We start from the raw sequence: 72089 nt of genomic DNA, 5'->3' as shown, positions 1-72089 counted from the left end.
ACTGTTAGGACATATGTGTTTCACTTGTTTAGAACATATGTCATTCTTTCATGTAATTGGCTAATCCTTTGACAAAACGCACTTTACTTGTAATTTGGTAGATTTAGGATGAGTTTTATGCTTCAAGAAACTGTGTTTCAAGATCAAGAGTAGAAGTCATCAAGTCTGTCCAAGAAACAAGCTGAAAAGTGCAAGTTCATTAAAGCTCAACAGCTAGCATATGTCGAGGTTTAAAGAGCTGTTCCAGCCCCGTGGCTCGACAGCATCCTAACACCTCTATCTGTCGAGGTTTAAGAAAAACATATTTTGAGTTCTGTTTTGATTCCAATCTGTAGATGTGTCTTTGGGCTTTCTTTTCTCCTAACCCTAGACATATAAAATGATTATTTTAAGGGCCGTCAAAGAGTACACAAGTTGCACAAGCATTGAGAATTCCTTGTTCAAGCAAGTTGTGACCAGATTCAAAGTTCTTGCCCTAGTTCATCTCTCTTGTGAAGAAGTTGCTGTGTAATTTGCACCGTAGGGTTTTGTAACCAAGTATCTTCTTGATCTTCATCGTGTGGATAAATTGAAGAACTTTACAGCCAACAATCTTCTCTAGTTGGTGATTGAAGTCGCGTACTAGGATCTACGCAATTGGTTAGTCACGTACTTGGGAGCTGTGCATTGAAAGGAGAAATTGTCACTACAGAACAAGTCCAATTGGGTATTGGGGTAAGGGTTCAACTGTAGGTTGGTAAGGTACTTGAGATTCCTTTACTTGTAACCGCTTGTTATGATAATAGTGGAATTTCGGGAGTGGTGACCTTAAAATCACCCGGTAGGGTTTTTACCGTGTAGGTTTTCCCCATTCATAAACAAATCACGGTGTCATTTAATTTCTGTTGCATACTTAGTTTAATTGGTGATTTGTTTGTGCTACCACGCATTTACATGTTAAATTGATTAATTAATTAAACTTGGCTAATTAATCAATTAATCCATCACAAGGGGTCAATACGTTTTTGGCCTATCAAGTGGTATTAGAGCAGGCACACTCTAATTAGGGTTAATCTTTGTGTGTGATCCATTGACCCCTGTTTGTCATGGATAGAGGTCAGTCTCTTATAATACCTCCATTGTTTGATGGTACTAACTATGCATACTGGAAAGTACGCATGAGAGCTTTCTTGCAATCTCTAGATGAGAAGGTCTGGCAAGCTGTGGAGATAGGCTGGACCAAGCCTAAAGAAGCGCCGGCCGATTGGGATGATACTAAGATCAAGGCGGTAAATTTCAACAGCAGAGCATTGAATGCCTTATTCAGTGCGATCACTAATGAGGAGTTCAAGAAGATATCATCCACTGAAATTGCTAAGGAAGCATGGACCATCTTCCAGACAACCTATAAGGGAACAAAGGCTATCAAAGACTAGAAGCTATAGAGGCTCACTACAAGTTTCGAAGAACTTAAGATGGAGGAGGATGAGTCGTTCGATGAGTTCTATGCCAAGCTCAAGGACATAGTGAACTTAGCTTTTAATCTTGGGGAAACCATTCTTGAACCCAAGATTGTAAGAAAAGTGCTCAGATCTCTGCCCAAAAGATTCCATGCCAAGATCACGGTGATAGAGGAATCAAAGGATATTGATAATATTCCTCTGACTGAGCTGGTTGGCAATTTGCAAACTTACGAGCTAGGGTTGACAAGAATTGGCAAGTCTTCTTTGTTCTAGAATTCAAGATTACATGTTATCTCTTATGAATGAAGTAGATTTGTGATTGTTGCTTTCGTTGTGTGTTTTATATGAGATGCAAAACTAGATTTTTCAACAATTGGTATCAGAGCGGTCTTCAATATCATGTTTGAATAACATGTGATTGAGTTTTAGAATTAAAGAAAAATTGTTTTCTTGGTGTTCTAGATTTTTGCAGTAAAATTTCTACATATTTATGTTCTTATTGTGTTTTACGATGTGGATATGTTTAGAGATTCATGGCATTAGTTTTAAAGTTGTAAATGGAACTGGTATATTGGTCAAGCATGTATATTTCGTTTTACACTGCTTGGATATAGTTGGTAACTAAATTTTCTTCGATAACTGTTGCTGATGTCGTTTACGTATATGCGATATATATGTTGAATTCATTTTTTCGAAGTGGTTATGAATATGTCTCTTAATATATGCTATGTTTTGATAGTGTCTGTGTTAGGCATGAACATGATAGTCTTCGTATTAGGGATGAACACATAAACCTATAAGGCATTGATAGAGTTTGATGTGTTGTTCTCTTGTCTTCTTGGAATGCATTGATTAGTATATGCCATGATTTAATCTATGATATATATATTGGTTCATGTCATTCCATGAACCCTATGATCATGTCTTTTGTTTATGGTGCCATGTTATGCTTTTATATTCATGGAATCCGTATGTTATCAAGATTGAAGTGTTTTATATGTTATCTGGATTGATAACCTTGGATTGATTTTAAAAAGGATTCATAGCCTGATAAATCTTAGTGTTTGATCTGTAAATCTTAATTCATAAAATCAAAAATGTGTTTTTGATGGAAGAACAATGAAGATGTCAAAAATAGTTACCAGAAAATTATGAGAAAAATTCAGTTTTATGAGTTTCGATCGATTGGGAATTCCTTTAAATCAATCGAATATACTTTTCAATTGATTGAAAAAGAATAGGGAACCGATTGAGTCAAGCAGAAACTCAATGACAAAATTCTTCATTGTCTCGATCAATCGAGAATTCCTTTCGGCCGATTGAATGTTAATTTCGATGGATCGAATAGGAATCGAGAATCAATCGAATGAGGTAGAAGCTTAGTGATGAATTTCTTCATTTTTCGATCGATCGAGTAAAATGTTTGACCAATTGAAGGCACTGAATTTTGAATTTTCACTTGTTTTTGACTAAGTGTTGAAACTTTGATTAAAATCAAAGCTATGTGATTAATTTTATAGTCCTTAAAAGTTAAGGACATTTATTCATCATTATCTAACTAAAAGACCTAATGAGATCAAAGATGTTAGTTAAATAGAACTCTTAATCTTATTTTGCTTAGGACCTTTCTTTTAAGAAACATTCTAATGAGATTAGAATCGTTGTATGATTGAAAGTCCTTAATTTATTTTAATTAGAGGTTTTTAATGAGATTAAAATTCTAATTAAAGTTATATAGCTTCTAATGAGATTAGAATAATTTATCAAGTAAGTTAAGGATAGAGTTCTATATAACTAATTTTTTATTCATTAGTGTATAAAGAATCCTAAATAGTTTAGGACTTCCATTTTAGTTAGTGATTCTAATGCAATTAGAGCCTTTAACAAGTGTAAGGTTATTAGTTGTGATTGGATCACAATTATCTAAGAAAAATCCAAATAATGAGTGGGAGTGCTGAAATCACCATTTTGTTAAGTTTATTGTAATGTGAGTAGGTACCTTGTCTTAGCATTGAGCTTTGCATTCCATGCGGAGGGTATTTACTTCACGGATTACATGATTAAACTTCTTTGCGATTGCGCAAATGTTCGTTATGCTATTATGACATGACTTAGTAACATCACATTGAATTTAAACAATTAAACACATTTGATGTATGGGATTAAACTTGTGATAAGATCATAATGATTTCAGGACTTCACTTGTTTTAAAATTTCTAGTGGGAGAGAGATACAAGGGTTGGATCTTACGGCCTCCATTATCGGTTCATAGTAGTGTAGGTAAGCACCTCGTCTTGGCGTATATGCCTCGCAATCCCAAAGGAGGGTGTTTACTTCATAATACTACAAGATTGAACTTACCCATTTAAACTAGTATGAACAAGCACCTCGTCTTGGAGTATATGCCTTGTGATCCCAAAGGAGAGTGTTTTGTTTCATGGTACTACAAGTTCAAACACTATAAAGGAGATGAAAAGTGGTTACACATGATTCTAGATAATGGTGATGTTAACCTCCCAAAGGAGCTATGTCATTATTACTTAGAGGCTAAAGTTAATACGACATATTATTAGTGTTTAGTAAGAGTTATAATGATAGCACCAATAATGAGAATAGTTCTCAATCAATCATGATGTTTATAATAGACTTGCTACCAAGGAATTATAGACATGGATTGGGTTGTCGTTGCACCTAGTATAGTATGGTTTTCGGGTTCCATATTATATGGTTGTGGTTGCAAAATATAATGTCCTTGTAATTAAGTTCATAGTCTCAAATTGAAGTTTTCATAAATTTTTGTTCTCTAATTACTAATTTTAATTGAATCACATTAACTAAGAAATAATTTTGGACATGGTGCTTAAAGGAGCTGAAGTACATAAATATGTTTCAATTCAGCATTGTCATAATTTCCTATACATGATGCATTTATGGAAGATAGCTTATGATGTGATCATAGTCTCCATTGAAATGCTAACATGTTATATTGGCTTCTATCTTTATTGTGCTACAACATGAGATGCAAGAGTTTGTACTAGACTTAGACTTTATATTAAGTCTAAATGAGAAGTTTGGTATTAATCATATTGAGTGCTAAGAAAGACTTAAAGAGTTCCAATTTTATATCATTTTATGAAAATGTTTTATTTTTAAATGAATTGGAATTCTTGGATGTAGAGGTTAAATGTTAATCTCACATGGATATGATCCACAAGTCCTTGTTAGAATCATTTAATCAAGTTAGGTTGTTTTGAAAATAAATTCTTTTTATATTATCTAAGTTGAGAAGGGAGTTCTACACAACGGAAGACATCCTAAAAGCTAAGGCTAGGATCAATATGATTTAATTCAAATTCTTAGCCTGAACCGAAAGGTAAGGGTGGTAAGAAGAGGAATTATAATACCAAACAGTTGGACAAGCTAGTTGCCCTAGTAGTTGCCAAAAGGAAATTAGACTCAAAAGTATGACCAAAAGGAAAGTGTTCCCGTTTTGGTAAACCTAAGTATTGTCCATAATTATCTTCTAGATGGAAATTTATATGTTTTACTTTTTAAAGAGAAAGTTTGTATCCTTTAGTATTGTATGTTTTGACACTTATGTCTAGATCTTATTAATTTAAATGATATTCAAGATTGGTGAAAGATGGGCTTTTAGAACCACTATTTTGTTATATTCCTAGTCTATGAATTCTATTTAGAAGATAATATGATCTAGGGCTCCTTTTTATAAAGGAATAAAGTTCCAATGACTTCTTTAAGTCAGTGCATGCATAAATGAGGAATAGAGCTGTTTTAAAGGCAGAATGTTCTAGAAGAAAAATGTTAGAATTTGTTGTAAGATAACTATAAAATACATTTAGAAATGAGATGGTTGTATTAGATACACCATAAGACATTATTCTGTAGATAACTATTACACCGGTACAATATTGTAGTGGGAGGATTATCAATTATCAAATAAATTCATATTTTTGGGATAAACTTTTGAAGTCATTCCACAAGGATATGAATTTGATCCTCGGTCCTGCATAAAGGTAATAGATGATATGAATATGAATTACTAGATCAAGGTTATGTGAATAGAATTAGATTCTATTTAAAGTCTAGAATTTGTAAAGGCGCCTAATGGAATTAAGCCTATTGTTTTCAAAAAAGTTTATAAGAAAATGAGATTGATAGATTAGAGGGTGCAAACCTTCAAAGTCAAGACTAGTAGCAAAAGAATTTATTCAGAAGGAAATTGTTCAACTATGAAAAGATTTTTTCACCAATAGTCAAGTTTGACACTATCTAGATTCTATTATCCATTATATTTCATTTGGATGAAATATGACAATAGATATCAAGAAAGCTTCTTTTAGTAGCAATCTTGAGGTAGACATCTATATGATGTAACTAGATTTGTTTATAACAAAGAACTGGTAGTGTTTAGTATGCAAGTTGCTTAAAATTCATTTATGGACTAAAGCAAGCATCTAGATCATACAATATCATCTTTTATCATGCAATCAAATTGTTTGATTTTGATCAAGTATTAAAAAGCCTTATGTGTGTAAAAGCTATATTGAAAAATAAATTTTTTAATGTATGTTGATGACATCCTAATCATTTAGAATGATGTAGATTTATTGTCATCAATGGAGTTTTTTGTTGTCTAGTCCAGTTTGATATAAAGTACTTGGGAAAGACTGGTCACATCCTAAGAATTAAACTTTGTTAAAATTCAGAAATTAAGATGTTGGGTCTATCTCAAACTACTTAAATAGATTAGATTTTAGTCAAGTATAACATATAAAACTTAAAGAAATGATTCTTTCGTTTTAAGTTTGAAGTTCCTTTATAAAGGACTATAGTCCTAAGACACATAAAATGAAAAGCATATTAAGATGGTTCCTTATACCATATCAATAGGAAGTCTTAATGCTATGCTATGTACTAGGCTAAATATCTTATTTGCGGTGGGCATGGTAAGCAAATATCAATTGATTGTAAGATCACTTAATTTAGTGGGAGTAAAGCATATACTCAAATATCTTAGGAGAATGAGGGATTATATGCTTGTCCACCTAAGTGAGGATTTGATGGTTACTGGTTGTACAAATACTGACTTGTAGTTTGATTGTGATTATGAAGTTGGACTTCAAGATATGTGTTCATCCTAGGTGGTGAAGATACACATTAAGCGTAAGTATTATCTCATTAGAAAGATATAAGTACGTGAGATATAGTAGTAGAAAAAATAATTTATACAATAAATCTGACTAAAACTTGTTTCCAAACCTTGCTTTAGAGTGACTATGAATTACTATAAAGGGAAATAAGTGTTAGATATATGGTAAATTGTCTTTGAGGGCAAGTGAGAGATTGTTGAGGGTTTTGCCCTAAAATCCAATTTATTGGCATGTCATAAATAATTAAATTGTTTAATTATATGAGACTATTTATAAATGAACTAATGAGACATTATCATAGTCCTTGAGATGCATTGAATGTGATTTATGTAATTTAGTTACAGAAGATATAAATCACAAGTTCCTTGTAAACTTAAAACGTAGTTTGTAGTCGGTGATGAAATTGAGCGTTTCATTTATGAAGACTATAACACATTAACTAAGATGATTTGTCTTGATTATGAAAGTGGAGACTTCTAGTTGATGTGTTGATGTGTCTTAAGAGTTAAGACACGTTGAACTGGGTCGTTATGAGATTAATTATTCAATCAACAACTGCCACCTAAATAATTAATCCCACAACTTCTAATTTCATAGACTCTTAATCCTGAGAGGGTAGTGGACTTGATCATGAAATGTAGGTTACTTTTATATATCAGGAGTGAGATCTAATATTCACGGTCAAAACCTCAATATGTTAGGTAACTACACGTTGTGTTGAGGGAACACATATTCTCAAGATGGAATCCTAAATCTCTTTTTATAGAGGCACAAAATATCCCTTTGAGATAAGTTTAATGGGAATTAGTTATTCAGGATGCCCACTTTAGTAAGGAGTTACGAAAGCTTATATTTATTGAAATTGGATTTCAATAATGTGAATAACTAAAAGATTAAATTGGGTACTCAATGATAAAATAGTTGTTTACAAAGTGACAATTTATTATGACTTTGTTCATAATGGATATTTCATGGATGGGTTAAATGATATTATTAGAGTATTGTGATATAATTTATTAATAAAGCCTAGAGTGCAATTATATTTATATAGTGGTATTAAATATAATTAATGGTAACTTTGGACTTATCAAGAGTTGACAGAAGCCCAACGCCTATTGGAGCTAGAGTCTTATTTGTTCCCTTTGGTCCCATCTCAAGCCACAAACTAAAACCCAATTGGGCAGGCCTAAAAGGCTAGCCCAATTAGATAATCAATTATGTATAAGGAGAAAATCATACAGTTTTTTATATGATGGAAATGGTGTGTATGTAAGTGTAAGCCACTCTCTTATTCTCTTTTAAACACATACATGTAAACTGATTAAGAGACCACACTTCTTGGGCACCATGTAGAATTGAGATGAAGAATAGAGGTATTCTTAAATCTTGGTTTTGAATTTCACTACATCAAGGTACGCTTTCTATTCTTTGTTCTAGAATTCAAGATTAAATGTTATCTCTCATGAATGAAGTAGATCCGTAATTGTTGCTTCCACTGTGTGTTTTGTATGAGATGCACAACCAGATTTTCCAATAGGCACCCCCACCAAGAGTAAATATCTAAGCTGACGTGGATTTGTTATCACTCACACAAGTAATCCAACTAGAATCCGAATAACCTTTCAACACTGTTGGAAATTCGGAATAAAAGAGTCTCAAACTCATGGTTCTCTTTAAATAACCAAGAACTCTACCAATGGCTTTCCAGTGATCCACACTTGAATTACTTGTAAATCTAGAAAGTTTGCCCATTGAAAATGATATGTCTAGTCTTGTACAATGCATCTCATACATCATACTACCAATAGCACTAGTATACTCGAGTTGTGCTATTGCTCTTCCAGTGTTTTCACCCAACTTTATGCTCCGATCAAAATGTGTATTTCTCCTTTAAATTAAGATGTTCAAATTTTTGAAGAACTTTCTCAACATAATGAGATTGACACAGTGCAAATCCCTCACTATGTCTTTTAATTTTCATTCCCAAAATAGTATTTACTTCATTTAAATCTTTCATTTGAAACATAGAAGAAAGATGCTTTTTGGTTTCACATACACCTTTCATATCCATACCTAATATGAGCATATCATCCACATAAAGGCATACAATGACTCCATATTCCTTTGTGAATTTGGAATGCATATATTTGTCGGAACTATTGTGTACAAAGCGATCCGACAAAATTGCTGAGTCAAACTTCTCATGCCATTGTTTTTGACTTGTTTCAAGCCATACAAGGACTTAACTAATTTGCAAACTTTCTTTTCATTTCTAGGAAGTACAAAACCCTCAGGTTGTTCCATGTAAACTTTCTCATCAAGATCACCATTTAGGAAAGCTTTCTTAACATCCATTTAATGTACAATCAATTTGTATATGGATGCAAGAGGTAACAACACATGAATAGATGTGATCCTAACCACTGGTGCATAGGCATCAAAATAGTCTACTCCTTCCCTTTGTTTAAAGCCTTTTGCCACTAACCTTGCTTTGAAGGTTTGTATTGATCCATTAGTATTATATTTCCTTCTAAATTCCCATTTACAACCAATTGGTTTAGAACCACTAGGTAGATCCACTAGAACCCAAGTATTATTGGATAATATTGAGTCTATTTCATCATTTACAGCTTCTTTCCAGAAAGCTGAATCTCTAGAAGTCATAGCTTCCTCAAATTTTTTAGGATCATCCCCTGTGTTAAAGACTATAGGTATTTTATTTAGGACCACTTGTCTATTACCTTCAACAAGGTACAATTAAGCTTGATAAGAAATAAAATCTGGACCAAAGTCCTTTACTTTTCTTATCCTTTGACTCTTTTTTTGTTCACTTGTTGAACCACTTTCAATCCTTTTAGTACCACTGAAAGTAGTATTAGGATTAGAGTCACCTTGTTGTGTTTGAGTAGGTATCAAAACATCCATGGAATCTTTACTGAATTTATCCTCAATAAACTCAACATCTCTTGATTCCACCATTATATTAGAACTTAACTCTAATAACCTATATGCCTTTGAATTTACAACATAACTTACAAACACACTTTTTATAGCTCTTGGTCCTAACTTTGTTCTTTTTGGATCAACTACTCTATAAAAGTCTAAACACCCCACACTTTGATATAATCAAGATTTGGTTTCCTTCCATTCCATAACTCATATGGAGATACTTTAATCTTCTTGGAGGGCACTTTATTGTGCACATGACATGCTGTAAGCAATGCATCTCCCTATAAATTAAATGGGAGCTCTGCACTTAAGATCATGGCATTTACCATGTCTACAAGAGTCCTATTTTTTTTGTCGGCCAAACCATTTTTTTAGGGTGTATTAGGGGCTGAACTTTGGTGTATTATACTATGTTCTTCACAAAACTTAGAAAAATCATTAGAAAAATATTCACCACCTCTATCAGTTCGTAAGATCTTTATTTTCCTATCCTTTTGATTTTCTACTTCAGTTTTATAACGTTTGAACATGTCAAATGATTCATCTTTATTTCTCATTAAATACACATATGTAAATCTAGAGAAATCATCAATGAATGTAATGAAGTATCTTTTATATCCTCTAGTTAATACACCATTCAATTCACATTCATCAGAATGTACAAGTTCAAGCATAATAGAATTTCTATCTGACTTCGAAAAATGTTTCTTTGTCATCTTTGCTTGAATACAAATCTCACATTTCTTTTCATCATCATGCTTATATGAAATCATACCATGCTTTGACATAAACTTCAAATATTTGAAATTTAAATGTCCGAATCTAACATGCCACAAATATGAAGAATCAACAATATAAGCACAACTAGAAACTTCTTTATTAATAATACTTAGTTTGTACATGCCATTAGTAGCCTATCCCTTTCCTACAATTATCCCATTCTTGGACAAGATTAACTTGTCCGATTCAAGTACAATTTTTACACCACTCTTACATAACAAATTGGCAAATACAAGATTCTTCTTGATATTAGGTACATGAAACACATTGGTCAAGATCATCATCTTGCCGGAACTCATTTTCACTTCAACGGTGCCCTTTCCAAGAACCTTTGCTTTATTGTGGTTGCCCATCAACACTTGTTGTTCTATGGAAGACTCATCATAAGTCTTGAATTGCTCTTTGTTATTGCACACATGCATCGTTGCACCCTAATTGAACCACCAATCAAAAGGATTCGCAATCACAACCATATGAACTTCCATGATCATATCAATATGTATGCCACTTACCATAGCAACAATGTCCTCAATGACATTTGTTTCAATGAAATTGCCTTCTTCATCATTTTTCTTGTTCTTTAAGAGTTTACATTCACGAATGTAATGGCCTTTCTTTCCACAATGGAAATAGGCCTGGTTCTTCTTGTTCTTTTTGGGATTCTTGGAGTTGTTCTTCTTGAAACCACTCCTACTTTTGTTCACTTTCAAGTGCTCTTACTCGAACTCCTACATTGAACATTGCTCACATTGTTCACATTCACTTTGGAATCGGTGTTAGTCACATCTCTAACCCGACTTTCCTCTTCAATTCGAAGATGTTGTCCGAATTGTTCTATAGTGAGATCTTCCGACATATGTAGAAGATTCTTCCTAAAATGATTCCAACTTGGTGGGAGTTTCACAATGATTGCACCCACTTGGAATGATTCAGGAATATTGATTGACAAATCACGAAGTTTATTGACCAAAATCCATGCACTTGATCTAAAACTGAGATATTATCAAGCATTTTATAATCAAAATACTTTTGAATAATAAACTTATTCTTACCTACTTTCTCAATTTTGTAATTTGCCTCCAAAGCATTCCAAATCTCTTTCGGTGACTTCATTTGTGTTTAGAGATCATAGAGACGATTCGAAAGAGTATTGAGAATGTGCCTATGCATATCAATTCATCTTCCTCCCATTTCTTTCTTTGCGCCTTAATCTCATTAGTATCTTTATCACTCACAGTAGGAAAAGGCATCAAATTCGGGTCCAAGACATAGAAAAGTTTCAGTGCAGTAAGTAGGAATTTCATTTTGTCTTTCCATCGAGAGAAATTGGTTCCATCAAAGCGATCCAATTTCACTAACTCATGACTTAACATCCTTAACGTTGAAACATCACTTGTTCCTTCCATCGTAGGAAATATTGTCTAAGATTATTGGGGATATTACACAAAATAATAACGGAAGAACAAGGTTAACACAAAAGACAAACATAAAATATATAACTTGGAGGCACGGTATTGTTTTCCTTAGACAATATTTTCCCCCCAAACAATTGTTGCTAAAGGATTATTGCAAATTTGTCCTCAAGATACGACCAAGATGTTGAGTTCTACAGATAGCAATTTTGGAGAATGACTATAGGATTTCTTGGGTTCTACAGATAAGCCTTTATTTATACCCATAAGGTTATATTTCATCAAAAGACACGTATAGAGAGTTAAAATGTTTCATAAAAACCGTTCATAAGACTTGAAACCTCTTCAACCTTTCTGAACAGTCACCAGAAAATTTCTGTAGAAAATTCAGTTTTTGAGTTTTGATTGGTTGAGAGGTCCTTTCGATTGATTGAATGCTCTTTTCGATCGTTCGAGCAAGAATTGAATAGCGATCGAAACATCCAGAAACTCCATGATTATTTTTCTTACTATTTCAATCAATCAAACCAAAGTTTCGACCGGTCGAAAATGTTGTTTTCGAATTTTCACTTAAAAAATTTCAGAATTTGAATTTTCACTTTATGAAACAATATTCTTGAAACTCAAACATCATTATTACAACCTATTCTTGTATATACCTATATATACAACACATTTTGTCACTCAACCATGAATGTGTCAAGTTTATCATTCAATTTTTTATTAAAAAAAGATAAAAATTGACTTAATATGGAAATTTATGAAGAAATTGACTTAAATTTAAAATAGGTTAAATATAAAATAGTTAAATATATATTTTGTATGCTTTTGTTGGCTCATGGGAACACTAGCCTCATCGCACACATTATTTGTATGCATACTCAAAGGCTATTCTATTTTAATTTTTTTTAATGTCAAAATTTTCCATGTGTTTGCTAATCACCGAAATAGATTAAAAAAATGTAATGACTAGTGAGATCTAACACCAAAAAATAAACTTTAGCATTTGTCTAGTGAACTTTATGCAGTTGTTTAGTGAGCTTCATTTTCAACAGCCTTTAAAAAAATAAAAAAAATAAAATCAAAACGTTCATTCATCACAATTCGAGGTTTATAAGTTTTTCAAGTGAGCTATAAGCCTTTCCAATCACAAAATTTGGATGAATGAAAAATATAATAATAATAATAATAATAATAATAATAATAATAATAATAATAATAATAATAAGCACATCGTAGCTTAACTAATGATATTGGCTAATAATAACTGCTAGTCTCATCATATGGACTCCACACGTGTGATGAGGCTTTTTTTTTTTTTTTCTTATTTTAAAATAATTTTTCAATTTGATTTATCAATTGTTAATGAGGTTACACAAAAATGAATTTTTAAGAAACTAAAATTTAGGATTTGAAAATACGTAAACTGTTATGTTTATTGTGTGCTAGTTTTTAGGGAAAAAAAAAATTACCAAACGTGCTTGAAATATATTCAAATAAAGTATGCTGATTTTTAGGAAAAAGTTTATCCAGTAGTTTTTTTTTTTTTTTGAATTTTGTTGAATTACAATTTTAACCCTATTTTTTATTTTTAAAAAATAAGGATTATCTAATTAGATTATGGGTATTTTTGACATTTTTAAGTCATAACTAACTTTCTGAATCCTATTAATATACAAAGATACGACACTATATAAGTAAATAATGAAATTACAATTTTGTGGTAACTATTCAAAATATTTAATAGCAATTTTTGGTTCTCAACCTTTGATGCAAGTTTTAAAACGGACTCAAATCTTTAGAAATGGATGCTCTTTTTTAATTGACTCCAATCCAATCAAGCCTTTAGGCTTTTGTATGTAACTATGTGTCCCATCCAATTTTCTTAATTTTGGTATGACTATTTACTATACTATAAAAAGTGAGAAGTCCAATTGAATTTTCTTATTTTTTTTGTTCTAGATGAGTTATTTAGTGAGAAAACTATAGAATTAAAATTAATAAACCTTAAAAAAATCACCATCATTGATTCATTTTTCTTATTGTATTATTATTATACAAGTAGTGGTTAGACAAACTAAAATTTAGAATTCCATGGATAACAATTTAAATGGTTTTTTTCTCAAATAAACTTATATTTATTTTGTTAGTAGTTATCTTAGATTTTCAAGTATACAAGCATTAATTATACATATATATATAATATGTATAATCTTTGTAAAATTTTAGTATACATTTAATTATACTTATTTGTAAATGTATCTTATGCATATGTATGAGGAAACAAACTAGAAATAATAATGGTGTGGGCCTTGGTGATGGTCATATGATATATCACATCCAACATTCTTAGCCAACTATTTGAAGCAAAAAAAAAAAAAAAAAATATTTGATTCCTTGTAATACATTTAGCTTGTTAAATGTTCCGAATGTTGAATATAGGAAACTTCCTTAGCTATGATAGAGAATCAAGCAGTGACGGAACTCGGATCTAAACTTAGGGGGGGAGGGGGGGGGGGGCAAAGCCTCAATAAAAAAAAATATTTAAAATACAAATTACCACATATTTAATGTTAACGAAACATCAACAAAAGAGAGGAGAAATAAATAAAAAAACCGTTTATTCATACATTTTAACTTAATCATTTAAAAATAGAATTCAACATTCTTTTAAATAACAAAAATAATCTATAGTTGATTTTGTACTAAACTTTGCAACAATCTCCCTTTTAAATCCTAATTTTCTTTTAATTAATGATATATTTATAAAATTTATGTAGTAAAATTTGTAATACTAATGGCTATACACTACAAATTAGCACCAAATTTATTAATATCAATTCCATAATACCCCACATAAAATTAAACTAATTTACTAGCACCAAATTTTTTCTCTCAAAAAAAAAAAAAATCAACTAGTATACATGTAGTAAGTTAAAAAAAAAAGAGTTAAATATTTTAAGTTAAAAATTAACAGCCACACGCACACCCCGCTCTCACTTGTTGCAAGTACTTTAACTTGGGTTGTAATTTGTTTTAATCTAACTTTCTTCATTTTTGCTTTGCGCATATCTTTTTCTTTTCAATAAAAATAGTCATATCTTATTCAAAAAAATTCAAATAGACAATCTTAACACTTATTAAAAAAAAAATAGCTTGGATCTAAGAAGAAAGAGTTTTATCATTTTCATGGGCCAATTTGTAAATAGCTTATTGGGAGGAGGGGGGCCAAAAATAATTATTTTGGGCTCAATTGTTAAACTATTCATTAAATGTGTGTACTATTACTTTTTTTAAACTAGTTCTGTCCCTGACTTCTAAAAACCTCAAAGTCAGACACGTGTTAAACAATAGTTTCAGAATGGATAGGGATTTCCTCCAAATAAGCTTGCAGCAACTGCTGCAAATACGGTTAGGTGTTAAACAAATAAAGAGACAAATATGCAAGGGTCATGTGAACGCACATGACCCATTTTAAGAGAAGAGCTGATAACCCTAACATTAACAGCATCTCTCTCATCTAAACCAGACGACCTCTCTCCTTTCTCTCCTCAAACAAGCCTCTCTCCTCTCTCTCATCCTCCTCCACCTCTGTTTTTCTCAGCAACCTCAAACCAGTAAGAGCATCACCTCTCTATTTCAAAAATAATCACATCTCTGTCCTTTCAGAAGGATATAACATCGTAATAAATGGGCAGAGGCCATAAGGATTATTAGGAAGGGCCGCTCAGGGCTTGACCTAAGCCTAAGGAAACCCAAAATATTTGTATTATCCCAATTAAATTTTTTTAGTAAAAAAAAACTCATCCTAATTTTTATTTTATTTTATTAAGAAAACTCATTGCGTAAGTAAATAATTTTTTTTAAGTCACATACCAATAAAAAGAGGCCCCAACCTAATACATGTTTTAGTGGATTTCTTTTAAAATAAAATACTACTTTAAATGGATTGAATTAATAATATTATTAATTGAAATGACATTTAAAAAAAATTCAAATATAAGTGAATTTTTTTTAAAATACTGAATTTAGATCTTGATTCTACAAGCAATTTAAACCATATCAAAACTAAGGGAAACTATGTCTTATCTTCATGTGGTCGATTATTTACTTTTGGAAGATTAAGTTTAAGTAGTCTAAGAAAAAATGACCATGGTAGCTATTTAGGGTTTTATATTTTATATTATGTTTTATTCGATTATTCCAAAATCATGGATATTTTAGTAATTTTTTAATTTTTGGTTATAACCAAAAATTACAAAATTACAAAAATAAATATATAAAAATTAATTTATTAATAAGTATGTATAAATAAGTTTGTATAAATTAATTTATTAGTCTTTATATGTGATAGTTGGTTTGATTCATATTGTACTCACAAGAAAGATTTTTTCATTATAATATTGTGTGTTTTAAGTATCAAGACATGTTGACCTTATTTTTCTTTTTTCTCACTTTCTCTTCTCACTTTTCTTCTTTTCTTTCTTGTGGTGTTATTCATGGAACCATTCACATGCACTATTCTTGTGCATTGTTCAAAAATGGTGGAGAAATTTTCTTTTCTTTTCTTTTCTTTTTACCACCTTAAATCAATTCATTTTTTTGTTTCCTAAGTAAACATTTTTTTTTATAAAAAAGTTCAGAAAATAGATCCACCAATCCTCTTAAACCAAACCCACCGTAAATGCACATAAACAAATTATCCAATAAGTTTTAGAGTAAGGGAATCAAATTTTTATAAGTCCTTAATTAGTTAAATTAAATTTTAAAATGTATTATATGAGCACATAATTATATATATATATATATATATGTATATGTATATATATATTTACTCCATATACTTGAAAGTTTTGTTTCATAGGTTTTAGGAAAATTAAATCTCAATGTGAATTCATTATTTTTATTATTGTGAGAATTTAGTTCACATATAATGCACATTTGGAACATAAACATACACATATGTTTGTCTATGTTTGAAAACACAACATATATATATATATACACGCACATAAAACGTTATTGTCCATGTGGACTTCAAAGGATGGATAGATCACGTTGTAACAACTGATTTATATAAATGAAATCCTATTCTCAATTTGTCCGCACAAAAAAAAAAACCATATATAAAATCAATATCTCATATTGTACCTCTTTTATGAATATTAAGAAATTAAATATAAATATCTATTTTTTTATAAAAAGCAAAAACACCATTTTGGTTCCTATATTTTGAGGTCATGGTCAATTTAATCCCTTCATTTTAATAGCAGTCATTTTAATCCCTATTATTTTTAAGTTGCAGTTAATTTGATTATTACCGTTAGTTTACTAATAAAAAATGACTATGTGGCAAATAGTTTGTCTTTTTGATACGCATGTAGATAATATAATAATATAAAGTTAAATATTTAAATATTTAAAATGACACTTAAGCATTTAAATATCATAACCTTTTACCCACTATGTATCTCATCATGATGATTTATAAAATACACGTCATTCATCGTTTTCAATATCATTTATTCAACAACCTTTAGAACATCAGTACGTGTCATAATTATCCCAAAGGTATGTAATTTTACTGACTAACTCTATGACTATAAACGTCATTCAGCTTTGAAGTGTTCACTTAGCTTTGAAATGGTCACTAATTCTGAAGTTCCAAAGCAAATTTTAGTGTAGTTATATAGTACATATGACATTTTCGTATCTCTATGTATAATGGCATGGAAGCATAATAGTAGTAATAGTAATACACAATCTAAACAAATATCAAAGTCTAAAAGATTTTTTAAATAATAGTTTTTTCTTTTCACAATGGAGTAGAATTCCTAAAACTAAAGGCCTTTCCAAAAGTTTTGAACTATCTTGAACTCATATTTCTAAATGTGAACTTTTTGTTTGTCATTTATAGTATTCATCACAAATATCATATAACTATCATAGAAGTATATGTTTCATGAGACACATACATATATACATATTTACAAAGATTAATACATGTATATGTTTACGTTTCCTTATGTGTCATGCATGTAAAGTAAACTTCATAAATTAGAATTTGTATGTTTCAAAAATATTTGTTAGGATTTTGATCTTGGACGATTCCATAACTTTGGTTATCACAATTCAAGTTTTAATATATTTTATTTATTGTAAAAAAATTGGTAAAAATTATATTGAGACGGCTTGAAAATAAGCTTTATCATTTGTTTAGCGAGCTTCATTTTCTCAAGAGGCTTCTAAGAAAAAAAAAATCATAACTTTTTCTTAATACCAATTTAAGGTTTATACGTTTGTCTAGTGAACTTTAAGCCTTTTTCAATCACAAAATTTGAATGAATGAAAAATATTGAAATTAAAACAAATAATAAATAAATAAAGCTTGAGTATGCCATAGCTCAACTTTTGAGACAGTTTAAAAATGGGTAAATTACGTATTTAATCCCTATCATTTACACCATATTTCAATTTGATTTTTAACCTTTCAATAATGTCAATGTGGTCCCTAACCTTTTAGTGACATGTCAATTTAGTATCATGACTTTATTTTTTGGACAAAAATTGCTAACATGGCTAACAGCAAAAAAAAAAAAAAATTTATTTTCCGTTTATGTAGTGATAAATTAAAATTATTATTTTTTTTGTGGTCATTTGTCATGTTAGCAATTTCCATTTGAGAGATAACGGTAGTGACTAAATTGATACGGCGCTAAAAGGTTCTGGGCCAAATTAAAATATAGTGTAAAAGATAAGGACCAAATATGTAATTTACTATTTAATAATAATAATAATAATAATAATAATAATATTTAGCCAAATAATGAATTACAATTTTGCCTAAATTATTTAAAATATCTCCCTTAGGGAGTTGGCTGAATTAGAACTTTAGAAAAGCCAACAGGTTGGCTGAGGTGCATTAGACTGAGAATGCCTCACTTAGGGAGAAGCTGAAAGCATTAGAGAGTGAACTAGGTGAAGCTAAATCTAAATTATAAAGTTTGTCACTAAGCTTAATCAGGTGCTTAATTCACAAAACCCAAGTTCTGAGAAACTAGCAGCTTAGGATACACTATGGTTGATCAGGTGCTTATTTGTGCCTTAAACTTCTAAGACCTCCGGTCTTAAAACTGCACATGTTTCCTCTCTAAGGAAAATGACATTAAGGTTGATCATGCTTGGGTATATAAGCGGAAAGAACCCAAACGTGTTGATTCAGTCTCGAAGCCCATCTCTAGCCCTCCATGGAGAGTTGTTGAAAAATTTGAGCTTGTTGAATCTGGGAAGACAAGTTTGCAACTTGCCTCAACTCAAAAAAAATGATTGAGAAATGCAAAAAAAAAAAAAAAAAAAAAAAAAAAAAAAAAAAAAAGAAAAAAGATTGGGGAGAGAAAAGACAAGGGAGACCTTGTTTAGCTGCATTTCACGAAATCAAAACCAGTGCAAAAGGTTGTAACTTAATTAAACTTTCATTTTTATTCACAAGATAGTTGAGTTGAGTTTGGCCGTATGTGTGAGTGTTTACTAGGTATCAGTCGTATGACTAATATATCTGTAATTCAAGTCAGAACTATACAGTTAAGCATGCAATCACTAACAGCTTGTACCATGCCCATATGCTTAATAGATAAAATTGGTACTCCATTATGCCTGTATGCCACAAAAGGTGAACATTGCATGTAAAACTAGGTCATATATATTTTGATAGAAAAAGTCGATAGTCATGAATGTGCAAATGGTCATCATTAAATATATAGCACCTGTTGAGCCAAATATTTATTTTATTAATGGATTACATGGCAGAATAGGGAGAAGTTATGTGTAAAGTTGCTATTTATAACTATTTTGTGTTGGCTTTAATTCTACGCCAAATTTGATTGTAATTTTGTTCAATCATGTTTACCCTGTATTTTATGTGGGATTTCATTATATGGGTTGTGTGTGAGAGAGAGTGTGAAAACTCAAGCTTGCATTAAAGAATGAGTGGTTTTCGCGGGTATCTCGTGAGTATACTTCTTGCGAAGTAAGCTACGTGAAGAGCACATGACTGGAATGCGAAGAGTCATGACAATCTGGTGACAGCTGGTTTTTGCGAGTAGCTCGCGGGTAAGGCCTTCTCGTGAGATGCCCGTGAAACATTCTGTTTTTCTATTTTGGCTTATCTTCTCCACCATGTCTTCACCCACACTATATATACCCACATTACCCACATATTGTAAGGAGTGTTTTTCAGAGAGAAAACCCTAGCAAACACACTTGAGAGTTAGAGATTGTATACTCACAATTATCTACACAATTCTTTGTGGTTTTCCTCATATGCTTACCTCTCCATATCTATATCCTTGAGAGGTTGATAGCACAAACACTTACCACACCCAATTTGAGTGTCAAGTGAGATTTTAGTGCTGTTGGAAAGTATTGGAAGAAGCCAAGTTTTGGCGAATGCAATCGGGCTCATTGCGGGATTCGGAAAGTTAGACAAGACACGGTTCCGAGAAACCTCATTAGAGTAAGATCTTGGACGGCTTAGGTGCACTGGGAATATTAGGCTTGGAGGGTCTCTTGCTATTTGTGTATCCCAACTTATTGTCTAGTGGATCGTTTTACCGCTTGGAGGGCGGCGAAGAGGTTTTTCGTCGAGTTCTTCAGTTTCCTCTTCAATAACACATCGGCGTGTTATCTTGTGTTTGTGTTTCTTTTCCCTACTCTTTTAGCTTTCATTTTATTGCTATGATATGTTGAATGTGGCTTAGAGTATTTTTATTATTTGTTCGCTCGCATTTATTCTATTCCGCACTTAGTTTAAGTTAGAGTAAAATCAACCAAGCCATAATCTTTTAATTTGGGGTCTGAACAACTCTTGTGTTCTTAACACAAATCCGAACTTTCACTATGTAATAGTGACAATTATATAAATGCACAAGTGAAATTTAATTGAATTAAAGAAAGGCCCAAGAGAGAAACAAGTGGAGTGAACAAAACCCAACCCAAAAATTTCACAAAATACTCATCAAGTTTCAAAAACCCCAAAAATTTTAAGAAAACCCAAAACCTAGGTTGAAATGCACGAAATGCATGAAGAATGAGAGATTAGAGAAGCATACCAGAGGGAAAATGCAAGGATTAGACTGAAATCCAAGTGGGGAAGATGAAGGGATTGAGGGAAAAGTGTTTGGGAGAGGAAAGGAAGTGTTTCTGTCGAGAGAGATAGGAGAAAAATGAAATAGATTCCGCGCTAAAGCTATTTAAGGAAAACGCGTCTCGATGGATCGAGCATCTATTGAGATTCCATCGAGCACTAATTCTTGACAGATAAATCTGTCGAGGTGCTGTCGAGAATCTGTCATGACAAAATACCTCGATGGATCGAACAGTTATCAAGAAACTATCGGCCAGATAGAAACTTTCTCGATGGAACGAGAATTTGTCGAGAAGCTATCGAGACAAATTTCAAAAAGTTTCGATGGATAGAAGATGCGATAAGATCTGTCGAGAAAAGAAGTCCAAAGGTTTCAATAGATAGCTATCTGTCGAAAAGTTGTCAAGTTTGATAAAAACATTTTTTCAAAGAGAAGACAAACACAGAAATGAATGCAATCAAGCATGCTACTTAACCAAAGATCCAAACAAAATTTTAAGCTCTAAAAAACATCTCTCAACAAGAAAAATGCAAAGCATTTAAGATCCAAACACACACACACATACTAAACAAGTCTAACGAATTTTATATTTCAAAAAAAATTCAAGACAGTTTAGTGAGTATACATTAATACATGCATTCCTTGTGATGGTTAAATTATATTGTACCCGCACGTGTATCAAAAGTAACAAAGAATTTGCGTGTTTTGTGTGAAAACATCGCAATATTGCATAAATGTCTCATGTTATAATGATTTGAGATATGAGAAAATTAATTTAACTCACATACAATCATATCTGCTTGATGGGGACTATCACCTTCAAGGTATATCTTATAACTCTCACGTCTCCTATAAACACGCTTGCAACCATATTTAAAAGCATTTTGATTCTTTTTGCTTTTGATTTTCTTTGCATATTTTTTCTTTTGAGCATATCATGCATGGGCATATAAGAGATAGAGAAGAAATACCCAATTATGATAAGCCTAAACATCACAATTTTGCTATGCCGAAGCACACAGATGTTATTTCATGATTGACGGGCTATAGTGGTGAGATGGTTATTTATGCATTTCTCTTAAGATTTTTTAGTCATTTACATCAAAAATAGTAATATGAGTGTTAAGTGTAAAAGATAACTTAATCGTACTTATCACAAATACGAGCCACAAAGCTCACTTGCTTAATCGTGCATTGAGATGCTCATCTAAGCTACAAAAGATACAAAGTTTAGAAAATTTTGTTTCAATGGCCATCCAAGGTACATAAGTACCAATATACACAAAACACACACTATTTTTGTATTTTTGTTTTGTTTATATTTTTATGAAAAACAAGATAAAGCAAAACTTAAAACAGACAAACAAAAACATGTTAAGCAAAGCATAGCATAAAAACTAGACTGACTAAAAAACAAGAAAGCAAAACACACAAGTAATGCATAAACAAAAAGAGAAGGAGAGAGAAAAAGTGACTAAATTACTTTGAGCCTTTTTCCTTCCACACCTTGGAAGAACCTTTTCGTTTGGTGAACCATTGATTCGGTAGTGAGGGGGAAAAATTGAAACTGTTCAAGTTTGAAAGGAACATGAGGGCCTTAAGAAGATCTCCAAGAGGAGCAAAAAAGGATGGAAATTGATTCTGGTTTCCGGACAAGATCATATTGTTGCTTTGTTGAGTGACTAACCACTTGTATCAATTAGGTCGAGTATGCCCTGAAGTTCCACAGTGATGATAGAGATGCAACTTCTTTTGTTTAGACTTTTGATTATTTCCCTTCTTAGTCCTAGGGTTTCTAGTTATTGTCCTAAGATAGTTTACCTTTTTCTATGTTCTTGTTAGGACATATGTGGATCATGTTAAGAACATATGTCATTTAGAATTGGCTAATCCTTTGACAAAACACACTTTACTTGTAATTGGGTAGATCTATGATGTGTTTAATACTTCAAAGAAGAATAATTCAAGTCCAACTATTGAAGCCATGCAAATCTGTCCAAAAATCAAGTAAAGAAGTGTTGTTTTTTAAAGCTTGATAGATAGCTCAACAAGTGTATCTATTGAGATTTAAAATGTGAAGCTCAGCAGATAAGCTCGATAGCTGTATTTATTGAGAATTACGAAAAATCAGTTTTTCAGATATGATTTCACGCATATCCATGTGTATTTGTATAGGTTTTCTTTTCTCACAACCCTAGACATATATAAGGATTATTTTAAGGGCCGTCTACCTTGATGCAAAGGTTTTATTCAAGCATATTGTGACCAGAGACAATTTACCCTAGTTCATCTTTCTCTTGAAGAAGTTGCTTCGTTTGTACACCATAGGGTATTGTGACCAAGAAACTTCTTGATCTTCATCGTATTGATGAACTGAAGAACTTTGTAGCCAGCATCCTTCTCAAGTTGGTGTGATAATCACGTACTGAGATCTGTGCATCAATTGGTTAGTCACGTACTTGGAGTCGTGCATTGAAAATGAGAGATTGTCACTACATTACAAGTCCAATTGTGTATTGGAGAAAGGGTTCAACTATAGGTTAGTATAAGTATTAGGATTCCTTTACTTGTAACTGCTTGTTTTGATAATAGTGAATTCTCGAGAGTGGTGACCTTAAATTCACCCGGTGGGGTTTTTGCCTTGGAGGTTCTCCCCATTCGTAAACAAATCATCGTGTCAAATTTATTTTCTGCTACATTTAACTTAGTTGGTAATTTATTTGTGTTACCACGTGTATTGCATGTTAATTGACTCAATTAATTCACTTGGCTAATTAATTGGTTAATTTACCATAAGGGGTCAATACATTCTTAGCCTATCAAGTGGTATCAGAGCGGGCATACTCTGATTAGGGTTAATCTTTACTGTGTGATCCATTGACCCTTGTTGTCATAGATAGAGGACAATCATTAATTATACCTCCTTTATTTGATGGCACTAACTATGCATACTAGAAAGTATGCATGAGAGCTTTCTTGTAGTCTTTAGATGAAAATGTGTGGCAAGCTATGGAAATTGGTTGGACTAAACCAAAAAAGGCACTGGCTGATTGGGATGGTGCAAAAATCAAGGCGGCTAACTTCAATAGCAGAGCATTGAATGCCTTATTCAGTGCACTCATGAATGAGGAGTTCAAGAAGATATCCTCCACTGAAACTACGAAGGAAGCATGAACCATTCTCCAGACAACCTATGAAGGATCTAAGGCTGTCAGAGATTCAAAGCTTTAGAGACTTAGCACAAGCTTTGAAGAAATTAAGAAGGAGGATGATGATTCGTTTGATGAGTTCTATGCCAAGCTTAAGGACATAGTAAACTCTGCTTTTAATTTTGGAGAAACCATTCTCGAACCCAAGATTGTTATAAAGGTGCTTAGATCTCATCCAAAGAGATTTCATGCCGAGATCACCGCCATTGAGAGATCAAAGGACATTGACAAAATTCCTTTGACAAAGTTGGTTGGAAACTTGTAGACCTATGAGTTAGGTTTGACAAGGATTGGGAAATTGAGCAAGGGTAAAAGCATGGCACTGAAGGCCAAAATTAGTGACACTGATGAGTCTTCGAACAATGAAGAGTCTAAGATGAAATCATATGTCACAAGGCAGTTCAAAAAGTTCATGAAGAATGCAAATGCGAAAGGATTTGACAATGACCGAAAGCAATCCAGTTCTTCACAGTTCAAAAGCCAAGACAAAGGGAAGAAGGAGTTTAGGGATGGCGGTTAGTACACTGTTCCATTTGGACCAGAGTGCTTTGGATGTCAAGGCTTTGGACGAAACAAGAGTGCCCAATGTATCTTAAGAATATTGGGAAAAGTAGGGCCCTTGCTGCTACATTGAGTGACACCAAGCCTGAGGATGTTTCGGATAATGATGATGATGGAATCTTGAATGCCTTCACTGCCACTATGAATCCTACAGAGGGGATTGCTGAAGAAGTTGATGAAGAAGAGGAGTTGGTGGAGTCTAAGTTTGAAAAGATGGATGAACAAGATGACATCCATACAGCCTATGCAAAATTATACAAGGTCTCTATAAAGCATGAGAAATTGTATAGGTTGGCCACCAAGAAGCTTAGTGATGTGGAACTAGAACGAGAAGAAATCTCCACAAAGTTTGAGCGGATATAGTTCTCGGTTGCCTATAGATTTCCAGATTGAGTGAATATAGTTGTCAGTTAGCTTATAGATTTTCAGATTGAGCGGATATAGTTCTTAGTCCCCTCCAGATTTCCAGATTGAGTAGACATAGTTCTCAATTGCCTCCAGATTTCCAGATTGAGCGAATATAGTTCTTAGCGACCTCCAGATTTCCAGATTGAGCGGATATAAATCTCGATCGCCTCTAGATTTTTAGATTGAGTGGATATGGCTCATAGTCGCCTATAGATTTTTAAATTGAGCGGATATAGTTCTCAATTGCATCTAGATTTCCAGATTAAGGGGATATAGTTCTTAGTAATCCGTTTCAGATTGAGTGGATATAGTTCTCAATTGCCTCCAGATTTCTAGATTGAGCGGATATAGTTCTCAATCGCTTCCAGATTTCCAAATTGAGTGGATATAGTTCTTAGTCATCCTATCAGATCAAGTGGATATAGTTCTCAGTCGCCTCCAAATTGCCAAATTGAGCGAATATAGTTCTCAGTCGCCTCTAGGTTTGTAGATTAAGCAAATACAGTTCTCAGTCGCCTCCAAATTTTTAGATTGAGCGAATATAGTTCTCAATAACCTCTAGATTTTCAGATTAAGTAGATGTAATTCTCGGCCACTTCCAGATTTCCAAATTGAGTGAATATAGTTCTCCGCCGCCTCAAGATTTTTAGAATGAACAGTTCTCAATCATCCCACCAAATTGAGCAGATAAAGTTCTCAATCATCTTAAGATTCTAGATTGAGCAAATATAGTTCTCAATCATACCAGATTTCAGATTGAGCAGATATTGTTCTCAAAAATTGGCATTCAAGCCTCTACCCAGGTTCATCAATCATCAAGCAGTTTATATGCCCACATTTCTCATTTTTTTAAGACAATAAAACACTATTTCTATGTCCCAAGGTTCTAGGTTCTAGGGCTGTGAAATCTTTGAAAAATCAATCTTGATTAAATCATGGTTGTTAAAATTAGTGTCTTTGTTTTACATTGACATTCGCTTTTCAAGCTCTGTCAATGAGGGGCATTCTGTAGTTACTAAATTTTGCACCCATAATTTAATCTTGGAGGATAACTGAAATGATCATGTCGAATACCCAAAAGTCATAATTGCATTTCATGCATTAAATCATTCATCATATATCGTAAAAATGATCTTGAGACTCTGACGATCGCGATGACATGCTTGTTTCCCAAATTGGACTGTCAGATTGAAAGATATCACAAGACCAAGTTTTCAAGGTCTGCGTGCATTTTATATGGGTGAAGCAAATCAAGTCTGATTAATTGAAATTAATTCTGATTGGTCAACAATTAAAATTAATTAAGTAATTTATGTGATAGATTGATGGATTTGATAAAAAATATGCTTGGTTGTATAGTAATAAAATGGATAATCAAATAATAAGGGAGTTGTTGATAATTAAGTTTTTTTAAAAATTATTATTTTTTAGATAATTATTGTTTTAAGGACCTAATTATCAAATTAAGATGGATTTATTTTAGAATAAAGTTTAAAATACGTCCAAGTGCAATTCTCGACTCATAAAATCCCTAAAAAAGAGTTCAAATCGAGCCAAAAGAGGAAACTAGGCCGAGTACCCAAGAGTGCCAACCGACACATGGCAAGTGCTGATCGGCACTTCCACAGAGCCAATTGGCACAAGTTTAAGGCTTGGCCCAAAAAATATGCATTTGACCTAACTTGGGTCTGCTGATTTTCTAAGCAACCCTAGCTTATTTTTTAAGCACAACACCTCTATAAATACAGAATTAAAATCAAAACTCCATTCTTTTTCTAAAAATAAAATTCAGATTTGAAATTTGTTTTCAAAACTCCAATTTTGTCTAAAACAAAAATCAGATTTGAAGTTTTAAATCAAAACTACCTTCTTTTTCTAAAAAAAAACATTTGATTTGAAATCTGTTTTCAAAACTCCATTCTTCTAAAACAAAAATTAGATTTGAATTTCTCTTTAAAAGTATCTATTGTTTTCTAAATCGAAAATCAAAAATCAAAAATCAAATTTGAATTTATTTTTCAAATTCTCTGTTGTTTTCTAAATAAAAAATCAGATCTGAATTTATTTTTCAAAATCTCTATTGTTTTCTAAGTCAAAAATTAGATCTGAATTTATTTTTAAAACCTCTTCTATTTTTTAAAAGACAAAAGTCAAATCTGAAATTTTATTTTAAAAATTCAATCTTTCTTATTTTGAAAAATCAAATCTGTAATTTCTCTCTTTTAACCCATTCTATTTTTTAATTAAACAATAAGATTTGAATTTTCTTTTTGGAGATTCATTCTGTTCTTTAATTAAGAAATTAGATTTGGAAACTCTTTTTAAAGATCCATTCCTTTTTATTTTTAAAAAAATCAGACCTGAATTTTTTTTTATCAAAAATTCATTTTGCCTGTTAATGGATTTGAAACTTCTCTTAAAAAATCATTTCCTATAAATAAAATTCAGATGTGATTTCTCCTTGCATAAATGCAATAGATCTAATATTTTTCATATTAACCAACCATAGATCTAGGCATATTTATACAACATTTTGCATGTAATTTTTTTTATGGGTATTTAAATGGTCATTTAAAAGTCTAGAAGACCTGACTTTATCTGGGCAAGATGGGTGCCTAACTCCTTTCATCCTGTAACCTAACCCTCGAATTTGAGATCTTAGGTTCGTAGAAGAATGTCTTATTTTCTTTTGATAGATTGTAACTAGGAAACAAAGCCTTATAAATTCTTTTTTTACTAGATTATAACTAAGAAACAAAACCATGTATAGTTTCTTCTATCAAGTTGCATATATTTCAAATTAATGAAAATGTATATTATTCAAAACCTCTTGTAATCTTTTGTATAGTTTTCTTATTTTACTTATAAAATAAGTAGTGACTCCATATAATCTTGAAAAGAGAGGATGCCGATGCCTAAACCCTCTTTTCTGAGGGCTGAGTTTTCCTGGTCTCTCACACCTTATAATGTATTATTTGTTATTATAATAATCAATATATTTTGTACCATATGGCATTATAATTTATAAATGTATTTGATTAGTTTGATTAAAATATACAGTATATACTACTATATTAACATGTGTTTAGTCGTTCTTTATAGTACATATTGAGTTATGAAGTATTGTACATTACTATTTTAGATCTTATACACACAAAATTTTTTTATATATTGTCCCCCACAAATAAATTCCTAGCTCTGCCATTGAGCATCTACTCAATTGAGTTTATGTATTGTTATTTATTATTAAGTTATCGGAACCTGACTTTTTTTTTTTTTTTTATGGGAAATACTGTAAACTTTATTAAAACGAAGAAAAACAGTTTACATCTTGGATAAGAGCTTGACTAAGGAAACAAGGATCCTCTTCTAACCAAACTGAAAAATTATCTATGCCTAGAGCATATTTAGCTAAAAGGTGAGCCGGCTTGTTGACTTGCCGCCGGACATGGAAAAAATCAACCTGTCTAAACTCCTTTGAAGCTGACGAAAACAAGTGAATAATAAAAAAATAAAAAATAAAAAGAATAAAAAACATCTGAGCTATCTCCAATTATTACCCTTGCTAGCTCAAACACTAACACCACAATCAAGTAATTCCAAGGAGGACAAATAAAGAAGTGTATTGAAATAGAAAAGATGATGAGTTAAAGAGAAAACAGCTGCCATATAGCAGTAGGTCGACGAGGACAATGAATGATCACGTTTGCAACAGAACATGGCCTAGAGATAGCGACAAAATCATACGCCAAGAATTGAAATCCCTTTCATCACTACTCCACTATGACTTCTAATGTTCTTTGATGAAGCAGTATCTCGTCGGTTTGCTGGGATTCGTCCAGATGGATCCTGGAAGTACTCTGACGACCCTGTGGGAGCAAGAACTTACTCAAGTGGTCACCGGTGTGGTGCCTGCCACAACGCCTCCGATGATAAAGTCAGTATCGAAGAAGATAATAATCGAAATATCAATAAAAATGATTCAGGTTGTGATGTTGTTTCTGTACCTTGTTTTGGTGTTGTGAGGGCTTTTATATACCCTTGGGGATTATACCCGTTGGGGTATTAATGATTCTTCTTGTAATGTCTTTAAGGGAGTAATGAGCGTTAATGCCTTCCCGTTGGTTCGTCCAGCTGGTCTTGTAACGGTTGAGGCTTTATTGGCAGCATTTAATGACATTAACTCTTCCTCCGATGACGCCGATAACTGGTCATGTTCGTCTGTAAGATCACCTTCTCTATGTCTAACTTCGTCAGTCCCATTAGATGCCCCCCGGGTTTCACGGTCGTCAGTGACGATTGTGGAAACCGAACAGTTTTTTTTTTCTTGGGATTCCGTGCCGCATTGAATGCGTGGTGGCGGCGTTAGGTGGGTCGTGGCCACGTGGCATGATGTGGTTGGCGGAGAATTATGTCCCTTGGGTTTCCCGCCGATTTTCGGTTTCACCTTCATTTGGTTTTTAGACTTCTTCTCCCTTACTTTATCTTACATTTTTTCTACTTCTCAGTTTGTCCCTCCTAGCTTTTTCTCTCTCACCTATTTCTCCATTTTCCTCTGAGCTGGTGCGTGTTGGCCTTCTTGTTTCTTCTCTTTGAGGTATGTTTCCCATTCCATTTTTCTTTCTTCCCTCTTTTTTTTTTTTTTTTTTTTTTTTCGCAAACGTTTGATTTTCTCTTTGTTTTCTGCTTCTTTGTTTGTTTTTTTTTTTTTAGTACTTTCCTATTTACCTGTGTTTTATCTGGGTGTCCATGGTCGGTAGTTTAGAAGTTAGAGAAACTTGCCCTTCAATTTCCTTTCTTTTTGCTCGTTTAGGAGGGTCCTTAAGCGTTTTTCCCAATTTGGAGGGTTTCGTTTTTGCGGGTAATAGCTTAGGCATTGTTTTGGGCGATTTGTTTCCCCTGCTTCGCCGGTCAGTTGATTGGTTTGAGGGTTTAGTGAGGGAACAACGGCAGATGTCTGAGGTTAGGTCTAGTGATCTAGAGACGGGGTTATCGTCTAGTGGTGATCTTATGGAGGGGGATACTGCCGTGTCGTCCTTTAGGGAAATTAAGGCTTTCCATGCCCTCGTGGAGGCGTGTGGCCTAGATTCCGAGGCTGTGGGTAGGTTTAGGGATAGGTTTCAGTTCCCGGAGCGAGTTCGGGTTCGTCGGCCTGCTGACGAGGAGAGGGCTTGTCAGTTTTTCCCAGGTGAAGTGTGCTTCTATGAGGCCGCTTTCACTTGTGGATTAAGGCTTCTCGTCCACCCCTTTGTAATGGAGCTTTTAGCTTATTTGGGCATTGCTCCTAGGCGCCTGTCATGCCCGTCGTGGAGGATAGTAGTCAACTGTATGGAGATATGGTTGGCCGCTAATGGGGATATGATCAAGGTAAACGAGCTTGTTTATTTGTACCGTTTGAAAGAGTCGAAGGAGTATGGGTATTATGAGCTAGTACCTTGGGAGAGAAGAACCGTAATCGTCAAGGGCTTACCTTCGTCCTTCGGATACCGGAAGTCCAGTATTTGTGTTTGTGTCGTGGGACGACTTTGAGACCCCCTCTAACCAGATTGGGGAGATATCCCCCGATTGCTTCGTCGGTGGGGAACCCCGACTTTAGGTGCGTCAGTATCCTTTCTTTTCCTTTTCTTGTTGAACCCGATGTTATCGTTGCTAATCTCTTTTTTTTTTTTTTTTTTTTTTTGCAGTAAAAAGGAGACCAAAAATAAAAAGAAGGTAAAAGGAGCGTTTCGAGGCAGCCATTGTGTATTCTCGCCCATCGAGAACTGGGACGACTTGGTAGACCCTAGGACGCTCGCTTTTTACAACTTAGGCCCCGATCCATCTCCCTTCGTCCTTCGGAGTCTTAATATTGAAGGGAAGAAGAGTAAGTATTTGGGTTCGTCAATCCCGTATTCGTATTTAATTGTTTTGTTCTTTTACAACACTTCCCTCTTTCGCAGAGATGACGACTAAATTCAATAAGGGCATGTACGAGAGGATGCAATCTAAGAAGGACGAACCTCTGTCCGCCATCGGGAAGAAAGTGGTTCGGGTGAAGGGGAAAGTTTCCTCCGTCACACCGATTACTTCGTCTACTCCCGTGATTTCTGGAGCCGATACTACGAGGACGGCCTCGCCGGCTACTTCGATAGAGGAGATCCCGACCCCCGCTTCGAAGAGGCCACGTACAGCAGAGAGGAGGAAGGAGGCTACTTCTTCGTCGACCATTTGGGATGACGAAAAACTGGCGATGGACCGGGCCCGTGGCGTCGTGACCGTAGAAGACCTAAAGGTGTTCTCGGGTGTGCCCACAAGCGAGTTGATGGGTCATCATCTCTAGAAACTCGTCCAGGTAACATGATCATTTTAAGTGACTACATACATGTCTGTTCTTTACGTTGGCTTGTTTCAAGCTAAATGTTGTCGTGTATAAACTAACATGCATATTTTTTTTTTTTTTAGGTGCTGGGGGAGACTGTTCACCTTTCGTCTGAGTATCTTGCTCAGGATGCTAAGGTTGAGTCCTCGCTTTCCCGGATCAAGGTCTTGGAGATGGAGAATTCAAAGTTGAAGAGGGAGCTAATTGCTTCGATGGAGGATGTCCAACAAGTCAGGGAGGAAGCCAAGAAGTTAAATGACGAGCTGAAGGTAGAGTAGCAGCTTGTGCTTGAAAAGGACGGGGAGCTGGCAGTTGCTAAGGAAAAGATCAAGGTCGTCGCCTCCAGAGCTATTGAAGGTTTCCAGCAGACGGAGGAGTACAACTCTGTGCTCTTCAGCTGGTACTTCAAGGGGTTCGAGCTTTTAAGGAGGTATTGCCTCAAGCACCCTTCTGGGATTGACCCTGAGACGTTGGACATGGAGGAAGTAGACAGGAAATCTCGGCCGACGAGGCTGCACAAGCCGCGACCGTCGACGATCTGAGATCTTCCTGCTGTTGATGTTCCAGTTGTTGAAGCTCCTGCTCCTGAAGTCCCAGCTGAGGACGATGTTGACCCGGATATTTGAACCTGTTCTTGACCAGCCAAAATCATCTCTTTTTTTTTTTGTGCCCATATGTTTTAAGGCGTAATTTCCAGAACATTTTGAAAGTTTCTATGTGTATTTTTAGCCCAGAGTTTTATGGGCTTCTTTCCTTTTTTTTGTACGAACAATTGCCTTCGGTTTTTAGGCTTCTATAATATCGTATCTATTTTTACATGTTCTCCTATATGTCAAAAAAAATTTCGTATCCGTCAGTAATGTACGTTCATTTGGTGGGAACGTTATTACTTAAAGCTTCGTCAGTAACGTACATCCATCTATACGGAGTCTTAGTACTTTGGCAAAAAATTTTGTTTATGTCTTCGTCAGTTATGTACATCCGTCTATGCGGAATCTTATTACTTAGACGAAATTTTTAGCTTTTTTGCCTTCGTCAGTAACGTACATCCGTCTGGGCGGAATCTTATTACTGAGGCATTTTTTCTCTTTTGCCTTCGTCAGTAATGTACATCCGTCGATGCAGAATCTTATTACTTAGGCATTTTTTCTTTTGCCTTCGTCAGTAATGTACATCCGTCGATGCGGAATCTTATTACTTAGGCTTTTTTTTTTTTTTGGGTCTCCGGGACTTGGTACCTGTACGAACACATCATTTGAACCATTATTTCATTAATTTTGACGAATTGGTACATTCTCGATTTACATCTGTTGGTGGTACTTCTTCAAATGTTCTATGTTCCAGGGTCGCGGGAGTTTTTGTCCGTCTAGGGTCTCCAGATGATAGCTACCTTGTCGAGAGTAGTGCACGACCCTATAAGGTCCTTCCCACGTGGGACCGAGCTTCCCGTGGGCGGAGTTTTTAGTTGCATTAGTCACCTTGCGTAGGACGAGGTCGCCAATTCCTAGTCTTCTGAGCTTGACCCTTTTGTTATAGTATTCATTCATCTTCTGTTGGTACTTCTTCGTCACGTCCGAGGCCTTATCCCTAACTTCGTCTAAGCAATCCAGATTGATTCGAAGTTGGTCGTCGTTGTCTTCCTCATGGAACACTTCTCGCCTGATGCTGGCCATACCTACCTCGACGGGAATTACAGCTTCGGTGCCGTAAGTGAGCCTGAAAGGTGTCTCTCCCGTTGGGGTTCTTGCCGACGTTCTGTACGCCCACAGGACATAGTGCACTTCTTCCGCCCATGCGCCCAAAGCTTCGTCAAGCAGGGCTTAGACAATCCCGAGCAGGTTCGATTAGTTACTTCGTTTGTCCGTTTGGATCTGCGGTGTCCAGGTGACGAGAATTTATTCTTGATGCCTAGCCCCGAGCAGAAATCCTTGAATCCCTGGCTGTCGAACTGTCGGCCATTATCTGAAATAATTGTTCTTGGAATCCCGAACCTGCAGACTATATTTCTCTACACGAAGCTACGGATTCTTGCTTCTGTGATCGTTGCCATTGCTTCTGCTTTGACCCATTTAGTGAAGTAATCGATAGCGACGAGCAAGAACCTTACCTGTCCTATTCCTTGGGGTAATGGGTCGATGATATCAATCCCCCATTGTGCTAACGGCCATGGGGAGGTAATCGTCGTCATCTTTTCTGCTGGCAACCTCTGAACATTCCCGAACCTCTGGCATTTGTCGCATCTCTTGACGAGCTCCGTGGCGTCTGCCTGCATGGTCGGCCAGAAGAATCCTGTGCGAACAACTTTGCTTACCAGGGATCTAGGCCATGCGTGGTCTCCACAAATCCCTTCGTGAATTTCGTGAAGGACATACTTGGCTTCTTCCTCGTCGAGGCACTTCAGATAAGGCAGGGAAAACCCTCTTTTGTATAAGGTATCGTTCAAAATTGTAAACCTAGCTGCTCTTGCTTTAATCTTCCTGGCTTCCGCTGAGTCACTAGGGAGATGCCCGTCTTGGAGATATGAGATGATCGGTTCCATCCAACCACCTACGCTCTGGACGGAGAATACTGGGACTTCCTCGATGCTGGGGTGTTTCTGAATCTCCATTAGAATTTCACTGTTCGTTAGTTCTTCGTCGGACGAGGCCATTTTGGTGACCTGCGTTCGCCGCAAAGATTGGGCTCCTCGGGATTCGAACAAAATCCAACTTATCGAACCCACAAAGCAAATATTTAATCGCCTTGAGGTACTTCGCATCCTCTCTTCCTTTGCCTCATATTCTTCTCGGACCGTCCTATCGCCGCCTTCGAGTCACTCGAATAAGCAGGTTCTTAATCCCGAGGGGCTTTGCCAAGTCTCGTCCCGTCAGTATGCCTTCGTACTCAGCCTCGTTGTTGGTTGCCGGGAATTTTAATTGGACTCCATATTGGAGTTTTTCTCCATCGGGGGTGTTTATAATGACCCCTACTCCTCCCCTCTTTTAGGTTGACGATCCGTCAGTCTAGATCGTCCACCGTTCCACCTCTTTTTGGTCATCGTCATCTTTTGGAAGGGTGAATTCTGCTATGAAGTCTGCCAGAGCTTGCGCCTTGATCGCTGTTCTAGGATGGTATTCGATGTCGAACTGGCTGAGTTCAATCGCCCATTGGACCATTCTGCCCGCTGCTTCAGGTTTGTTCATGGATTTTCGGATAGGTTGGTCCGTCATTACAAGGATAGGATGTGCTTCGAAGTATGGTCGTAGCTTTCGTGAAGCCACTATTAGGGCAAAAACGATCTTCTCGATCCTGGGATATCTGGCCTCTGCCCCTTGGAAGGCTTGACTGACATAGTAAACTGGGAGTTGCTTCTTATCTTCCTCTCTAATCAAGGCCGCACTGACGGCCGTGGTTGATGCTGCCAGGTATAAATAAAGGCTTTCCCCTGCTTTTGAGGGACTCAAGATGGGCGGGCTACCGAGGTAACGCTTGAGCTCTTGAAAGGCTGCCTCACATTCATCGGTCCAAGCGAAGGCTTCCTTCAATGTTTTGAAAAAAGGGAGACATTTGTCCGTCGCTTTAGAGACGAACCAATTGAGTGCAGCTATCCTTCCCGTGAGCTTTTGGACTTCCTTGACGGACTTTGGTGATGCCATGTTGAGTATTGCTTGCACTTTCTCTGGATTCGCTTCTATCCCTCTTTGGGACATCATAAACCCTAAGAACTTTCCTGAAGCTACCCCAAACACACACTTACTAGGATTGAGCTTCATCTGGTATTTTCGGAGGGTGTTAAATGTCTCTCCCAGGTCGTCTAGGGTGAGTCAACTCTTTCTTTGCTCTTGACGAGCATGTCGTCCACATATACCTCCATATTTCTCCCAATTTGCTTGCTGAACATCTTGTTTACCGCCTTTTTGGTACGTAGCTCCGCGTTCTTCGATCGAAGGGCATTACCTTATAGCGCAGTAGAGTCCTTGGCTTGTGATGAAAGCGCTTTTTCCGATCTTTTCGGCCATCTTTATCTGGTTGTAACCTGAAAATGCATCCATGAATGTTAGTAATTTATGTCCAGCCGTAGAGTCTACTAACTGATCTATCCTCGGCAGGGGAAAACTATCCTTCGGGCAGGCCTTGTTCAGGTCCGTGAAGTCCACACACATTCGCCACTTTCCATTTGCTTTCTTCACCAGCACGACGTTGGCCAGCCATTCGGGATAGTAGACTTCTCGGATGAAGTCTGCCTGCAACAATCTGTTAACTTCTTCCGTGATTGCTTGGTTTCGTTCGGGGGCAAAGACTCGTCGTTTCTGCTGGACGGGTTTTTTCTGGATGCTCTTCAACTCGTGCTGGATTACCTGGCATGGTATACCCGGCATATTTTCGTGACTCCATGCAAATACGTCCAAATTTCCTTTAAGGAAACGGACGAGTTCATTCCTCATCTCGGGGCTTATGGTTGTACCTATCCTCGTCACCTTTGAGTTTTCCCCTCAACGAGTTCCACAGCTTTCCGTGGCTTCCATGTTGTTTTCTTTTTCTCTCTCAATCGTCCATGTGTGGTTTTCTCCTGTGACCACACACGGCCCGGTAGCATTCTCGGCCAAAACTTGGTCTCCTTTTACCTCACCGACTCGTCTTCGGTTGGGAATTTTATCTTTAGGCGTAGGTGGACGTTGCTGCCTTCCACCGCTTGAGCGTGGGTCTCCCAATGATCACATTGTATGAAGAGGGGCCCACAACCGGGAAGTCCAGATGACGGGTCTGTCGCTTCGGTAGGCGCCTATTGTGACTTTTAGTGTCACAATGCCCTTGGGGTATACCCTGTCACCGCTAAAGCTGACGAAGGGGGACTCAAATGGGCGCAATCTACCAGGACCTAGTTTCAACTGTTGGAAGGCCGATAGGTACATGATGTCTGCAGAGCTACCGTTGTCGACGAGGATCCTTTTAGTGTTGAACCCTTCGATTGTGAGTGCTATCACTAGAGGGTTGTTATGGGGCTGCCTGACTCCCCTTGCGTCCTCTTCACTGAAGAATATATCTTGGTTCGTCCGTCTTTGTTTCAATAGGGGTTCCATATGGACTCTGTTTACTTGTCTCTAGCATGCTTTCTTGAGGGACTTGTATGATCCTCCCATGATAGGTCCTCCTGCTATTGTGCTTATCTCCCCGATTACTTCTTGTGGTTGAGATTGACGACTCTCGTTCTTGGACGAGGGCTCTTGTTGGCTCGTGTCGCCCTTCCTGAATCTGCTGGAGTCCGCCTTCTTTACGTACTTCTGAAGTTTTCCTTTCCGTATCAATTCTTCTATCTGTCCTTTCAGATCCCGGCAATCTTCTGTGTAATGGCCGTGATCCTTGTGGAATTGGCAGTATTTGCTTTTGTCCCGCACACTTGGTGAGGAGTGTAAGGGCCTCGGCCATTTTAGGTGGTGTTGGTCCTGGATCTGTGTCAAAATTTTGTCAACAGGCATAATTAAGGGTGTGAATTTTACCGGTCGTGGAGCTTTCTCATCTTTTCGTCTGTCAATGTCACCTCCTCGTCGGCTTGGGCGCTCCCTCTTCTGTCCCCTGCGTTCGTCTTCCTTCCTTCCATCCCTCTTTGGCTTTTCCTCGTCTACGATAGCCGCCAGCGCGTCCTCAGCATTCATGTACTTTTGAGCTTTCAATAGCATCTCCGCCATTGTCCGGGGTGGATTTTTTGCCAACGAGACAACGAACTCCCTGGACTTAAGCCCCGCTTTAAATGTTGTCAGCTGGACCTTATCGTCCGCGTCGTCCACCTCAAGGGTCTCTCGAGTGAAGCGTTTCATGTACGACCGCAAGGTCTCCCTTTCTCCTTGCTTAATAGTAAGTAGGTGATCTGCTGGTCTCTTAGGGCGTTGTCCCCCGACAAAATGGCGTAGGAAAGCATTACTTAACTGCTCAAAGTTGTCGATGGACGAAGTGGGCAATCTTGTGAACCACTCTCGTCCAGCTCCCTTCAGCGTAGTGGGGAATGAACGACACATGATCTCATCAGGGGGCTGTTGAAGGCCTAAGGTCGTCTTGAAGGTGTTAAGGTGATCTTGGGGATCTTTGAGCCCGTCAAAAGGCTCAAGCTGAGGTAGTCGAAATTTCGCTGGTACTGGTCGTTCTAGGACTGCCATGGTAAAAGGGGAGTCCGTCACTCTGACCATTTTATCCAGGCTTCGATCGGTCTTTTCTTTGATGGCATTTCTTAATTCATCCATCTCCTTCCTCATCTCTTGGAGGATGTCAAAATGCTGCTCCTCTGGGGTTACCGTTCTCCGTCGGTCACTTCTTCCATGGCTATCCCCTTCGTCCTCTTGGACAGCTCTTGACCGGTTCTCTTCTTTGCCGTAACCTCCGTCTCATCTCTTGATTAAATCGTCTCGGTAAGTTCTTCGACGGTGGCTGCGAGATTTCGGACTTGCCGCGCCAAGGCCGCCGAGTCCGGTTAGATTCCATCCGGAGCCGGTAGGAACCACGTTCTTGTTGTACGAGAAAGTCGTTCCCACGCACGGCGCCAAACCGATGAAGCGATATCTCGTCATTTCGGGATTCGTCCAGATGGCTCCTGGAAGTACTCTGACGACCCTGCGGGAGCAAGAACTTACTCAAGTGGTCACCGGTGTGGTGCCTGCCACAACGCCTCCGATGATAAAGTCAGTATCGAAGAAGATAATAATCGAAATATCAATAAAAATGATTCAGGTTGTAATGTTGTTTCTGTACCTTGTTTTGGTGTTGTGAGGGCTTTTATATACCCTTGGGGATTATACTTGTTGGGGTATTAATGATTCTTCTTGTAACGTCTTTAGGGGAGTAATGGGCGTTAATGCCTTCCCGTTGGTTCGTCCAGCTGGTCTTGTAACGGTTGAGGCTTTATTGGCAGCATTTAATGACATTAACTCTTCCTCCGATGACGCCGATAACTGGTCATGTTCGTCTGTAAGATCACCTCGTCTATGTCTAACTTCGTCAATCCCATCATTCTTCAATAAAATAAAATAAAACAATGACTTCTAATGAAACCATTTATCCAAAAAAAAAAAAAAAACTACAAACTTCTTTAAGTTCATATATATATGAGAATATGTGACACAAATGACCCGTTTGGATAGAATTTATTGCTGAAAACTAAAAATTGAAAACTAAAAATACTGTAGCAAAATAATTTTTTAATGTGCGAATAGTAATGCAGGTCCCATTTTTAATAAAAAAAGTGATGAAAAAGTACATGAACAGTGCGCGCACAGTACGCGCACAGTGCCGCACAGTGCCCGCACTGCGCACATGTCCCCCTCTGCAGCAGAAACAAAAAAAAAAAAACAAACAAACAAAAAAAGCAAAACATGAACGCGGCAATAATCTGAATCCAAACGCTCTCAAAGGATCCGTTTGGATAGAACTTATTGCTGAAAACTGAAAATACTGTAGCAAAATAATTTTTTAATGTGTGAATAGTATTGTAGGTCCTATTTTTAATTTTTTTTTCTGAATAAAGTGTTTATGGGTCTCATAAATAGTATATGAACAGTAATATATAGTGCCATTTGTCGGTTAAAAGCTAAAAATCCTGAAAAAAAAAATGAAAAGTAGCTGAAAATAGTTAAAAAGTCAACATATGCGGTTACTGTTCATGCTACAGTGACATGAACAGTAGCATTTGTCCTGACTAGTGCAGCAGCAAAAAAACAAAAAAAAAAAAACGTGAAAACGTTAGACGCAACCAATTTAATCTATACAAAGAATCAAAAAGGCATTTATATAAAAAATTTTAAATCTACCAAGTAATAATATATATATATTTATCCGACAGAAACTAATTAATAAAACAACAAATGACTTTGAGAAAGCCGTTGTCCAGCTGAGCTGTGTGGGTGGGACAAATCTAATATTCCTTCTTAATAAATTCACTATAAATAAATACTTCTTGTTATGAATCCAATTCATAATTAAGCTGTTCTTTATAACCACTACCAATAAATCTTTCTCTCTTCTTCTTTGTTCCTTTTGTATTTCATCTTTGGGTATATATATATTATATACACAAATTAATGGCTGCTTATTATAAATCTTTATTATTACGTGAAGGCTGGTCATCATCAGCTATGGCTGTGGGCTTTGCTATATGCATCTTTGTGCTATCGTATGCCAGTACTTGTGGTGTTGCTGCTGCTGGTCAGATGGAGGAGATCCGGCCGCCGATGCCGAGAAGTCTTCTGGCAAATGAACTTGCTCTAACGCCACCTATGGGGTAAGCTCCCCCTGTCCTCTTCCCTTTCTTTCCTTCTATTTTCTATGTTAACAATCCTGCTTTTGGTGATTAAATTAATCATGCGCGCGTGTTGTTTCCTTTTTAAGTAATTGTTTGATCAAACGCAGTACCAAAAATGTTCGGTCTTTCTTATCCCTTCCTCTTTAATTTGGTTAGGAATGATCAATAACTTAATTAATTAGTTGAAAAATTATCTTTAAAATGATCCCAATTATGTTTTTATGTCTAGAGTCTAGTGCATGGCTCACAATGAGCCAACTAGTTTATCTAGATCCGATTATTAAAGAAAGTCCATGTGATCCATCCATCTACTTGATTAGAGTCTTCTGAACCGAATATATTTTCGTTTAACTACATAATAAAATTCTCATGTTTCATAATATAATTGAGTAAATGATCAATGGATTTTTAATTTTGTCATGTTTTAGAGTTTGGGTTATGTGAAAATTCTAAAATTTCCCATGATATATATATTTTTAGAAGGGAATTGCCCATAATAATTGAATAAATAAAAAGAAATTTCTTGGTATTAGTATCTCGTTTGTGTCATCCGTTGGCTCAAGAGGATCCTGGACCTTACGGGATTCAAGAATCGGAAATATGATTGGGATTGGGTACGTACCTCAACCACTGTCATTGATTATAACTTTGACAACTCTATCCATCCACGTTGCTATCAAATTAGGTATTCCATTAAGAAGAAGAAATATCATAAATAAATACATTCAAATAATGATAAAAAGCAGGCATTCTATAACTAGTGAAATTAATTATGCCGTCCTTTAAGAGTTAAGAGCCATACGATTGGGTTTATAGTTCAGATGGCCCTAAACTGGGAGCTATCTCCTCCATCCGATCTTAAACATTTGTGGATGATGGAGCCCACACAATATATATCTATGTATCAAATACATAAAATATTTATTATTAATGAATTAAAAATATGAGCTTCAAGTTTGAAGAGGGGTCAAATATAATATGAATTTAAAGAGGGCACGGCACATAAGGGATGTAGTTGTCACATTCACATATCTATTCTAACATATATAGCTCTATGATTTTTTTTTTTTGGGGTCATGATAAATCCAATAACGTGTTGGGGATGCTTATATTACCTGTCGGCATTCTGACAGTCTCGTGTTGAAGCCTAGGATCTCATCTCTCTTAGTGAAAATTATCTTTATTTAGAGCAGTTAATAACTCTTTCAGTGACGACTATCTTTATTAGAGCAGTAAATACCAAGTCCTTTTGATTGTTCACTTTTTCTTTTTATAGAAACAAATTTTCACTCCTTTTTAAGAGCTAAGATGTGACACATTTGCAAAAAAAAAAAATTTATAATTCAACTGGTTGAAATTTTTTATCTTAGTACTTTTAAAAGAGATATTTAAGATTTAATTGTAATTCAGGTTAGACATTTTGAGGCTAGGCCCCAATGCCTACCGTCAAGTGACAAAATGTTCGCTTTTTCATATTGAAAATTTTTTTTCCACCTTCAATGCGTGTTGGTGGAAAATATTTACTTGGAGAAAACGATTTTTAATTTTAGTTTTTAATTTTTAATTTTTAATTTTTTTTACATGTGATTGTTGCTTAGAAAATGATTTAGAAAACTTTTTTCCGATATAACTTAAACCAAAAATCATCAATTTTTCATGTTAGTAGAAGAGGTGATGAGACTGTAGTTGTAGTGGAGCTAGTGGTACATGAAGTGATGACAATGGTGTGTGCTGATGATGATGACAATAATGATAGTTGTTATATTGGTGGGGTTAGTTAGCGTGGCAATTCAAAATAGTAGGATAAGGTTTAGAAAATAAAAGTAATATTAAGACATGTATCATTTTCTGAAAATTACAGAAATATTTTTAGTTTTCTATTTATAATTTTCTGTGATCCTTTTTCTTCTGCCGTATATAATATGAAAAAAATGTGATAATAATTTCGGGCAAAATGTGAATTTCCTATACAGGACAAAAACGATTTAATCATATTAATAAATGGGAGTAAGACATGTACCCAATATGCTTTTAGTCATGCATGTGATATGGGTTTGAAGTGTCTAACAAGTCACGCATGTGATATATCAGTAATATGTTAAAGTTTAGTGAGAAAGTGTAATTAAGTGTGTATGTTTAATGGTTAGTTTTTTTTTAATGGGAAATACCAAACTATATTAAAAAGAAGGGAAGAAAAACATAGCATCCTGAAGAACAAGAGTGCCAATAAAAGGGGGACATTCCTCTATTCATGTCATAAAATCTGTAATGCCTTTAGCATGATGAGCTAAGGACAGTTAGTTTGTTTCTAAAAAAAAAGTTATAATAAAAAAAAAAGTCACACATGTGATATAACTTCTTTTTTTCATAAAAAAGAAAAAAGTCACAAGTGGTATCTCACAATTGAAGTCACAAGGAGATTGCCCGTTGATCAACTTTGGCCTTAATTTGCTTTTACTTCTTTCATAAGAAAATAAGAAGGTGTTTGGAAGAGTAATTTGAAATATGATTTTTGTAGTTTTTTAAAATTTGTGTGAGTGGAAAAGTGTGCGAAAATGAGTGCAAAATTGTTTAAAATGTGAAAAAGTTAGTTTAAATTGGCTTACCAAACAGGCCCTAAGGATCTCTTCTCATCTGGTGTACCAGTGCCATCCACGTCATCATCTCTAGTGCTTTTGATTTATTTAGGAAACATCAACATATAATAATTATTAGAGGGCAAGATCGATGTTCTGGGGTCTAGACGCTGTACGTCCCATACATAAGATTTTTTAAACAACTCTCTTTTTATAGTAGTGATATATAATTGATCTATGACTATTTTTTCTTTACCTTATTTATTTATTTATTATTCTTAAAGAGTTTAAAGGCTTTTGTTCATTGCTCTTGTACACAGTACAGTCTATACTAGGTTAAGCCACAGTCAGTTTAGGACAGATATCTTGTCCATGTCTGATGTCTCCTCCACTGCACTAGAGGGAAGTAAACCCAAATTTAGAAACTCATTCTTACCATAAGTCCAATAACACAATGAATTTCATAATTTTGTTTTTAAAATTGTTAAGCTACATTTTGTAATTCATTATAATAAAATTGATGTTAATGGTGGGTTCATGTGATAAAAAAATTACGACAATTACAACTTGTCATCTCAATAAGTTGTAAATTTTTTATTTATGTAATATTTAACATTGTCCATAATGATCAACTATCTTAGCAAAAATCAATAAGTAAAATGATAATACCGAAAATCGTCAGTAAGCCATACGGTCCTCTCGTACTCTAAACTAAACCTACGGAACCAAAAAAAAAAAAACCTTACAGAAGCACTAGTGTGATACCGGCTAAATACCATTTGAATGTTAAATTAGAGAACTTTCACAACTCTAGAGTGTCAGAGCTGGAGTAAATTATGCGTACCTTATTTTCTGAGAGTTTTGAGTTTTTATAGTAGTGTAGAACCAACCTTCATTTCTTGGTGATGAAGACGTTTCCTTGTGAGGAAGATTCTCATGAATGCACCTATTTTGTGGAATTCTTCCCATATAGGGACTCCTTTGACTATGGTTAATTGTAGGGCACAAGTCATTTCAATTTGGGGGTTCCTTGGAGATCAATTAAGCCATGTAGATGCCATGTTACCTTGATATCCGTCCTTGTATCCTTTAGCTAGGATCCGTCCGCTACAGAGCATCCATCCGTCTTACATACTCTCCGTCTGGTACATACTCTGTCGTCTGGTCCGTGTGCTTTAATCGTCCCTTGTCTTTAATGTTGTCGCCTATGGCAGGCCTTATTGGACGAGTCCGTCTACCTCAATTTTATCCTCTCCATAAAATAATCTTTTTGATCCCTAGAATTTATTTCTCCATATTTTAATTTATTTTATTTTATGGAGAGGATAAAAGCAGAGAGCTTAACATTTTTTCTTTGTCTTGTCTTGTCTTGTTTTGTTTTGTTTTGTTTGTTTGTTTGTTTTTTTTTTTTGTTTTTTTTTGTTTTGTTTTTTTTGAGATAGTTAGAAATATATACATTGCCATGCTACTTGAGATTGGAATGTGCCAATTGAGTTACAAGGCTCTTAAAGAGTGCGTAACCTTCTTAAATTGATTTATACTTGGCGATGTGTTCATTCTTTTTTTTTTTTTTTTTCTGAAAACGCGATGTGATCAATCTAGTATAGTTCTTTGTGTGAAATTCTTTTCTTGTTCATGTTAAATAAGAATTGTGGAAAAAATGCAGCTTCTGTCGTTCATATTTATATTTGTAATCAAATTGTAAGTTTGATCTTAAATTTGACTACAATATTGAGTTGTGATCAGATGGAATAGTTGGAATCACTTTGCCTGCCATATTCAAGAGGAATTGATCAGGGAAACAGGTAATCACATTGTCTATCATAAACATTTGTACGAACTACAAAGGAACTAAATTCCAATATGTATTCACAAGAGTTGTAGCTCAATGCAACTCAACAGAGATGTTCATGTTTCGGATTTCCTATCCCATTATAACTATCATAAATTTTAGAAAAAAAAAAATTGAATAGATTTTTTATAATTAAAAAAAATTGAACATGTATTATATGTTTTATTCCATTCTTACAGCGGATGCAATGGTGTCAACCGGGCTTGCAGCACTGGGATATAAGTATATAAATCTAGGTAATTAATAAGCAGCTGCGTTGAGTAGTTATTATGATTTAATTAACATTATCGTTTCAGAATTAGCTAATCGTTTCTTCCCTTTATTTTTATTTTTTGGGGGGGGGGGGGGGGGGGTATTTTAAACATTTTTTAGATGATTGCTGGGCTCAACTCAATAGAGACTCTAAGGTATATGTGCTGCACCATTTCCCTTTTTCTTTTAAGGTGTGTTTGGATTGAGGGAGAAGAAGGGGGATAGTAGATTTGGCCGAAAATTACCCTGTTTTTAGCCAACTCTACTTTACTCCCTCTACTCTCCCTCCTTCCCCCCTCAATCCAAACAGGCCTTTAAATTATTAGTTTCTTTGTCTTTAAAGGGTCACATTCTATTTTATTGGTATAATTAATTGTACTTCTATAAAAGTACAAAAAACTTCGAGAGTAAAAATTTTAAGCTTCAATAATTTATTAGTTCTAAATTAGTTAAATAACATTTCATAAATTCTGTCAATCTTGTTTAACAAAATGTTAATTCTGGCAGGGAAATTTGGTAGCTAAGGCTTCGACGTTTCCCTCTGGAATAAAGGCATTAGCAGATTATGTCCATAGTAAAGGGTTGAAACTTGGGATCTATTCTGATGCTGGGTAATGATTTCGGGAATCAATTCTTTTTATATTTTATTTAATTAACAATGTAGTAATGAATAATAATTTTAAATACCAAAAATTTCGTTCATCTCCACAAACTATATATTATCAGCCAGTGTTTCTCAATATATATATATATATATATGTAGAAATGAGACATGCAGTAGACAAATGCCCGGATCACTAGGTCATGAGGAACAAGATGCAAATACTTTCGCTTCCTGGGTAAGATTAATTCCTTTTTAAAAGTACTGATTCTTAAGTATTGCCCTAGTTATTAACATTTAGCTTTTAGCTATGGATCTTGTAATTGCGACTTTTTTAGTGTTTCCAACCGAGACGTTAGCATTTAAATCTCCATTTTCCAACTATCAAATTATTTATAAAAAAAAAAAAAAAATTAACTTCTACAAACAATTTCGTTAGGCTAATTCATAATTTATCCTATACACGCAGGGGGTTGACTACTTGAAGTATGATAACTGTTATAATGATGGCATAAGCCCAAAGGAAAGGTAATTATTGCTTCAAAATATACAAGCTTCTGTTGTTATTTTGAATATTTTGTAGACTTTCATATTATGAAATTCGAATTTATATGATTTGAACAAGAACTAGGAGCCCATGGTTAGGAATCCAAAAATTTATTAAAACTAAATTCTTTTGCAAGAATAACATTATAGTATTAGTATGGACTAAACATTTGTAAAGCATTGCAGTTTTAGGAAAGTCCCATTTTTTCTGTGCATAATCTTTATAGCTTTGATCATACTTGCTTATAATATGTAATAGGTACCCAAAAATGAGCAAAGCTTTATTGAATTCTGGAAGACCCATCTTCTTCTCTCTGTGTGAATGGTGAGTTACATAGTTGATGTTTACATTACATCAAGCATTTTTTGCTATTTATATAACATTACATGATTTCCATAACATTGTTTTGTAGAACATACAACAGATCATGGTTTTGTAATTGGTAGAAAACTTTTTTTGGGGGGGGGGGGGGGGTTGAATATATATTGCAGTGAATATTAATGTATAATCGACGGTGACACTTTTTTATTTTTGTATTTATTAAATTTGTTGCCAACTTCAGGGGACAAGAAGACCCTGCGACTTGGGCTGCAAGTATCGGAAATAGTTGGAGAACGACAGGGGATATTCAGGATAGCTGGGAGAGGTAAGATAAGAAAGTACCACTTCATATAACTTTTGCAAGCCAAATGTTAGTCAATATAATAGTTTTAAGATATAACTTTGATTCAATAGATTTGTTACTAGTGTTTTATTTTTTAATATAAAACATTTAAACAAAATAGGTTTTCCTCTATTTCAATTTTAATTGAGTGTACCCATTCTACAATATAAGAACATTTCAAATGGTAAACATAGCATCAACTCAAGTTCTAGTATTTCCAATGCTATCATAACATATGGTAAATACTAAATAAACATAGTACTGTATGTGCTTCCAAAAAAAAAGTGAAACTATTTGTGGGGAGCTTGGGCCCGGGTAGTTAGTACCGGCCCACTTAACTTAGGCCCAAGATCAGCCTGAGTAACCAAGGCTAGCCCAAAAGATTGAAGTTGGCCCAAACCTTGTAGGAATAGGCCCAACCCAATGATAAGAATGCCAGGATCTAGAGAGTATCATTCGGAGAATCCCACAATGATAGGGCCAAGCTAGGCTCGCTACTGATAAGACAATGGGAAATCAACAAGGAAATGGTTAAATTCAGGTCAGTCCCCTAGTATTGTTAGTGCCTTTGGAGAGTTTACTCTCGAATGCCATTTAGCGTTTGGAACAAGTTTCAAGACAATCTTCAAAAAACATGATTATTTCTAGGGATTCTGGGTAAAAGTGGGATTGCATAGGAACTAGTAAAAAAGTAATGATTTGAACCCCACTAAGGAGAGACTATATAAGGGGAGTGAGGGCAGACAATGAGTGGAGTCGGAAAATCTTTGGAAAAAGAGAGAGAAAAAGGAAAAGGGAGAAAAAACAAAGGGAGCAAAAGGGGGAAAGTTAAGAGAAAGGAAGAAGAAATACCAGAGGGTAAAGGGGTGCTAGGCTTAAAATCATAGAGATAATAGAAATTTGACTGTCTAGGCTACGTTTGAAGCAATTACCAGTAGGACTATGAGGAAACCCACCAACAAATAAATTGGGAGCCCAAATCCTTCGTCCCAGAAAGTATCACTCACAGGTTTGGGCATCACAATTGGCACTATCTATGGGAATCCTACTTAGCAAGAGGCTTCGAGCTAGCCTGATATCGTCCAAGTATGGAGGGTCCACATGCTGATGAAGGGTCAGTTAGAAGAAACCATTCGATGGCTTCGTCAAGGGGTCAGAAGAGGTTGGAGAAGGAGTGTAGAAGGGAACAACAACACATGCAAGGAGGGCATCAAACCAGACTCAATTCTGACAAAGGATCTTCACAAAGGGAATGAACTGTGTCTTACATCCCCAAGCGATCTTATCGTAGCGACCAAAAACGAGAACTAGAGAATTTACGAAAGCAATTTAAGGAATTGGAGATTAAGCTAAAAGGTCGACACCGTAAGAGGGATCATGAGGGGTCGTCTGATGACCTAGACTATATAGGGGGCAGCGTTGGAGAGTCATCTCATAGTGGCAGTTTGCATCGGTCGAGGGACAGATCTCATGAAACCATAGGGCACTGCCATAATTCTCCCTATCGGCATAGGCACAGGCATCACAATGTCGTGCTGGATGCCATAAGTCGTGCGTTGAGAAGAGCTTCTTGGTCACCTTTCTTTGACGAAATAGAACGTACTGAAATGCCAAGGAATTTCACCCACCCACCATTTACCATTTATTATGGAAAAACTAATCCGATGGAGCACGTTAGCCACTACATTTAGATAATGTCTCTTTATTCCCAAAACGATGGGTTGATATGTAAAGTGTTCCCGTCCAGCCTCGGGCCCACGACAATGAGGTGGCTTAATGGTTTAAGAAAAGGCTCCATTCATGGTTTTGGGGAGTTGATGCAGGCGTTTGGGGTGCGATTCATAACTTGCAGTAAGGTCTCTCAACTGATCGATGCGCTGTTATCCATGGGGATGAGAAGTGGAGAGACCCTCCAATTGTATGCAAATGGGTATTGGGAACTACATAACGAAATAGGATGAGGGAACGAGTAGGTGGCTACCAATACCTTCAATCTTGGGCTCCCACAAGAGTCGGAACTAAGAGATTCTCTAATCATGCATCCTCCCAAGAGCATGCACTAGCTTATGAGAAGGATTGAGGAATATAAAAGGTTGGAGGATGATAGGCTGCAAGGCAAAGGCGAAGCCCTAGCCTCCTCCCAATACAATATAGATTCTCGTCCCGAGAGATTCCATTAGAGAACTAGAAGGGAACCAAGGGTCCCGAGTCTGAACTTGACGCAGTGGACCAAGGGCATCAATGTGACATTTGAGGAGTCTGTCTATAAGATCCTTGAGCGTATCAAGAATGAGCCTTACTTCTGGTGGCCGGGGAAGATGGGCAGGGACCCCGCTAGAAGATATCAAAGCTTGTACTGCACTTATCATAGAGAGAAAGGCTATACTACCGAGCAATGTCTTGTGATGAAGGATCACTTGGAGCAGCTTGTAAAGGTAGGGCATTTGAATGAATACGTGGTCGGACAAGGAGGGGAAAATACAGGCCAAGGATTGGGAAGCCGAGGTAATACACTTCCCCAACACTTAGGAATGATTAAGGTCATTCATGCGGCTTTCATTGGTGTAAATGTGAGCCGTCAAAGTGGCATACTGAGTGTAGTAACCCCACTTGAGACAAAGGTGGTAGACCAACCTAAGAAGAAGCTCAGGAAGAATTCAAACCCGATCACCTTTGGTGAAGTAGACTTGGAAGGAACGTCATAACCGCATGATGATGCCTTGGTGGTGAATTTATGAATTGGAAGATTCTTAGTGAAAAGATTCATGATAGACCGAGGGAGCGGGGCTGAGATCATGTGTCATGATTTGTATAAGGGGCTAGGGTTGAAGCTTGAAGTTTGAGTAAATATGACACATCGTTAGTAGGATTTAATGGGGAAGTAGTGATGCCCGAGGGGTAGATAAAACTCTTGGTGGTGACCGAGGGAAAAGAGGCTGAGGTAAATTTCATAGTAGTTAATGACTTTCCACCATACATGGCGATTTTAGGGCAGACTTGGATTCATGCTATAGGGGCAGTACCTTCTACATTGGATTAAAAGACCAAATTCCCTACTAAAGATGGAGTCGTTGTGATTCGAGCCGACCAAAAAGTAGCAAGACAGTGCTTGTTAGCCGCAATAAACCACGAAATTAAGCAAAAGGAGCAAGTTGAAGCAGAGTGGTTATAACAATTATAGGGCCCAGAGGGTCTAACAAGGGCAAACAGTGTGGAGGAATTGGTTCACATACGAATTATGCCTTACACTGACAGGTATTTTTAGATAGGAAAGAGCTTGCAAGTAGGAGATCCGGTGGAAGTTCTTCTATCACTAGTACAGAATTTTGACATGTTTGCATGGAATCCATACGAGGTGCCCGAGGTGGACCTGACCTTCATTACACTTAAGTTGAATGTAGATCCCCTAATCAAACCAAAAAAGAAGAAACCGAGGAGATCGGCAAAGCCACACGTGGAGGTTGTGAAGGAGGAAGTGGAGAAATTGAAGTAGGTGGGGGCTATTAGGAAGGTGTTTTTCCTTAAGTGGCTATCAAATACGGTGGGGGTGAAAAAGAAAAATGGGAAATGGAGAGTTTGTGTTGATTTTACCTACCTCAACTGAGCATGCTCAAAGGACCCGTTCCCTGTACTGAAGATAGATTAGTTGGTGGACGCTATAATCGGACTCCAAAGAATGAGTTTTTTGGATGCCTTTCAAGGCTATCATCAGATTGCTTTAGCACCTGAGATTTAGGTGAAAACCTCTTTTACTATGCCTGAAGATAATTACCATTACACAGTGATGCCTTCTAGGCTAAAGAATATAGGAGCAACATATCAATGAATGGTTACTTGGATGTTCAAGGATCAGATCGAGGACACAGTAGAATTTTATATTGATGACATGGTGGTGAAGAGTAAGAAGAGTGAATGGCATGTATCTAACTTGGTCGAGGTTTTCGAAATATTGAGGCAACACAAGTTGCGCTTGAATGCAAGCAAATGTGCCTTCGGTGTGGGGTCTAGCAAGTTCTTAGGCTTCATGATAACTACATGAGGAATAAAGGTTAACTCCGACCATATTATAGCAATTCAGCAGTTTAACCCACCTGGTAACCCCAAAGAAGTGCAAAGACTTACTGGGATGATTGCCGCCCTGAATTGGTTTGTTTCAAGATCAACGGATAGGTGTAGACCATTCTTTTAGTTATTGAAAAAGTGGAAGGGCTTTCAATGGACAAAGGAATGTGATACAGCGCTCAGAGACTTGAAGTCTTATTTGGCTAGCCCACCTATCTTATCCTGACCCGAGCTTGAAGAAGACTTGTATATGTACTTGGCGGTCTCTAACCATGCAGTGAGCTCAGTATTACTAAGACATCAGGATGGGATACAAAGACCAGTGTATTATCTTAGTAAAACATTGGTGGATGCAGAGACTTGATATTTGCTGCTAGAGAAGATAGTACTAGCATTGGTGCATGCTATGAGGAGGTTGCTGCGTTATTTTCAAGCACAAACGGTATGGGTGCTAATTGAGTATCCCTTGCAATCACTTTGGAGAAGGTCGGATTTCACTAGAAAGATAGCTAAATGGGGAATGAGACTTGAGACATTTGACATACGGTACAAGCCAAGGAATTCCAGTAAGGGCCAAGTGGTAGCAGACTTTGTAGCCGAATTCACCCCTACGCTAGGAGTTTATGTTGGGATATGCCAAGTTTCAGTTAAACAGTGGCGAGTGTATATGGACGGTGCATCTAATGCAAAAGGAACTGGGGTTGGGGTTGTAATGATATCTCCCGAGGGGTTGCGATTGGAAAAATCAGTAGGATTGGGTTTTCGTGCTTCTAACAATGAAGCCGAATATAAAGCTCTCATTGCTGGTCTTAGGGCAATTCAGAAGCTTGGTGCCGAGGAAGTTGAGGTGTTTTTGGATTCAAAATTGGTGGTAAGTCAAATAGAAGGGAGCTTTGAGGCAAAGGATTCCCGTATGTCACAGTACTTGAAGTTGTTCGGGGCGCTACAAGCAAGCTTCCAAAAAGTAAACGTGGTTAGAATACTGAGATGGCAAAATAGTCATGCTGATTCATTGGCCACTTTGGCTTTGTCATCAGGTAAGTGTGTTTCTCGAATTTTTTTTTGGAACTGTTGGAGCAATCGAGTATAGAGCATCATGCAATTGTAGCATCAGCTATAGTGTCCAAGTCAAGCCGGTTGGATCCTTATATGATCGAGCAAGTTCAAATTGAAGTAACATGAAACCTATTAGTTCGAAAGTGCTATGGAGAGCAACAAAAGTCCATAGACCACCTCTCTTTCTTATTTGATGGATCTTTACCGATTGATGCGAAAAAGGCGAAGAAGGTACAGAGAACGTTAGCTCGTTTCTGGCTATCTAAGGACAAAAAGTTATATTGGCGTTCATTTGAGGTCCTTATCTGTTATGTCTCCATCCAAGCAAAGTCGCCGAACTCCTAGCTGAACTGCATGAAGGGATATGTGGTGGACACTTGAGGGGAAGGTCTTTGTCCCACCGAGCTATGTCTTAGAGATTTTGGTGGTCAAATATGTAAGGGGACACGACTAACTACATTTGAAAGTGTGATCAATGCCAAAGACATGCCCCAATCATACATCAACCGGGTGGAAACTTAAAGCCAGTCACTAGCCCTGGGCCCTTCGCTTAATGGAGTCTAGATATAATTGGACCGTTCCCTCATGCACCAAGAAACAGGAGGTTGGTGTTAGTCACCACTGATTATTTCACAAAATGGGTGGAAGCTGAAGTCTTGGTGAACATTAGGGATGTGGATGTGAAGAAATTTGTATGGAAGAATATCGTTACAAGGTTTAGGGTACCCTGGGTATTGATTTGGACAACGGACTACAGTTTGACAGTAAGGCCTTTCGAGAGTACTACAATAATCTAGGAATAATTGATAAGTACTCATCACTAGCATATCCCCAGAGCAATGGACAAGCAAAAGAAACGAACAAGACAATAGTTAATGGTTTGAAGAAAATACTGGAAGGGGCCAAAGGAAATTGGGCTGAAGAATTGCCGAGTGTTTTATGGGCCTACTGGACCACACCGAGGAGGTCAACGGGTGAACCCCTTTTTCCATGATGTATGAAGTAGAGGCGGTCATACCAATATAGATAAGCTTGTCAAGCATGAGGGTCGCTGATTTCTCACCAAGCTATAATGACGTTCGAATGGTCGGGAATTTAGGCTTTTTAGAGGAAAGACGAGACATGACATCCGCTCAGCTTACTGATTACTAGCATAAGTTAGCCCAGGGGTATAAGAGGAATGTAAAACCCAGAGCATTCATGGCAAGAGACCTCGTTTTGCGAAAAGTGGTAATGAATATGAAAGATCAAAATGAGGGAAAGTTTTGCTTGAATTGGGAGAGTCCTTATCGAGTAATAGCTATAGCTGGAACATGGGCTTATTACTTGGAGGATATGGAAGAAAGACCTTTACCCCAACCATGGAATGTTTGTAATTTGAAAAAGTATTATCCATAGGTGTGGTAGGGTAGTTGTAAGTTATGTCTGAGGTTGTAAATGAGCTTGAATAGAGAATGTGGAAAGAATTCAGTTATTTTGCATCATGTTATTCCAACATCTTAATAAATTTTTCTAAGGATAGAAACCTAGCTTCGGCCTGACTCCGGCCACCGATCAGGTGGAAACCTTAATAAGTTTTTCTTAAGACAGAAACCTGGCCTCGGCCAGACTCAGGTCACTGACCAGGTGGAAACCTTAATAAATTTTTCTCAGTACAGAAACCTAGCCTCGACCTGACTCCGATCACCGACTAGATGGAAACCTTAATAAATTTGTCTAAGAACAGAAACCTAGCCTCGACCTGACTCTAGTCACCGACTAGATGGAAACCTTAATAAATTCTTCTAAGGATAGAAACCTAGTTTTGGTTTGAGACTATTCATCGACTAGTTGAAAACCTTAGTAAATTTTTCTTAAAAATGGAAGCTAGCCTAATAGAAGGACCTCAGCTCTAATAGCTAAATGTTAAGTCCTTCAGTTCAAAGGTTATAATAAATCGACTTCTCGATCAGAGGATATGGTTACATCGCATATATGTTACCGATTGTTTACACTTGGGATTTTTTTGAAGTACAATGGCATAATTCCCTTTAAAGATAATAAATCATGCATCCACGCTTTAATGGGAGCATTACAGCAATTTGAAAAATAGAGTGAACATTATAATGAAATAAAATGAAGAAGCAAGTAAAGAATTTAACCAAAGAAACTCAATCTTCAATATCAAATAAAATAAATGAAGTTCAATACATGAATAAGATACCACTTAACTAGATACAGAAAAGCCTGGCTAGTTAAAAGGAAATACACTGGAAGAAAAGAAATAAAGAACAAAAAAGAAAGCAGTAAACAAATTAGCAAATCAGGCGGTCGGACCATGGGTCATGGTAGGGGTTGTTGAAGGAACTTCAGTGGCAATTGGAGGGGGCGATCCTTGGCTTAGTTAAGGAACACCTCGCGTCTCGGTGGAAATGGTGGTTGTCGGGTTGTCTTCATCGATCACCACCATGTGAGAATCAATCTTTTGGGACAACTCCACTATGCCAAGGCTATCCTCCCCATCTTCATCACCACCGTCTCGTGGCTGCTCATGAGCTCGGACCTTTACGGGCGAGTCATCGAGCAAGGGAATCTGGATCCCTAAAGGGGGAGGAGTCGGGGAGACCAATTGCATTCACTGCTGCTATCCAACCCTCCTCAAACCCAAACTTTTGAGCTTGGAGGACTACTACATTTGCTGAATTTTTGGCATATTTAAACCCCATGTTGTAAAAGACTTGCTTACAAGTCTTCATTAGCTTCTTCAAGTCGACAAGATTTTTTTCACAGGCGAACACAAGGCTTGCAACCTCGACGAGTTTGACTTTGACCTCCCCAGGTTTACCCTATAAGCCTTATGCTCGGCTAGCTTCCGAGCCCTCTCTACAGTAGTTCCCCTTTCCTTTGTTGCATTTAGCTTAAGGGTTTTTTCATGTAAGTTGGATTCAGCTACTTACTTCACGGCTTTTCCTTGTTGACCACCTCCATTATGCCCTTTAATCGACCCTTCCCAACGTGAGTCACTTAGGCAGCCTGAGACAAAAACAAAAATGATTAGGGGATCAATATAATTCGAGAATTAACACTAATAAAAAATGGGGAATGGAAAAGTATATCAAAAAATGATGATGATGAGAAAATGTATACTCACAGCTGTGGTATGCCACTTCAACTTGAGGACAAGGTCCTCATCCCGACAACCTAAGTAATGATCGAGATCAGTGGGTAACAATAGGGCTTGCCTGAAGCTATCTGAGACTTGTCCTTCAAGGCCGCTCCTCCAAGTCCGAATAGAGGAATCAGAAGGTATAAGTTTATCACCTAACTAGAAGGTGCATTCCAATCCCGAAGATGGAGTTGAGGAGGTGGAGGCCACGTGGGAACTAATGATGGTGGGTTGACTAGTGAGCCTTATCTCTTGGGGGGACCACAGGGCTATAGAGTCACTGTAGTGCCTGAAGCCGGAGTAGGGGGCTAGTTAGCAAGAGGGGTACCAGACTTTGTTGTGGGGTCGTCAGTACCCCTCGGCCTCTTCCTGCATTGACGAGGCACAGAGGGAGTGGATTGTTGAGGAGTCGGTTGAGGAGCAACCTGGCTCCTGACGGGCTATGCTTCCAAGAACCAACAATCGAGGGCCATAGTGCACCGTTGTGAACCATCCCTATAGTCGGATTAGTGGGAGCGGGAGTTTCTACATAGTGACTTAGACTGGAATATGTTCCACTCGATTGTGAGAAACCATGTCAGTCGAACCGTCAAGAATGAGGTCGAGTTAGCCTTGTTGAACTCTTCTAGGGTCCTAGTGTCTAGCCCCACCACTTGTAAGTCTGTGCGGTAGAAATCCCAGCAACTAAACGTTTAGGTAGGACAGGAGGGGACTGTCGACTATTAAAGTGCCCGGAGAGTCTTTGTAGCTGGTGTATGAGAGCACGCAATCGAGAATCAAATGAGATGCTATCAGTTACCCGTCGTAGTGCACACAATTTTTTTAGGGTAGGACAAAGTTAAGCTCCCTAGCTTGTACAATGCTAAGGTTAGGTTGAAATCTTTTGGAAACTACAGTGAGAAACAATGAACAAAGTTAATGTACAAAACATGAACAAGAAAAGGAAAACTTAAAGCAAAAAGTGCATTGTAGGGTCATACTAAAGAATCCGAAAGAACGATGCCAACCATCTAGCGAGGAGAGGTCGGACAAGTGAGTTCTCTATTGAGCCAATTCCCAGTCACCCTCACAAACTCCCCTATAGAGCTCCCATTGGAGGCAAGAAGACATGATATCAACCTAACCATGGTATTTTGGGTGAAGGTAATACTCGTTCTTCAGACTCCCCTGAATAGCTTATAGGAAATTAATGTCATAATGTGTGGGAATTAGGACGTATAGTCGGTTAAGACGCCCCACACAACTTATTACCCTATAAAAGTTGGGTAGACATTGGTTGGGGCTAAGCCCGTAAAAATTGAGAGTCCTAAGTAAAAGAGGATCCACTGGAAATCTAACCTCACCCTCTAGTATAGACATTAAGGGAAAAAAGACTACATGAGGCAATCTTTGGTCTTCTATATCTCCCTCGTGACAGTATGATATATTCACATCACTAGAGATATTAAACCTAGTCTTGAAGGATTCTATGTCTACGTTAGTGTTCAAAAGATATGAAAAACCCCATTTTTCCTAGTAAGATAACTACGGAAGAACAAGAATGAAAGAGGCAGGATGAAGAAGACTTACTGAGTAACTTCTTGATGGTAGGGATGGTCTCAGAAGAAATTTAAAGGCTCGGGAAGAAAGAATAAGAAGGACTATGAACTTGAAAGAAACTGAAGAAAGTTATAACAAGTATCACTGTATTTATAGGAAAAAAGGACATTTAATGCAGCTACAATAAATTAATTAATACTTGTTGTTGTTTCTTTTCATGCATGCCTCGATAATCGAAGCGTTAGATCATCTCGACCGTCTAATGTAACAGATTTTGCCATGCGCGCATAAAGAGCAAGCTGCCATGTCTGCTACATTAATTGAGTGACATTTTGTCTTCCCAAGATATAACCGTCGTTTGTGAAAAACTTAGCTGACCACTAAAGTAGGAATCCTCGATATCATCTCCACTTTGTGAAAATAGGATCGTGGGGGGTTATTGTGGGGGGCTCGGGCCTAGGTAGTCAGTACCGGCCCACTTAACTTAGGGCCAAGATCGGCTTGAGTAGCCAAGGCTAGCCCAAAAGATTGAAGTTGGCCCAAATCTTGTAGGAATAGGCCCAACCCAATGATTAGTATGCTAGGATCTAGAGAGTATCATTTGGAGAATCCTATAATGATCGGGCCAAGCTAGGCGCACTACTAACCGATAAGACAGTGGGAAATTGACAAGGAAATGGTTAAATTTAGGTCGGTCCCTGAGTACTATTAGTGCTTTTGGGGAGTTCAATATCGAACGTCATTTGGCTTCTGGAACAAGTTTCGAGAGAATTTTCAGAAGACATGATCGTTTGTAGGGATTCTTGGTAAAAATGGGATTGCATGGGAACTAGTAAAAAAGTAATGATTTGAACCCCACTAAGGAGAGACTATATAAGGGGAGTGAGGGCAGACAATGAGGGGGGTTGGAAAATTTTGGGAAAAAAGAGAGAGAAAAAGGAAAAAGGGAGAAAAAACAGAGGGAGCAAAAAGGGGAAAAGTTGAGAGAAAGGAAGAAGAAAAACCAGAGGGTAAGGAGGTGCTGGGCTTAAAATCATAGAGATAACAAAAATTGGACTGTCCAGGCTTCGTTTGAAGAAACTACCCATAGAACTGTGAGGAAACCCACCAACAAATAAATTAGGAGCCCCAATCCTTCGTCCGAGAAAGTATCACTCACAGGTTTGAGCACCGCACTATTAAAATTGAAATGTAAGTTAAATAAGCTAGAATAAACTCATCCAAATATGCTTGAAGCTATGGTACAATTTCAGCTTCAATTCTTAATTTTGCCACAAAATTTGAAAATAATGAAATAAGTTCCTTGTCATATATTCTCATGATTCAATCTAAGAAAAGTTTTTTTACATGTGTTTTTTAGCATGATATCTAGAGCAGACCAAAACGACAAATGGGCATCTTACGCTAGACCAGGAGGATGGAATGGTACTAAACTTTATTTATTTATTTACTATTTAATTTATAAATTCATTTTTTATGTATAATTTTAAACAATAAAAACTTGAACTTTAAATATTTCATTGATGACATAGTTATTGATCTTTGATTGTCTTAATTTTTTGCAAACATAAAGAACATTTGAAGATTATGTAATCTAACGGTGAATTAGTCAAAATTCGAATCCAATAAAAAATCTTGAGTAGTGTAATATATATATATATATATTTGTATGTATGTATGTATGTATATGTGTGTGTATGTTGTCAGCTATGGAAGGAAAAAGGACACACGCATGTCATTCTAGACTTTATCATAATTACAATCATTGATGTTGTTCTCTATCATTTCCATATGCATTACCCAAAATTTTGACATGAATCCTCTATTATTCGAGTAATAAGAAATAATTCAGAGGATTGTTTTCTCTTATGATAATAAGAAACTATGAGTTGTGTAAGCCCTCCATTTTCAAGTGATCGAGGTGGTACCACGTAGCCCCTTGGCTTCAAAAAGTAAAAGTAACTTATGATAGTGTTAGTTTTTGAATAATAAATGGTAAGTCAGTTTTCCAACTAACTAATTGATTTCAGATCCTGATATGCTTGAAGTTGGAAATGGAGGAATGACAACAGAGGAGTACCGTGCACATTTCAGTATATGGGCGTTAGCTAAGGTAGTCTGGCAAATATTACTAAATTTTTTTGATATCATTCATATACCAAATGTTAAATTAGAATGTCAGTTTTTAAAATATTCAGTTGATCAAACCAGTGTTTTGTTCATGTTTATAGGCTCCTTTATTGATTGGATGCGATATTCGATCAATGGACAATATGACATTTGAATTACTAAGCAACAAGGAAGTTATTGCAGTTAATCAAGGTACATCAGAAACATTGCTTATCTTCCCAAATAAATCTGAAATTGCTTACGATGCTATATTGGGACAGATAAACTTGGAGTTCAAGGGAAAAAGGTTAAGAAGGATGGAAATTTAGAGGTGAGCTTTTATCATATTATTTTCATTAGTGTGTAGTCTTCTGCACATGCTCGGATACAATTAAAAATAATTACATTAAAAATAATTACATTAATTATACGGTTTAAATTATATTTTTTTAGAAGAGGTACAAATTATACATGGTATAAATTTATACTTTTTTAAAATTATACATTTCTAAAATATGTAATGGTTTCTCATTATATATATATATATGATTTAGAATTTAATTGGTTTTAGATTTTTCGGTTTTTGCACCTAATAATTCACTTACCACAAAAATTAAAAACTTAGATGAACACGTGGTGGAAAATTGGACTCCAATGGAAATTCAATTTAGAATCTGATTGAATTTGGATTCTTCAATTTTTACATCCAATAATTCACTTGACACAAAATTAGAAATTAAATGGGACACATGGTGTAAAATTGAGAATCCAATTAAAATCTAATTAAATTTTCTCTAAGTTTTGGCTATTAGTATTAATGATGCACAAGAATCAATAGGCTGGATGCTCCGGGCTACAGTGGTGGCTTGATGACTTGAATAGAAAAAAGAGACTGTCAAGGGTGATTCGTGTGAACTGGCCAAGGACCCTCCAACAGTTAAGTCAAGTTTCTCTTTAGAACACAAGGATAATGAATTAGTGAGTAGAAGAACTTACCTTGGTTGAATGAGACTTGATCCTTTTATAGAGAGTTAGGAGTAAGTCTACTTGTTTGGATCCACTATCATCATGGGGGATGTGTGGAGTTAATGGAGAAAATGGAGCAAATTTTGGGGAATCCTCCCCATGTTCTGGAATGGCAGATCGTGGTCTAATTGCATAGAACCTGTAGAAAGCTCCTTCGAAATTGGCTAAGTGTTGTTTGGTCATCCATGTCCTTGTGCCATGGATGACCATCCTAATTTGGACAATCACAACATTCATGGACGGAGCCTGTTCATGTTTGTGGTGCTTTTGTTGGACTTTCTTCCTTATAAAATGTTTTGGATGCGATTTGGTCATGGACGACTACCATGGAAAAACTAAACTTAATTTGGACCCCCATCAATTGTCCCCTTGGCCTTGTGTCGTCTATATCACTGTTGCCTTGACAGGTGGTGATTTTTTATTGGTCGAAGGATTTTCCAGGTGGCATGTCAAGGTGATTTGGGATCAGACGTCCTAGATGTTGACATGTGGCGTAATCCTAGAAGTCTACAAGTCGAATTGTTTCATTCTTCAAAAAATTTCCACATAACGTATTTTGGTTGGCTTGCGTCGTTTCAGTGTCCCACCTTGTTGCCTATAAATAGAGCAATACCTCTCCTACCCTCTCAGATTTCTCATATTTTCTTCTTTAACATCAGTTGTCCTTCACGCCTCGTCTAAAAGTTTCCTTTCGTCCTTAGTCCTCTTCGTCTAGAATCAGGTATCCTATTTTCTTTGTCTGTAGGTTTTCTTTAGAATTCTTTACAAAATGGCTGAGATAGTAGTGTCTTCGTCTAGCGATAGGGATGAGAGAGAGATAGATAAGTATAAGGATGAGAGCAACAATAGTGATAGTAGTAGTGAGAGTAGTAGTAGTGGTAGTGATTCTACGGACGAGCAGTACTTGTCTAGAGTCCCTTGAGTTCCCTTAGAGGTTCTCCAGGAGGAGTTGAGGCAGAGGGCAGCATCTAGGTCGTCCACTAGTCCATCCACTAGTGCCCAACCGTCCATCCCCTCCCGTAGTAAGGAGGACATTTTGTATTGTTGCGCCATGGACATTCCTTCAAAAATATACGAGAAGAGGCTTTATACACTTAGGGATAAATACCAAATCCTGGACGAGGTTAATCCCCGCCTTGCCGCTATTGGTGAATGGTGTTGGGTGTTGTGTACCGAATTCAGGGGTTAGCATATATGAGGCTTACCTGTTAGGGGGTCTTAGGTTGCCTCTGAATGCTTTTGCTAGGGATCTTCTTCATAGGCTAGGTATAGAACCAAACCAACTCAACCTCGATGCATGGTGGATCATTGTGTCCATGCAAGTGCTGTGGAGAGAGGCTTTCGATGGGAACTGTCCTTTTACTGTGGACAAGTTCTTATATTGTTATAAACCCTCTAAAATAAGCCAATCTTTAGGTTTCTACCAGTTTTCAGCTAGTGGTTCTAGTTGTATGTTAATAAGGTTCCTTCCCTCATTAGATAGAAGGTGGAAGACAAAGTTGTTCTTCGTCTCTGGGTATTGAGCAGGGAACTCTATTGAGGAAGGCAGAGACCCATTTCCTCCTTACACTAGTGAGATGGGTCGTCTACGTTCTGAGGCTACATTACCTTTTTTAGCTCATTCTTACTTATTCTATCATACTTGTCTTAGTTCATTTTTTTTTCTTTCTTTTTCAGCTGTAAGACGATCTTCCCTAACCAACTTCTTCCTAAACCGCGTCCAACAAGTGGGTTCCTTTGCTGACAAGACCTTCCATTCCTTAGTGACGCTTCACCACCTAGCGGCTTGGGGGCTTGGACCTGAACCTACAAAGGAAGCACTAGCCCACGAGCTTACTACTTGCCCACGTAAGCTCGTGCAAAAGTAGTAAGCTTCCACATGGAACAAGCAAAAGTGTAAGAAAATAAGTTATTTATTTTCCTACACTTTTGCTAGTTCCTATTTTCTTACACTTTTGCTAGTTCCTACTCATTTAGTTTGTCTAGACTCTGACGATCCTCTTTCTTTTGTATAGGAATAGCAACTATAAAGGAGAATAAGGGGAAAGGCCTTGCTACTATTGATGAGGTAATTTAGTCTGGGGACAAGGTCCTTATCGAGACTCGTCTGCTTGCTCCGTCCACACTGAAGCTTGCCCCTCCAGCCTTGTCAGAAAAAAGGAAGACTTTGTCTAAGAAACTAGACACAAGTAACCTTCCTAGCTGTCGAGGCAACAAGAAGCGGAACGTTGATTCTTTGATGCCATCCACCACTCCTGTCATGGTTCTTAACCCTGCCACTCCTACTGCTAAACCTGTGGTCACTAAGGTTGATGCTTCCCTCCTTCGTCCTGATGCAAAACCGTTTAACCCTTCTCTTAAGCCCCTCTTTCTGACGACGGTCCCTTGACTCTTCTAAGGAGAAATGAGGATGTCTCTGTAGGCTACGATATGTTCGTCAAGGAATTTGAGCATTCCACAATCCATGATCTCTTCAAGGTAACTTTTCTTCATACATATTAAGTCGTACTTCATCTTTAAGTAACCTTTTGACGATACATATTTTGCGTATACTGTAGGTTATGACCAAGTTCATGGCAATGTCCAAGCAAGCTGCAAATTTGGATAAAGAGAGGATTAGGATGGAGACGAAGATAAGGGACATGGAGAAGGAGTCAAGTCGTAAGGCTAGGGAGAGGAGGAAGTTGGAGGACAAGGTGAAGGAGTTGAAGAACCTTTCTGAGGAGTTGAGGGCAGACATTGTGGAGAAGGACACTCATTTGGACCATCTTCAGAAGCAGAATGACGAGCTCAGGTCCTCTCTGAGGAGAAGTTTGGTTTCAAACCCCGGTTCGAACAGGAGAAGTACGCCATGCTAATGTGCCTTGGATGATCCACATCTCAGGGTCAGGCGCTGATGAGCACATTGAACTATCCATGTGGCTGAGAGCCCTCACAGCCCAGGCACAACGATGCAATTATCAGGGGCGCGCTCTACCACTGAGCTAATAGCCCGTCGTGCGGGCCTCCCGTCGGGGCCCGCTATGCCAAAAGCGAGAGAAAGCCCATCCCTCTCTTTCCTTTTTTACGTTCCCATGTCCCTCCCGTGTGGCGACATAGGGGCGACAAAAAAGGGATCCTATCAACTTGTTCTGACCTAGGAAAATAAGCTCATGAGCTTGGTCTTACTTCACCGTCGAGAAACGAAAGAAGACTTCCATTTCCAAGTTTAACCCAGACGTAGCTCGCTTCTTTTTGGGTGTGAAGTAGTGTCAAACCAAAATACCCAACAAGCGTTAGCTCTCCCTGAAAAGGAGGTGATCCAGCCGCACCTTCCAGTACGGCTACCTTGTTACGACTTCACTCCAGTCACTAGCCCTCCCTTCGGAATCCCCCTCCTTGTGGTTAAGCTACCTACTTCGGGCATGGCCAGCTCCCATGGTGTGACGGGCGGTGTGTACAAGGCCCGGGAACGTATTCACCGCCGTGGCATTCTGATCCACGATTACTAGCGATTCCGACTTCACGGAGTCGAGTTGCAGACTCCGATCCGGACTACGACGCACTTTGTGAGGTTTGCTCACCCTCGCGAGGTCGCTTCTCTTTGTATGCGCCATTGTAGCACGTGTGTAGCCCTACTCGTAAGGGCCATGATGACTTGACGTCATCCCCACCTTCCTCCAGTTTGTCACTGGCAGTTCCTTTAAAGTGCCCGACGAATGGCCGGACCGCTGGTAACTAAACACGAGGGTTGCGCTCGTTACGGGACTTAACCCAACACCTTACAACACGAGCTGACGACAGCCATGCAGCACCTGTCTCCGCGTTCCCGAAGGCACGCATCTCTGCCAAGAGGATTCGCGGCATGTCAAGCCCTGGTAAGGTTCTTCGCTTTGCATCGAATTAAACCACATGCTCCACCGCTTGTGCGGGCCCTCGTCAATTCCTTTGAGTTTCATTCTTGCGAACGTACTCCCCAGGCGGGAGGTCCCAGTGAGTTTACTGACCTCCTAGACAAGAACCATGTTGTGGGCTTCGAGGACTTTTGTATGGACACTGTCGAAGCATTTCTTTGGGTGGATTTTGATTCCATCAAGCTCCCCATTATAGCTGAGAGTTCCTTGCTCCAGACTAGCTCATAGGACATAAATATTGAAGACAATGCCTTTACCCTTCATCCCACGAAAGACGACACAAAGTTTGGGGGCATTGGCCCCAGTGGTTTATCCTAGTAGTTTAATTTGTAAGCAAATTTTTTTTTTCATCATCATCATTTTCTTCTCTCTTGTTTTAGGGTGGGGGAGGGGGGGGGGGGAGGTCTGTTGTTTTGGACCATTTTAAATTTCTCCAAGTACATTTACTTTGTCCATGTTTAAGGATGGAGGTTTTATACACTTGCCTTTTTGGGCTTATTACTCTAAGGATTTTTGAACAGTGGTCATCTACCCTTTTTATTTTTAAATGCAAATCTCATCTATCTTTGTTTGTTTTTATTTCTTTTGTTGGTAGCTTTATTGTTCAAGTACTCATTCATCCATGGATTGGACTTCACTTATTTAGGGACTTTGAAATGGTTAAGTGTTTTCTCATCCATTATTGGGACTTCACTTATTGCATGTTTACTTTATTCAAATGGCTAAGTGTTTTCTCGTCCATGGTTTGGACTTCACTTATTGCCTGCATGCTTTGCTTCATCTACTATTTATTGACGACTGTATGAAAAGGTGTTTGTTCCTTTTGCACTTTTGTTTGTTTGTTTTTTTATCATTTTATTTTATTTTACCTAAAGGATTTGTTTCACCATTTGGTGTTTTGCCGTCCATGAATGTCATCTAAGGATAGCTATTGACGATACATCTCTACGTCTAGAGATTTTATTCGTCTATGGCTTTTTAGCCTTTCTTGTGGACTTTAATTCTATAATAGATTAAAAACACTTAGTAGAAAATCCAAAATGCTTTATGTACAAACTAGGAACTTTGTACATAACATAATAACATCCACAAACATTACATATGCTAGTAGCTAGTACTTTTTAGGGAATTCAAATGCTAGAAAACATAACCTAACATAAGTGCTGAAAAATAACATAAATAGACTACTAGTAGGAACTAATAGTCTGTAGATTTTAGGACGTCGATGCTGACCTTCTTGATGAGTCATCACTGATAGTACTTTCTCAAGTGCTCTATGTTCCATGGATGCTCCGACCTTCGTCCATCTAAGGCTTTTAAATAATACAATCCTCGTAATTTGTAGTTGATGACTCTATATGGTCCTTCTCAATTAGGTCCCAACTTTCCATGAGCAGGGTCCTTAGTAGCCAAGGACACCCTTTTTAGGACGAGGTCTCCGATGTTGAATCACCTGGGTTTGACCAGTACATCATGGTGCTTAGTCATCAAGTTCTTGTAACGTGCCACCCTCTGTTCCGCATCCATCCTTACCTCGTCAATGAGATCAAGGCTTAGACGGAGTTGCTTCTAATTGTCCTCATCCTTATAGTGGGCCACTTTGTAGCTAGTCAAGCAACCTCCACAAGTATCACTACATCACTTCCATATGTTTTCTTAAAAGGAGTCTTTCCAGTAGGAGTCTTCATTATCATCTTGTATGCCCAAAGGACGCTGGGTAATTTTTTCGGCCATATCCCTTTTGCCCCTTCAAGCCGAGTCTTGATGATCTTCAACATGAATCGGTTTGCAACTTCTACCTATCTATTTGCCTATGGGTAGGAGGGTGAGAAGTAGTGATTCCTAATTCCTAACTGCTCGCAGAACTCTCTGAAGGGTGTGTTATCAAACTGGAACCTATTGTCTGAGACGAACACCCTAGGGATTCCAAAATGACAAATAATGTTCTTTTAGATGAAGTTTTTGACATTCTACTTGGTGACCTTTACTAATGGTTCCACTTCCACCCATTTAGTAAAATAATCGATCCTCACCACCAAGAACTTTATTTGCCTTGTCCCCATAAGAAAGGGACCAAGGCTGTCAAATCCCCACTAGGCAAATGGCTAAGGGGCCACCAATGGAGTAAGGTATTCTGATCGTTATCTTGGTATATTGCTGTAGCGTGGACACTTGTCATACGATTTTACATATACTTTGGCGTCTACTTGCATGGACAGCTAGTATTATCCCGCGTGGACTATCTTGTGAACGAGGGATCTTGTCCCTGAATGATTCCCACGTGCACCTTTGTGAATGTCCCTTATAATGTAGTGGGACTCGTCTAGAGTCAAATATGTTAAGTAGAGCTGAGAGAAACCCCTTTTTATACAATACCTCGTCCATGAGGACATATTTTGCCACTCTTACCCTTAACTTCCTTGCTTCTTCTCTATCTTCGGGGAGGAGTTCGTCCTTGAGATAAAACATTATGGGAGTGGTCTAGTAGGCTTCTCCGTCTATCTGATGTACCTCTGGAATGTTTATAATATGGTTGTACTAGACTTTAATCTGGTCATCAACTAACTCATCTGCAGATGCTGCTTTAGCTAGGACATCAACTTTCATGTTTTCTTCCCTTAGGATCTGGTGAAACTAAGCCATTGTGAAGCCCTTGATGCATTACTTGACTTTGCCCAAATACCTCTTCATTCATTCTTCCTTGGCTTCACATATTCCATTTACTTGGCCTATAATTAGCTACGAGTCTCCTTGGATGAGAACTAACTCTACTCCAAGTGACTTGGCTAACTCCAAGCCTTGGAGGAGGGCTTCATACTCAGCTTCATTTTTGGTCATCTAGAACTATAGACGTTTCGCGTACTCTAGACGATCTCTTTTAGATGATTGCAAGATTATACCAACTTTTCCCACATACTAAGTAGATGAACCATCCACATGGACAATCCATTATTTTGCCCCTCTTTACTCTGCTGATCATGGGTAGGAGTGAATTCTGCAATAAAGTCTATGAGTGCTTGGGCTTTTATTACTTCTCTAGGGAGATATCTAATGTCAAACTCACTGAGTTTCATTACCCACTGGATCAGTTGTCTAGCTACTTCCAACTTATCCATAGCCTTCTTGAGCAGATGATCTGTCAAGACGTTGATGATGTGAGCTTGGAAAAGAAGGCATGAGTTTTCTTGCTGTTGTTATCAATGAGAAAGCTAACTTTTCTATTAGTTGGCTTCTGCACCTTTCCTTCTTCCCTGATTAAGGCTGAGCTCATTGCATGAAGGGACACTGCTAGGTACAGATATAACTCTTCACTTGGTTTGGATAGGCTCAACAACGAAGTTGAAGTGAGATAAGTCTTAAGGTCTTCAAATGCCCGCTGACACTTGTCCATCCATTCAAATGCTTTCCTTAATGCTCTAAAAAATGGTTAACACTTGTCACTAGCTTTTAAGACAAACTTGTTAAGGTCTACTACTCATCTAGTAAGGCTTTGGACTTCTTTGACATTCTTTGGGGGCTCCATTCTTAGTATCACTTAGATTTTGTCAGGATTTTCTTCAATTCCCTTTTGTGAAACCATAAAACCAGTGAACTTTCCTGATGAATCTGTGAAACCTTAAAACTAAGGAACTTTCTTGATGAAACTCTGAAGGCACATTTGCTCGGGTTCAACCTCATGTTGTATCGTCTAAGCATGTCAAAAGTCTCCTGAAGGTCATCCAGGTGCTACGTCTCCTTCGCGCTTTTGACCAACATGTCATCCATGTGCATGTTAACATTTCACCCAATGTGTGGAAGAAATATTTGGTTAACTAGCCTTTGATAAATGGCTCCTGCATTTTTCAGACCAAAAGGCATTACTTTGTAAAAAAACAAACCTTGGCTTGTGATGAAGGATGTTTTCTCCTGGTCTACCTTGTCCATCTTAATCTAATTGCACCCTGAGAATGCATCCATGAAACTCAACAATTGGTGTTTAACTATTAAGTCTACCAGCTGGTCGATGCGTGGAAGGGGATAACTATCCTTGGGGCATGCCTTGTTCAAATTTGTAAGGTCCACACACATCCTTCATTTACTGTTAGCTGTTTTTACCATCACTACATTAGCTAGCCAATTAGGGTAGTCCACTTCACGAACGAACTCTGTTGTTACCAATTTCTAGACTTCTTCTTTGATGGCATTGTCTCACTCTGGGTGAACACTCTTCTTTTCTGACGGATGGGCTTATAAACTATGAGTAATCACACTTGGGTCAATCCTAGGCATGTCTTCGTGGCTCCAAGCAAAAACATATGTGCTCTTCTTAAGGAATTGGATGAGATCTTGCTTCGTCTTCTCTTCCATGCTTGTTCCAATTCCAGTAAACTTCTCTAGTTGGACTGGTCCAGAGGAACATCTTCAAATACTTCAATCGATTTAGTAACTATTCTTCTTTCTTCAATGTTCATCATCTGCATTTGCTCATCTACTACTAACATCACTAAGTAAGACTCTCTAGCAGCTAGCTGGTCTCGTTGTGCTTCTCCAATTCCATATTCCATTGAGTATTTAACAGACAAGTGATAGATGGACGTTGCAGCCTTTTAATTGTTCAAAGTTGGTCGTCCTATGATGGCATTATATGAAGATGAACAATCCATAACAGGGAATTTTACTTCCTTATTGATTTATCGTGGGTAAAAGTTAACTACTACTGGCAAGGAGATAATGCCCACTGGTTGAACCTTCATTCCTCCAAACCCAATCAAAGGCACATTCACTGGACGAATAAATTTCTTGTTAATTCTCATTTGCTAGAAGGCTGAATAGTAGAGGATACCCGCTGAACTCCCATTATCTACTAACGCTCTTCTTGTTGTGTAATTTGCAATCTTCAAAGTGATAACAATTGCATCATCATGAGGATGATGTAGTCTCCTTGCATCTTCGTCCATGAAAGTAATAGCGGGCTCGTCTACTCTGGACATCCTTAGTGGGCAGCCAGTGAGTTGAACATTTTGAACTACCCACAAGTAAGAATTCTTGGCTTTGGACGAGCTCCCGGTTGCAATTCCCCCTACAATAACCCTTATTTCTCCTAGTGGCTGACACACTAGCTCCTTCGCTTTGCCTTTAAATGGTTGCCTTTCATCTTTATGGTCTTGTCCAAGGAAATTCTTTTATTTTCCTTGCTTAATGAGAACTTCAATTTGCTGCTTCAAGTCATAACACTCATCCATGTCATATCCATGATCTCGATGGGAGTGATAGTACTTGTTTTTGTTCCATTTGCTGGGATCTCCTTTCATATTCTCTGGCCATTTCAAGGACATGTCGTTTTTTATTTGCATCAACACTTGGTCAAGTGAGGTATTCAAGGGAATGTAGTTGGAATATCGTCTTGAGGACGATCATGCCTTACTACCATCTCAATCTCTTTTTTCCCCCGTTTTGGCCTTCTTTGGACAAGGGTCTTACTTTGGATGGTGTACATATCGCGTCCACTCGTTCAGCCTTCTTCTTGTACTTGGCAATAATTGCATCCTCAACATTCATGAAACTTTGGGCTGAGTGTATCAACTCGGCCATCGTTTGTGGCTCTTAGTCATATAACTTATGGATGAACAAATCCAAAGTAACACCATTGTAGAAGGCTACTAAGAGGATTTTATTGTCTATCTTGTCTACTAACAGGGCTTCCCTGTTAAAACGACTTTTGTAAGTCTGAAAACTCTCGTTTTCTCCTTGCTTTATGTTCAGTAACTGGACGAGGAACGCTTATGCCTTTGACCTCCAACAAAGTTGTTGACAAACAACTTACTTAACTCCTAGAACGAAGTTATGGTGTTTGGTGGTAGCTTACTAAACCACACCTTGGTTGGGCCTTTCAACGTGGTAAGAAGGGCTTTGCATATGATTTCATTTGGAACGCCTTGGAGATGCATGGTCGTCTTAAACGTGGCGATATGATCGCAAGGGTCTCATGTTCCACCATATGTGTCCAGGGTAGGCATTTTTAACTTGGAAAGTAGAGGATGATTTTTGATAGACACAGTGAATGGATAGTCAGTTCTGTGGATGAGATCATCCATATGGTTTTCTCTCCTCATGGAGTCCTTCATCTCCTCCATGGCTTTCTTCATCTGGTTCATTTCTCTCTCTAAGTGTGGCACCCTCTAAGTGACGATACCTCTGGATTGATGTCCTCCTTCAACACCATTCTATGCCTATCCATTCTCTGAATTTTGCCCCGTGCTTCTTACCGCGTCGCTGTTTGTTGACTTCTCTAGTGAGTTGGTTTTGTTGCATCAAGTCCACCATTGTAGCTGTCATGGATTGCATTTGTTGTTGGACGGACATCAATTATGGAGCTGGTGTACGATTTAGATGACTGGAGGCATTTTCACTCTCCTGGTGTTCTGGACTAGTGGCCATCGACCTAGTCCAAACCATGTGGCCTTTTTTGTCTTGGAAAGCAAGGTGGTTAACACTTAGAGACTTTGCTTACTTTCCACAAACGACGCCAACTGATGATGTACAAGAATTAGTAGGCTGGACGCTCTAGGCTACAGTGGTGGCTTGATGACCTAAAGAGAAAAAAGAGACTATCAATAGTGACCGGTGTGAACTGGCCAAGGACGCCCCGACGGTTAAGTAAGTTTTCTCTTTAGAACACAAGGATGGTGAATTAGTGAATAGTAGAACTTACCTTGGTTGAATAAGACTTGGTCCTTTTATAGAGAGTTAGGAGTGGGTCTACTTGTTCGGATCCACTATAATCATAAGGGATGTGTGGAGTTAATGGAGAAAATAGAGCGGATTTTGGGGAATCCTCCCCATCCCTATGTTTTGGAATGGTAGATGGCAGTCTGATTACACAGAACCTATAGAAAGCTCCTTTGAAATTAGCTAAGTGTTATTTGGTCGTCCATGCCCTTGTGCCATGGATGATCATCCTAATTTGGACAATCACGATATTCATGGACGGACACTGTTTATGTTTGTGGTGCTTTTGTTGGGCTTCCTTCCATATAAAATGTTCTGGATGTGATCTGGTTGTGGACAACTACCATGGACGAACTAAACTTAATTTAGACCCCCATCAAGTATATATATAAATTTATCATATATGAATCCATGTTTATATATGTGACATTTTGTGCATGTATAACTGGCTAAATCATGGGCATCAACTAAAAAAATAATAATAATAAAACAAAAGGTTGAGCAAAGTATAATGGACTGTTACTGCTAGAATTTGCATTGCATAAATGGAGTCAATCAATTCTTCATCCATAGTTAAACGTCTAATTATATTATAAGATATAATTACATAAAAGTTTCTAAAATAAAATCTGTATGTAGGTTTGGGCTGGTCCTCTCAGTGATAACAAGGTAGCAATAATCCTGTGGAACAGAGGTTCATCAAAAGCGACGGTTACTGCTTATTGGTCTGATATAGGCCTCAAACCAGAAACTGTTGTCAGTGCACGAGATTTATGGGCGGTAAGATTTGTAGGTTGTAACTAGGATTTGATTTGATTTATCTATTTTCCAAAAATGCGAGAAGGCATATTATACTCTTCTATAGTGTTATTTAGAGCTTCCTTGATTTGTGCAGCATTCAACACAATCATCAGTACAGGGACAACTCTCCGCCAATTTGGAGTCCCATGCTTGTAAAATATATCTCTTAACTCCTCAATAAAGATGGATTTCGTCCGACCTATTTCAAGGCAATCAGATAGATATGACTTGTAATTTCTGGTGGTTTGTTTAAATCACTTAACTTAACAGACTGATTATAACAAATTAATTTGGAAAACACATTGTTTCATTCTTGGAGGCCCTACTGGCTGCTATTATGCTCATATTTTGCAACTACATAACATAAAACAGATCAAATAGCCTCCTAAGAAATACTTTGTTTCACTATTGTGAAGTCCAAGATCCATAATCCAAAAAATTGCATATATGAGAAAAATGAGAGACACACATATCGATTTTCACTCAATAAAGTGGAAACTACCAATTTCATAAGAAAAGGAGGGACACCCATACAGATTTGTGGTTGCGATCGTTTTTCTTCTTTGAGTGAACCCAGATCCTGGAAACTTCTTGTTTGTTGATGAACTTGCTCCCTCCTTCACCATTGTTTAGATTAGATTCGACATCATCTTGAACATCAAGGCATACAACTCTTCTTTGTTGGCGTTGGGGTTCATTGGATTCTATCACTGACCCACTTTGTAGATTGTTTTTTTTTTTTAATACAATTTACCCATGGCTTAAGATCATGTTCTTTATTAACATGTGGATGAATAAAATCCATACACTACCATTTTTCTGGATTATTGCCACCGCCATCAGGAGAGCATCTTGGACAGACTCACCATCCCATATATTTTATCACTTAATTAATTGCCACCGGCGACATCCATCCTCTAGGTTCCTTCTTCTTATTCCCCTCCTATGATTTTTATATTCGTTTCTTTTTGTATGTGTTGCTTTATAGAAATATACATATTATGTATGCGGTTTTGGGTGTATGTGTGGGTTATTATTGTTTGTGTGAATGAAATTGTTTAGTTACAACTCAATGCATAGTTGTTAAATCATGCTCAGCTTTGAACTCCAAGAAAGAATTCATGGTTTTTTGTTGAAATTTTAGAGGGATCACAGCTTTTTGATCTGTTTGGGAATTTGAGATTTGCTAAGCAAATGTTGGTTGAATCGGGTGGGTACAGTGGTACTTTGGAAATGTGAAAAATTTTGCCCGAGTATCAGAGAGTGACTGCAAAGTAGATTTACACAAGGGAAAAATTTATAATTCATTGCAATAAAATGTGCACTATTTGTAAAGCACTACCATGGTCTCTAAGCTCTTCAAATGAATATAGGACTAAAATGTAGTATATGATTATTAGTTATAACCTTAGATTCAAAGTTATCTAAGAATAGATTAAAAATAGTGTATTCTGGCAATCTCCTCACCCCATCATCTACCTCTGGCAACGGTTTATGGATGCCTAACTGGACATAAATCCTTGCAAACTTACCTCTAGTCACTGTTTGTGTGATATTAC

The 72089-nt window shown here is 37.2% G+C and overlaps 2 protein-coding genes across 6 annotated transcripts; one reads left to right on the top strand and one right to left on the bottom strand.

Annotated features, from left to right (window-relative positions):
• Nucleotides 1–36514: 36514 nt before the first annotated feature.
• LOC142635645 (uncharacterized) lies at nucleotides 36515–37426 on the bottom strand. Its single transcript, XM_075809777.1, has 2 exons — nucleotides 36911–37426; nucleotides 36515–36862 (listed from the first exon to the last, which is right to left on the bottom strand). Exons 1-2 carry the CDS (start codon nucleotides 37424–37426, stop codon nucleotides 36515–36517), a joined length of 864 nt encoding a protein of 287 aa, XP_075665892.1.
• A 1831-nt stretch (nucleotides 37427–39257) lies between these two features.
• LOC142636082 (alpha-galactosidase-like) lies at nucleotides 39258–70945 on the top strand. Of its 5 annotated transcripts, XR_012844250.1 has the most exons (16): nucleotides 39258–39678; nucleotides 44022–44080; nucleotides 44307–44363; nucleotides 44500–44534; nucleotides 44887–44990; nucleotides 45143–45218; nucleotides 45450–45508; nucleotides 45786–45851; nucleotides 46090–46173; nucleotides 57354–57418; nucleotides 58024–58106; nucleotides 58225–58315; nucleotides 58384–58433; nucleotides 60806–60995; nucleotides 61144–61606; nucleotides 61687–62081. XR_012844250.1 is itself a non-coding variant. In XM_075810157.1 (15 exons), the coding sequence occupies exons 1-15, from the start codon at nucleotides 39479–39481 to the stop codon at nucleotides 70709–70711; spliced, it is 1257 nt and encodes a 418-aa protein (XP_075666272.1). In that variant the 5' UTR covers nucleotides 39258–39478; the 3' UTR covers nucleotides 70712–70945. The 5 variants fall into 5 exon arrangements, 4 of the variants coding, with proteins under 4 accessions (XP_075666272.1, XP_075666275.1, XP_075666273.1 ...); XM_075810157.1 differs by lacking the exons at nucleotides 60806–60995; nucleotides 61144–61606; nucleotides 61687–62081 and adding exons at nucleotides 70369–70509; nucleotides 70625–70945; XM_075810160.1 differs by lacking the exons at nucleotides 61144–61606; nucleotides 61687–62081 and having other exon boundaries at nucleotides 60806–61093.
• The last annotated feature ends 1144 nt before the right edge of the window (nucleotides 70946–72089 follow it).

Source organism: Castanea sativa, chromosome 5 (assembly GCF_040712315.1).
Source record: "Castanea sativa cultivar Marrone di Chiusa Pesio chromosome 5, ASM4071231v1".
Taxonomy (NCBI): domain Eukaryota; kingdom Viridiplantae; phylum Streptophyta; class Magnoliopsida; order Fagales; family Fagaceae; genus Castanea; species Castanea sativa.
Note: the sequence above shows the minus strand (reverse complement) of the source record. Positions and strands in the feature narration are given on the sequence as shown.

Excerpts from the sequence above, each read along its gene's own strand:
- LOC142635645 (XM_075809777.1), bottom strand. The coding sequence starts at position 37,426 with ATGTGTCGTTCATTCCCCACTACGCTGAAGGGAGCTGGACGAGAGTGG. Across the intron at positions 36,863-36,910 it reads ATGAGAAAGCTCCACGACCG|ATCCAGGACCAACACCACCT; the intron begins GTAAAATTCACA and ends ATTTTGACACAG.
- LOC142636082 (XM_075810157.1), top strand. The coding sequence starts at position 39,479 with ATGGCTGCTTATTATAAATCTTTATTATTACGTGAAGGCTGGTCATCA. Across the intron at positions 44,081-44,306 it reads GGAATTGATCAGGGAAACAG|CGGATGCAATGGTGTCAACC; the intron begins GTAATCACATTG and ends CCATTCTTACAG. Across the intron at positions 58,434-70,368 it reads AGAAGGATGGAAATTTAGAG|GTTTGGGCTGGTCCTCTCAG; the intron begins GTGAGCTTTTAT and ends ATCTGTATGTAG.